The sequence below is a fragment of the Malus domestica genome, chromosome 11 (genome assembly GCF_042453785.1).
Source record: "Malus domestica chromosome 11, GDT2T_hap1".
Taxonomy (NCBI): domain Eukaryota; kingdom Viridiplantae; phylum Streptophyta; class Magnoliopsida; order Rosales; family Rosaceae; genus Malus; species Malus domestica.
Genome location: NC_091671.1, coordinates 29,708,864 through 29,780,060, shown reverse-complemented (window position 1 = coordinate 29,780,060; position 71,197 = coordinate 29,708,864). Strand labels below are relative to the sequence as shown.

At 35.7% G+C, this 71,197-nt stretch overlaps 5 protein-coding genes and 1 non-coding gene across 12 annotated transcripts; 3 read left to right on the top strand and 3 right to left on the bottom strand.

Moving 5' to 3' along the window:
- Positions 1-4,397: 4,397 nt before the first annotated feature.
- On the bottom strand, positions 4,398-5,021 carry LOC114819779 (uncharacterized). Its single transcript, XM_029089408.1, has one exon. The coding sequence runs from the start codon at positions 5,019-5,021 to the stop codon at positions 4,398-4,400; it is 624 nt and encodes a 207-aa protein (XP_028945241.1).
- Positions 5,022-30,689: 25,668 nt separating this feature from the next.
- Positions 30,690-33,013, top strand: LOC103430088 (GDSL esterase/lipase At5g55050-like). Its single transcript, XM_008368219.4, has 5 exons — positions 30,690-31,106; positions 31,217-31,356; positions 31,834-32,067; positions 32,163-32,406; positions 32,605-33,013. The coding sequence occupies exons 1-5, from the start codon at positions 30,839-30,841 to the stop codon at positions 32,823-32,825; spliced, it is 1,107 nt and encodes a 368-aa protein (XP_008366441.2). The 5' UTR covers positions 30,690-30,838; the 3' UTR covers positions 32,826-33,013.
- On the bottom strand, positions 32,862-43,642 carry LOC103422994 (DNA mismatch repair protein MSH5). Of its 3 annotated transcripts, none has more exons than XM_029088898.2 (35): positions 43,515-43,642; positions 43,059-43,090; positions 42,801-42,895; positions 42,529-42,609; positions 42,384-42,456; positions 41,761-41,824; positions 41,345-41,499; positions 41,113-41,214; positions 41,020-41,047; positions 40,906-40,937; positions 40,752-40,809; positions 40,447-40,533; positions 39,967-40,023; positions 38,943-39,044; positions 38,793-38,837; positions 38,188-38,265; positions 37,861-37,911; positions 37,671-37,752; positions 37,401-37,474; positions 37,229-37,328; positions 36,964-37,060; positions 36,757-36,846; positions 36,596-36,660; positions 36,434-36,492; positions 35,848-35,924; positions 35,663-35,749; positions 35,216-35,277; positions 35,061-35,122; positions 34,915-34,968; positions 34,746-34,828; positions 34,244-34,275; positions 33,883-33,906; positions 33,516-33,631; positions 33,221-33,320; positions 32,862-33,127 (listed from the first exon to the last, which is right to left on the bottom strand). In XM_029088898.2, the coding sequence occupies exons 1-34, from the start codon at positions 43,551-43,553 to the stop codon at positions 33,234-33,236; spliced, it is 2,430 nt and encodes an 809-aa protein (XP_028944731.1). In that variant the 5' UTR covers positions 43,554-43,642; the 3' UTR covers positions 32,862-33,127; positions 33,221-33,233. The 3 variants fall into 3 exon arrangements, with proteins under 3 accessions (XP_028944731.1, XP_028944732.1, XP_028944733.1); XM_029088899.2 differs by having other exon boundaries at positions 32,862-33,054; XM_029088900.2 differs by lacking the exons at positions 42,801-42,895; positions 43,059-43,090; positions 43,515-43,642 and adding an exon at positions 42,109-42,231 and having other exon boundaries at positions 32,862-33,054; positions 42,529-42,594.
- Positions 43,643-46,040: 2,398 nt separating this feature from the next.
- LOC114819889 (small nucleolar RNA snoR86) lies at positions 46,041-46,164 on the top strand. The gene has a single exon (XR_003767187.1). It is a non-coding gene; the product is annotated as a small nucleolar RNA snoR86 (small nucleolar RNA).
- Positions 46,165-57,202: 11,038 nt separating this feature from the next.
- Positions 57,203-63,804, top strand: LOC103448388 (uncharacterized). Of its 4 annotated transcripts, none has more exons than XR_011573226.1 (14): positions 57,203-57,427; positions 57,618-57,694; positions 57,979-58,179; positions 58,642-58,736; positions 59,881-60,071; positions 60,199-60,377; positions 60,809-61,147; positions 61,238-61,302; positions 61,487-61,535; positions 61,742-61,898; positions 62,721-62,805; positions 62,907-62,976; positions 63,090-63,387; positions 63,479-63,577. XR_011573226.1 is itself a non-coding variant. In XM_017335936.3 (14 exons), exons 1-14 carry the CDS (start codon positions 57,331-57,333, stop codon positions 63,725-63,727), a joined length of 1,953 nt encoding a protein of 650 aa, XP_017191425.2. In that variant the 5' UTR covers positions 57,204-57,330; the 3' UTR covers positions 63,728-63,804. The 4 variants fall into 4 exon arrangements, 3 of the variants coding, with proteins under 3 accessions (XP_017191425.2, XP_008385868.2, XP_028944730.1); XM_017335936.3 differs by having other exon boundaries at positions 57,204-57,427; positions 57,660-57,694; positions 63,090-63,230; positions 63,479-63,804; XM_008387646.4 differs by having other exon boundaries at positions 57,204-57,427; positions 63,090-63,230; positions 63,479-63,804.
- A 946-nt stretch (positions 63,805-64,750) lies between these two features.
- Positions 64,751-67,942, bottom strand: LOC103448389 (uncharacterized). Of its 2 annotated transcripts, none has more exons than XM_029088896.2 (9): positions 67,762-67,942; positions 67,553-67,662; positions 67,221-67,339; positions 67,018-67,115; positions 66,721-66,808; positions 66,484-66,627; positions 66,234-66,342; positions 65,901-66,031; positions 64,751-65,385 (listed from the first exon to the last, which is right to left on the bottom strand). In XM_029088896.2, the coding sequence occupies exons 1-9, from the start codon at positions 67,821-67,823 to the stop codon at positions 65,341-65,343; spliced, it is 906 nt and encodes a 301-aa protein (XP_028944729.1). In that variant the 5' UTR covers positions 67,824-67,942; the 3' UTR covers positions 64,751-65,340. The 2 variants fall into 2 exon arrangements, with proteins under 2 accessions (XP_028944729.1, XP_070664008.1); XM_070807907.1 differs by having other exon boundaries at positions 66,234-66,344; positions 66,489-66,627.
- Between the last annotated feature and the right edge of the window lie 3,255 nt (positions 67,943-71,197).

Sequence of the window (71,197 nt, the reverse complement as noted above, 5' to 3'; positions counted from 1 at the left end):
ATAACTAAGCGGGTATAGGCTGTATTAAATTGGTGGGACTGGATTGTTTTATCCGGTGGCTATTTAATACAAATGGACACCAAACACCGTACTCCATATTATTAGTACTATCCGATACTTTATACGGTGTGCCAAATGAGGCCTTAATGTTTTGTAACCAGTGCTCTTATTATTGTACTAAGTAGGGGTTAAATTCCAATTCACCGTAAGCTTATAAATAGATGCCTTTCAAAGATGAAAGATAGTATGGAGAACATTTTTCTGTTGTCTTTCTCTACTATCTACATCTCACTTCTCTACTATTTTCTCATTAGTTTTATAACAAGTATTACATTTTTCTCCAAACTCTCAATTGGGCTATAACCCAACCCAACCAAGGTTAGATCCGTCACAAACAGTTGATGCAATTTTTGAACACGTGACAAGTATCTATTGAACGAGCAACACCACTAAAACTATACCATGGTTACAACAGATAATCTCTCCTCACTTACACCAGCTCTCTCATGGAAGAAAAAAAAAATAGGGAAAACAAACAAAAAAGAAACATCAGATTTCTCTAGCACCGATTGAAGCAAATGGAGGAAAGTCAAGCTTACTCTGTGTTCCTCAAACTAAGGGAATGGCCATCCTCCTAAACGACGCCATTGTAGCCAGGCTTTTCAACGTTGGTTCCGTCTTCTCCTCCCTGATTTCTCCATCGGCGAAAACTTAGCTCCCTGATTTCTCCCTCTAGAAAAGGAATCAATCCAACCACTGTGCTATCAATTTGGCTCTTTCAAATTTCAATTTTCTTGTTGTTTCTTTGATTATTGTCCTGGTTAAAAATCTGAGTAATAAAAGCCCTTCACATTCCCCTAACAAAACAAGACGAGTTAAATCCAAGAGAGAGGCATAAAGCACAACGGAAAGAAGGGGTGGGTTTGAAAAACCGAAAACGGAACCGAAACCGAAAAAATGAACAAAAAAAATTGAAACAAATTAAGAATACCGAACCGAACCAAAAGTTATTTGTTCAGTTTCAATGATTCAAAAACTAAACTGAACCGAATCAAATCAAATATAATTAATTTTATTTATTTATCATTGGATGTTTATATTCGAAACCCAAATTTAAGTTTAACCCAAATTTTAAGTTCTTATTTTAGGTCCAAATGGCTTGGCCCATTGCTTCCCAACAAGAAAGATATTCAGCCACCATGGTTGAAGCTACAACTGTGGCTTGTTTCACACTCCTCCAACTCACAGCTCCACCAGCCATGGTAAAAACAAAACCTGAAGTTGACTTGAGATCATCTGGGCATCCAGCAAAGTCTGAATCACTATACCCTTACAAAACCAGATTATCTGTCTTCTCATAGATTAACATATGCTTTTTGGTTCTCTGAAGGTATCTCAATACTCATTTAGCTGCATTCTAGTGAGCTTCACCTGCATTGGCCTGAAATCTCCCAAGTACACTGATTGTGAAAGCAAGGTCAAGCCTTGTACAGACTTGAGCATACATAAGGTTGCCAACAAGAGAAGCATACGGTTTCTCTTCCATGATTTTCCTTTCTAAATCATTCTTGGGACACTGAGCTTTGCTTAACTTGTCACCCTTTGAGATAGGCATCTCAGTAATGCCACATGAAAACATATTGAATCTTTTAAGTACCTTTTCTATGAACCCCTTTTGTGACAACCCCAACAAACCTCTCTTTCTGTCCCTTTTAATTTCAATGCCAAGAACATATGAGGCATCCCCAAGATCTTTTATTTCAAAGTTTTGATGCAAGAGAGTCTTGGTTTCATCCAACCAACTTATGTCATTGAGAATATCATCTACATAGAGAACCAACATGATCAAGCTGCTCCCACTGATTTTTAGGTAGATACAAGTGTCTGAAGGATTTTCAGTAAATCCATGTTCCTTCATTACTTTCTGAAATTTTAGGTACCATTGCCTTGATGTTTGCTTGAGACCATATATTGATTTCTTCAACCTGCAGACTAATTTCTCCCTTCCTTCCACTTCAAAACCTTCTGGTTGCTTCATATATATGTCTTCCTCCAAATCACCATTCAAGAACATAGTTTTAACGTCCATTTGGTGCGAAGCTAAATCAAAATGAGCTACTGTTGCCATTATAACCGTAAACGCATCTTTGGTTGACACAAGTCTAAACGTTTCCTTGTAATCAACCCCTTCTCTTTAAGTAAACCCTTTTGCTTCGAGTCTAGCTTTATGTCTTTCTATATTTCCATTTGAGCCTCTTTTAGTCTTGACTACCAACTTGCAACCAATTGGTTTGATTGCATCAGTTTGTTCAACCAACTCCCACACTCCATTGTCTTTCATAAAGATTAACTCACTGTGCATGGCCTCCAACCACTTTTCAGAATTTAAACTAGTGACAGCTTCCTTGAAAGTTTTGGATCATCAAACTCTGACAAGTCTATAACGTTCTCTGAAGCTTCAGTCATATACACAAAATTAGCTAGGGCAATTGATCTTTTTACCCTAGTTGACTTTCTCAGGATGATAGGGGAATTAATAGTGGCAACATTATCTTCTATTGTCTGTGTAGGCTCCGTCATAATATCTTATTGCATAGTATTTTCGTTTGTTGTGTCAGGGACATCTGTAATCTCTTCACCATTATTTTGCCCTTGTTGCAGGTTATCTTCAGTTTCTTCAATCTCTTCAATAGGGCTTCCATTTAGTTCAGTAATTGGTATAGGTGTAGGGCCTTCAATTGAAGTGGAAGTGGGTTGCGATTCAATCATTATCTCAGATTCTTCATCAAATATAAAATCATCTTTCCTTGTCCCAGAATCAAACTCCATGTCATTTTCCATGAACATTGCCCTCCCAATTTCAACTATTTTAGTCTCATGATTATTAGGGCAATAGAATCTAAAGCCCTTCGATCTTTCTGAGTATCCAATAAAAAAGCAACTTACAGTCTTTGGATCAAGTTTCTTACCATTAGGATTGTACAGTTTAGCTTCAGCTTTACACCCTCAAACATGCATGTGATTCAAACTGGGTTTTCTTGTAGTCCGTAATTCAAAGGGAGTTTTGTTGACGGACTTCGAATGAACTCTGTTGATAATATAGTTGGAAGTCTTGACTGCCTTTCCCCACAGAAACTTAGAAAGATTCACTCAGCACATCATGCTCCGTACCATGTCCAATAAAGTTCGATTTCTCCTCTCTGCAACCTCATTTTGTTCAAGTGTGCCTGGATTTGTGTATTGCGCAACAATTCCATTTTCTTGCAAGAGCAAAGCGAAAGGACCAGGATGCGTCCCAGTCTGAGTATACATTCCATAGTATTCACCACCTCTATCAGACCTTACAATTTTAATTTTCTTTTCCAACTGGTTTTCAACCTTAGTTTTAAAAATTTTGAAAACTTCCAATGCTTTAGATTTCTCGATGATCAAATATATGTTACAGTACCTAGAGAAATCGTCTATGAATGTAATAAAATACTTGTTTCCTTCAATTGTTTACGTAGGGAAAGGGCCGCAAATATCTGTATGAATGATTTCTAGGAGTTGTTTTGCTCCTAGTTGATCCTTTCTTTTATTCACTAACTTTCCCTTGACATAATCAACACAAAATTTAAAATCATTAAAGTTTAATGGATGGAAAATCTGGTTTTTGACTAATAGTTCCATTCTAGGTTTGGAGATGTGGCCGAGCCTTTTATGCCAAAGGTTTGATGAGTTTTTTGGACTTGAGACTTCCTTTTCAACATTGAAAATATTTTCACTTTTATTTAGTTGGAATTTGAACATTCCATCATATAAAGAGCCGGTGCATATATATGAGAAGATTTATAAAAAACATTGAAGCCAATATTATTCAAAGTGAAATAAAAACCTAGCAAAACCAATTTCGAAACTGAAACCAATTTCCTTCTCATGGAGGTACATAAACCACATTCTCAAGTTCTAAACAAAACCCAAAATCTAGTTTTAACCTAACAGTCCCTAGAGCCTTGACTTCAACTCCTCTTCCATTGCCAACATAGACTTTAACTTCATCCTTATTTGGTGCTCTATTGTTATGAAGTCTTGCAATGAATTCGTTACATGAATAGAAGAGCCGGAGTCAAGCCACCAAGCATTGCTAGGTACATCAATCAAATTTGATTCAAAACAAGCAAAAACGTTTGAAAATTTATTTTTACCTTTTTTTGCTTCTTGTTTTGCAAGCCACGCTTTATGCTTAGGACAATTCCTCTTCATGTGGCCTGTCTTTTTGCAAAAATAACATTTGAAAACAGTGGAGTTGGAATTAAGTTTGGAAGTCTTTCTAGAGGTGGGAATGTTTCTGGTACCCTCCATTTTGTTGGCATCAGGCATGTAGTTTTTATTGCCCTTAGTGTAACTTTGAACATAATTCACAGATTCAATCTTCTCCTTTCAGTTATTTCCTTTTTAATTCTCACTTCTTCACCCACACAAATCGAAATCAATTCATTCACATCCCATTTAGCTTGCAAAGCCTTATAAGAGACCTTCAACTGAGTATAAAAATCTGGCAGAGAGTTCATGACATGAACCAAAAAGGTTTCAAAAATTGGTACCTCAAGGTTTCTTAGCTTTCCAGCAATGTCGATTACTATGAGTATATATTCACGTACACTTCCTTCACCATCATACCTGATTGATGTGAGTGAATTCATAAGATTGCCAGTTTTAGTCTTCTTGGATTCTTTGTACTTCTCCTCGGTGGATTTCATAAACTCATGTGCGTTTGAAGACTTTGGAAATCCTCCATGAATAACATCTGTCATGGATCTCTTGATTATTATCAATGAAATTCTGTTTGACTTCTGCCACTTTTCATACTTTGATCTTTGGCTCGAAGTGCAACCATCAATAGGCAATGGGGGTTCCTCAGTTCTCAGTGCTAGGTCCATATCAATGACACCTAAAACTATCTCCAAGTCTTGTTTCCATTTTTTGTAGTTGACACCAGTGAGTGGTTCAACTGTGTTGCGGTTCATGGAGCTAGAGTTCATGGCTGCAACATGGAAAATGTTAATATTTAATTCCCATTCTTTATATCACTGACTCAAGAATCTTTGGATTAGTGAGTTATATGAAGGTTTTCTTTAGTCATAACACCTTCACAGCCAACATATGATTTTATGTAGCCATTGTTACAACCCTTTATGGATTGCAAGAAGTGACTGTGTTCATACCTTGGAATGTGAAGTGTCATGCCACTCAAGATCAAAACATGGACTACTGAACATCTTTAGATGATCAGTGACGATGCTTCAATCCCTAGTGCCAATACTAATTTGTATTCTTAATGAAAAACATCCATGTTACATAGATAGCTTTAGCTATCACATGTATACAGATGTTCATCCTGCATAATACACAATTTGTCCTTAACCTGAAATTTAAAACAATTCTTTATGCTTTCCTTTTAGGGTTAATTGGTATGTGAAAGCTCTGATATCAAATGTAAGATAATAATCAAGTATAACATATTAACAGTGGAATAATGCAAACACATAACCAAGATAACCACTAACCTGTTGGAGACATATCGAAGGTACAAAGGGTCTTCTGCGACTCTTCTTCTGCTGTATGCAATGTCTCAGTGAATGGGGCCTGAGCTTTAGGGTTTCTTGCATAAGAAGAGAGTGCAAGGACCCCAAGTATTTATAATATCAACATCAGTAATCAATAAGGACACTACCCATTGTGTGACTCCTTATTAATCTAACCTTATCACTGTTATCACTTATCATTCATATTCTATATAATAGTTGTAATTCTATCATGACTGTTTAAGCTATAAACCTTAATACATATTCCTTATCAGCTTACAAACATAGTGATTGTTAATCTCTAATAGTCTCACGTGTCTAATAAGATCCATCCAAGTGTTTAGCTCTCTTTAGAACTTACATTCTCCCACTAGATCTTACACTTGGAATGGTTCTGATTATCTGGAATGAAAACTATTCTTAATTGGCCATGGGATTAACATAACATAGTCACGGTTTCAAGTCTAGGTCATTAATCAACATCTACAAAGAACTAAATGGTAACATACTTATCACTCTAAATAATATCCCCATAGTCACTGGAGTTTAATGTGTTGCTCAGCTCTACACGAGTGACTATGGGGATATTATTTAGAGTGATAAGTATGTTACCCTTTAGTTCTTTGTAGATGTTGATTAATGACCTAGACTTGAAACCGTGACTATGTTATGCTAATCTCATGGCCAATTAAGAATAGTTTTCATTCCAGATAATCAGAACCATTCCAAGTGTAAGATCTAGTGGGAGAATGTAAGTTCTAAAGAGAGCTAAACACTTGGATGGATCTTATCAGACACGTGAGACTATTAGAGATTAACAATAACTATGTTTGTAAGCTGATAAACAATATGTATTAAGGTTTATAGCTTAAACAGTCATGATAGAATTACAACTATTATATAGAATATGAATGATAAGTGATAACAGTGATAAGGTTAGATTAATAAGGAGTCACACAATGGGTAGTGTCCTTATTGATTACTGCTGTTGATATTATAAATACTTGGGTTCCCTACACTCTCTTCTTAGGCAAGAAACCCTAAAGCTCAGGCCCCATTCACTAAGACATTGCATACAGCGGAAGAAGAGTCGTAGAAGACCCTTTGTACCTTCGAGATGTCTCAAACAAGTTAGTGATTATCTTGGTTATGTGTTTGCATTATTTCGCTGTTAATATGTTATACTTGATTATTATTTTACAGTTTCAACTCAAGGACAAATTCCCCAGATTTCCTGCGAGGGCTCATATTTCAGGCTGATTTTAGGTTATCATCGGCCATTCAATGGGCCTAAAGAAGGTAAATTTTGAATACTTACCTTTGTACCTTTGTTTTAGCTTTTGAATTGTTGAAAATGGTTGTGTTTTGGACCAAAATGGAATCTAAAACCCCTGGAGTGGCTGCAGGTCGCATTGTCGCTAGTACTGTTGGACTCAAGTTCAACAGGCTAAACTTAAAGATATGGCGATTGGGGATCCTTCTTTATTTGCTCCCTATAATAAGAACGATGTGCTTCCTCCTGCCCCCGCCATGACAGAACTCAATTCGCAGTTGAGTGAAAGCACCGCTAAGAATGTGGAGCCAGGGAAAAGAAAGATCAATGAGAAGGGTAAGGGGAAAGAAGTGGAAGAAAAACAAGAAGATGGAGGAGGATGAGAAGAAGAGGAAGCAGAAGAAGTGAAAGAAGAAGCAGTAGTTCGGAAGCCGAAACGAAAGAAACGGAAAATGAGGAAGTAGAAGAAGAGGAACGTTAATACGGAACAGACCGAAATTCTTCCCGAAGATCAAGATTACTAATTCTGATATACAAGAAAAAAGGTATCGATATTCATCAAGACAGTTCTTACAGTCAATCAATCATGCTCTGTTTCTAAAAGAAAATTTTATGTGATGATCAATAGGAGTATGTATTTTGAGTTCCAGCGGTGAAAGTCTATAAAAAAATTGTTCAGTTTTTAGGGTTTTTCGTAACTAGATTCTATGTTTGATGTGGGTTGAAGGTATTTCGAATTTTTTATTTTTTTTTACAATTTAATTGATAGGGCACAATTACAAAAATTGTGCTAACATGCATCTAAAATGGCATATGTCAGAACAAGGGAAAAAAAACCTTATATGTGCTCAACTCTTTGAGGACACATGGCCATATCATGCCCTCTAATAAAAGGCAACGCCCATAGAGGGCACAAATAGAAATATAGTTGCTACACTATTGCTCTTGGTTTGTGGGAACAATTGTTGGTGCTCTTTGGCCTCAAAGGGCACATATAATTTATTGTGCACAGTGCCCATATTTTTTGTAGTGAAAGGTGTAACATAAATCTATGTTTAATATTTGAAGTTGTTTCACATCTAGGTTTGCAAAGTAGAAGCTATTCTTTGGTTTCGTCTATGACTTCTCCAAGTAGGTAATCATTTATCTTTTAACACTTCCAATATGTTGTTTGCTGCTGCACTTTTTGCATACAGATAATGTCTTCTTGACTACACTACAATAATGTTGATGTGTGTGTGTGTGTGTGTGTGTGTATTGGCACATAGACCTTGGTTGATATTAGAACTAGTGATTTCAAGGTTCTTTGATCAAACTTGCATTTTAATTATAACAAAGGGATCGACGATCTTCTTGCCCAAAGGTGTAGATCATTATTTTTGGTTCAATTAGGATGGCATAGTATGAATTTATTTCATAAAAGTTTGTGAAAATTTTGCCACAGGTGTTGAAAGTTTTTCATGAGTTAACCCATGTAATGCGTGATCAAGAAGTAGAGTTCTTTGTTTTTATGTACCAATGCTTCTGCTATGAGCCTCATTATAGGCATGTAAGGGACCAATGTTAATGAAAGCGTGAGATAAAAATATTTTTTGCCATGTCATAATTTTTTTTTTTTTGGCGTGGGAAATCACGTTGTTATATATATTTCTCTTCATGAGAGATGTCGATGCACATAAATTTCTTGGCAAATTATGAATAAAGCTTAATCAATGGCACATATATGGAGCATGAAAATGCTTGACTTTTTGATATGTTGTACGTATATGTGTCTTCTTTTACAATTCACATTTTCGTGGTCATTGGTTATGTATTTTATTTGTTATAAATTTATAAGTAATCGGTGCTCATAAAGAAACCTATGCTGGCAGTTTCTGGTTAGTCCTCTTTGCTTGTCTCTTGGTTATTAATAGGACAAACGTGACTTCTTAACATGTTATATGAATAATAAGTGTATCTGGTTTATTTTACATAACTTGAGGATTAGTCTTATATATATATATATATATATATTAATTATAGTAAATCTAGAGTAATCGGAACGCACTCATGGAAACTTGTTTCGGATTTCTATTCTATTGTGTTTAAAATTTTAAGCAACTAGTATGCTGAATTTTGGTGAATAATAAATTAATGAGTGTTTTAGCATGCTCTACCATCCAAGTCTTGCAACAGTAACTAATGTACGCATGCATATGGCATATACCATCATGACATGAATCAAATGGAAAGTTATCATTTCCAACGCGATCAGTTTTAGGCTGTAGAGCAAGGTTTCATCAGTTTCATGCTATAGAGCAAGGGTTTCATAATTTTGCACCATAATTTGCTAAAATGTAGTGTAAGGAACCTCACCCTGATTCAAGCTAGTATGACTCAAGTTGAATTATAATCTTAAAGATGACAACATGGTTAAATTGCTTGACTATATATAATGTATATATGATGTTTATGTGCATTGTCTATCGTCTTTGTCTATTGCATATGGTTGCATTGGATGGTTACATGTTGGTCTTTATAAGGAGTGTGAAGCTAATACGAACTAATGTTTGATATCGAAACGTTTATGGTCCAATTGTTTCGTACCGTTTGATTGTCTTTGGTATGGTTTTTGTATCCATCATACATGCTTAGATGAATACCAAGGAAAAATTGGAATATCTTGTGCATAAAAGATTGTGATACTTTTGTGACTTTTTTTTATTGATAATGTGATTTCTTGCATGTTAAAGAAACATAAAAGAAAAATAAAATTATGCGGTAAGATGCTTTTGTGTTAACTAATTGTCGTAGTAAGGTTGCTCACAAAGCTTGCATCTTTCAGAACCTTATCAAAAGTGTTGTTCTATAATTAAGTTATGATTATATAAAGGAAAAATTAGTATCCGGTCCCTAGTTACTAATGTTTATTGATTGAAGCCTTATTAGTTTTTAAATTTTGATTGGAGTCTCTAGCATTAATATGATAATGAATTTACATGTTTATTACATATTTTAAAAATAAAAATTAGTAACTGATGTAGGATTTTAATAATCACACCTCTATTAAACTCCTAATTAATTTTCAATTCAAACATTTCCAAAATAAAATAAATAAATAAATTAGAATAAGTTTGTACCGATTAGTTTTTTTATAAAAATATTCTCAGTTTTTTAATCTTAAATGTACCCATTCATATAATTTTCAATTTTTTTAATCTTAAATGTACCTATTTTTAAATATACCAATTTGTTATAAGTAAACTGTACCATTTTTTCAATATAAAATGTACCCAATTTTTTAATATAAAATCCATTCAAATTTTTTAATCCATTTTTAAACTTATATGGGTACATTCCTTTTCGTTGATTTGAGAATGTATCTATATCAAGTTTAATCGAAAAAATTTACTAATGTTATTAAACCAAATATTTTCTTTTTTTCTATGTTTTGAAGAATGTACCCATGTTTTGGTACAATAATTTTTTTTGTTAATTTTGATGAATGTACCCATATTTACATACACACACACACGCAATATAATAGAGAGTATAATTTATATTTTATTAATTTTAATCTCACAAATTATGGGTTATATTTAAAATCTCATTAATATAAACAAATACAAATTTCAATTTTTCATTTTTAATTTAAAAAATATAGTAACTTACATTAATGTCAGGGACTTCGATCAAAATACCGATTAGGAATTTACCCAACCAAACACTTTATCTAGGGAACCTTAAACCTATCTAAGAAGGTGAAAGACTGAACCTTAGGATCGTACCTATATTTTAATGACTCAATCAGGTGACGGTGACTTTCTCACCTATTTCAGCAACGATATCAAGTTCTCCAAATACCGGCAGTTAGTTTTATACCAAATTCCTCAAATGTTAGCTTTGTTGGATTGGTACTTTTCTTGGGAGACGTGATCTCAATAGACGATAGTCCTTTCTTTTCCCCAAAAGGTTGTAGCAGAAGAAAGTTGAAATCTTCACAAAGCACTGTGAAATATGATATATCCTTGGCCTTATCGATTTTATCAGCAGTTTGTTAGCGACTTTTCAGTTGTAGCATTTTTACCCCCAAGTTGGCCTTATCGTTTTACCCCCCAAAGTCAACAATTACCATCTTTACTTAAAAATTGGATAACACTTCTCTGTGGAAGAACGTTTCCAAAATCTCTACTAACCTTAGACTTCTAAAATGCATCTTTATTTGAAATGAACTAGATTTCTGACAATGGCAATGGAAAAACCAAATCAACGTTTACCATTGCACTATCGTGTATTACCCTGGTTATGCAAACGAAATTGCTGGTTACTACAACAAAAGACATATCTACCTTTGAACACTTTAGGCCTTTCCTATTCCATTTCAGTTGGAATTCACCAATATCGATTTGACGTTATTTACAAATCATCAAGAAATCGTTCGAGTGGTTATAATCACTTCCCTGTATCCAAATGGAGATGGGGAAATATCATCATAAAGGTCTCGGTACGAGGTATCTTGTACATGTGGAGATTATGATAATGTTGTGGTGATTATCAACCGACTTGACAAGTCAGCTTACTTTCCGTTGGTCCAGAGGGACTACATTTTTTACCACTTAATAAAATTTCTAATTTTGATTTTTTTTTCTTCAGATTTTATGGCATTTTGATTGGCATCTACTCTGACTGTGATTCCATATTCACCTCTTAGTGCAGGAAGACATTCCAGTCGACCTTGGATACATGTCTACCCTATTGCACTTCATATTATTTCTTTTAAGCAGACCAACCGTCTAGGAGAATCGCTCGGACATTGAAATTTTAGTTGTGGCTATTAATTCCTTAATCACCCAACAATTACTTTGCTAAACAAATCTTTACCATTGGTGATTGAATATTTCAGAAGCTACTGTTGTACCGAGATGTTATGCATTCAATCCAGTTATCTTGTACTTTAGATCTGATGGACTTGTTTTGACCCTCAAATTCTTGAGTGTTCTTTTAGTCTTCTCGGCATAGTTTTTCGCTAAACCCGAGCAAAATTCATTATGAATCTGCTGATAAGGCGTTGTGAACTACATTGTTCAGCTACATAGTTGCATGTCATTATAGTATCTCACTTTGATGCGCGTTTCACTTCCAAGTCTTGGGAAGTATTCTTGAAAGCCATGGGTACAAAGTTGTTATCCACTATCACATTTCACCCTCAAATTAACAACCAATCTGAACGAACCATCTAGACCTTAGTGTACATGTTGCGTTTTGTCCGTTCTGCCAACTTAGTATGGTTGTAACAGACTTTTATCTTTATTAGAGTTGCATGTAACTACGGTTACAATTTCGGTTTTGGATTGGCACTGTAACGCCTCTACCCGAAATTTTTATTTCGGAAATTAATTTCGATGATAGGCCAAAATTAAACTCTTGTTTAACCAACTGCCATTAATCACAATTCTTTATTTAAATTTCTTAATCACTCACAAAATCTATAACCAGAATTTACTTACCAAAAACATAAGATTAAATTCTCAAATAATTCACCAAAATTTCTCTTCTTCAATCAAATTCCCAACAAAAGATTAATCTCAATTATTTAAGGCTGCATCTAACCCCTGTTAGACTACCTACGTACTCTTGATGCGGGATCAAGCCTTTCGTAGTTCACCATTCATTCTTTTATCCATTTCTGAAAATATTCTAGTAATGAAAATATTCAACATTAGCTTTCACAATCGAATCACCTCAAATGGGTACCAATTATGGATTTAAAATATCAAAATTTGTATGAAAAGGCAACGTCGGCCCATTAGTCACGCGCCGTCGCAGGTGGTGGTTTCCGACGAACGAAAACCTAATTTTCCGACTAACTCTAAAAATTACCAAATTTTACAAGCAAGTAGAGTTCAATGAGAGGAACAAATTTCATACTTGGGTCGAAGTCCAATTCAGCTGGGAAAGGTCCCAATTTCACTCGAACTCGCTGGAAACCCTAAAAATTGGTGGCTTCGATCCTTCACCTCCCCTGCTCCGCCACCCCTATAGTTGTTTGGGTTTTGTTGCAAGCCTCAAGAGAAGTGTTTTGGTGATGGTGATTGAAGGAAATCATTTCACAAATGGAGCATCTTAGCCAAGGTTTCCCGCGGCACGCACGGTGGGTTTTCCACCAAACTTCAACTAAATTTCTTCTGATTTTGGGTGAAAATGGTAGAGGGGAGATTGGGTAGGTGTTTCCAGCCATTCGCCATGAAACACCGCGAATGGCATCGGGTTGCTTGTCGCCGGGTTGGGTCAGGAATAACACCCGTTCTCCCCTTCTTCTTTTTTCGTTTCTTTTCCTTCTTTCCTTCCCCTCCTTGCTCCCCCTTCTCATTGGTCACTCTCTCTTTTTCCTTCTCCCCGATTAGGCAGCCCCCCTCTCATTCTTCCTCCTTTCCATTCTTTATCTGTTTCACCCCCTCCCCCATTGGTCTCTTTTTCCACCCCCCCTTCAACCCACATCCACCACGTGGCTTTTCTACACCAAGACAAAGCTCCAGCAAATCTGGAGCATTCCAGATTCACGACAAAATGATTTTGCCCTTATCCTCGTTCATTTCTATTTCATTCGTTATAACTCCGTTTGGCGAACGATTTTCGCCTACACGCTTGTGGGACCGAGCTTTATCCAAATATGACAAGAAATAGTTTAAAATATATGAGATAAAATACGTCCTCATATAATTACGTTAAACCAACTAGGGCATTTTTGTCTTTTCTACATAATGAAAAATTATACAACATAAATAATAATCAAATCAAGGAACGGGATTCCACATTTTCCCCATTCAAAATTCATAACCCTAATTCAATTTATTTGCAATTTCCTCCACATAACCATAAACATAACTAATTTATATTTTAATTTTTCAGGGCATTACAGGCACCGTTGGAGACGTTGTATAGATATTCTACGAACAGTACATGATAGACAATAAAGTTTTGCGAACATGTATTCAAATGATCGAGATTACGATGTAGCAAATATTGTGTGCTATTGACGTTGTCACTCGAGAAGGTAGTACGTGAGCACGATCAAGGCGTTATTCGGTTGATTTATACGTATTTTCTAGTGGGGGCAAGATGGTAATATTTCACCCTCAGGAATTATTTGCTTGCTTATTGTGACAACAGTGGGTTGTTGGTATTGCGAGCTGCAGACTGTAATATCGATAACTTATTTGTTGGATTCATTAAGTAAGTGGGCAAGTAGGCCTGTTTACATTAGTATTTTTATTTATTTATCTATTTATTTATTGTTTGGGCTTGACCCAAGGATGCTACACACATATCTTCGAAGTACGTGACGCTACGAGTGTGTAGGTGAAATTTTTCTATGTTCAATTTTGATTTCAGTACAACTATTTTAATTCTATGTTATTGTATATATGTATTTTGATGTTATGTTATTATATATCTATTTTTGACCTTATGTTTTTATAAAAGTATTATATTATAGTATTGTATTGAAGGAGAAGAAAAGTTTGAGTTTGGAGGCATGAAAGAGGAATCATAGCAATCTAATCGTGACAGAATGGCATTATCTTTTATGCAACCGCTCTAACTTGATTTCCTCTTATATATTTTTTTTCTTTCTATCTTTGAGTATTTTATGTATGGCAAGTTATTTCAAATTTCAGGGACGAAATTTTTTTTAAAGTGGGTAGATTGTGACACAACCCGTCCCTAATTTTGCGAATTTATTAATTTTAAAAGAATGAATTCACGAAAATGCCCTAGAGGCAAGGTTGTTGACTTTCGTTGACTGTCTTTTTTGAGAGTACGGTAAAATAGTGGCTCGTACGCGTCACGTAAAGACGGTCAACAAAAGTCAACAGCCTCACCTCTAGGGCATTTTTGTCAATTCACTCTTTTAAAATTAATAAATTCGTAAAATTAGGGACGGGTTGTCACAGAATGTCTAGGATCTGACTGCTCCAACAAACCAAAGGCCTGAATTGGAAGAAATTTTGTAGTTTATAATTTGCACGTATTTGTTGTAAATAGACACAAGCATCAACCATTATGTAGGTTAATTTTTTTTTTTTTCTGGCTATCCCTAGTAGGATATTTAGCAAATAGACTTTGCCACAATATATTACTAGGGGCACTAATGAAAACAAACTATTTATAAGGTTACATATGGCGAAGTCCACAATACGGCGACAGACTGTTTGGCGTCGAGGAGTTCAATGGAGATGTGTGACTTCACTTGGGTTGACAAACCCCCATCTTCACTTGTTCATTTACTTCACCATGATGGTCTACCTTGCCCACAGTAATGTTGTTTGGGAGTGGCAGGGGTGATGCTAGTTGCTTCCTTTTAGAGTCGGCTTTCCTTCCCCTTGCACCTCCGGTTTGTTTTTTGTTTGCTTGCTTCGTAGTGAGCTTGTGTTGTACTCTTAGCATTTTTGCCCTGGTTAATATATCCAGTATTTAAAAAATAATAATAATAATTAAAAATTAAAAAAAAAACTTCAATTCTACAACCAGAAAACAAAGTGAAGAGATAAAAAGAACTTGAAATCACAGAATGGCGAATAATAGTGCTCTGCTCATCACCGATAAGTACTGAATTTCATTGTGCTTGCAGTCGTCGATGACATTGACCACAAGCAATGATTTTCAATTTAAAAATAAACTTCCCGATAAGCATCACTATTGCCATTTTGTAACTTCGAATTATTTTTCTTTTTACTTTATTTTCTGGTTGCAGACTTGTAATAAAAAATTGTGATGATAATATATTGTGACAAGGTCCATTTGCTAAATATAAAAATATTAACCGTGAATAATGGTTGGTGCTTGTGTTTATTTACCAGAAATACATGTGCAAATTATATAAGAATTCATTATCAAGGGATATCCCAGGACTAGTGCGGCTTAGACAGAAAATAAGAAGGAGACCTTTTTTTTTTTTTTTGGATTTTATTTTTTCTGCTCAGTGAATAATGTATTTTTGTATGAAACTATATAGAATAACTTGTAGATAAAAGAGTTATATGAATATATGAAAGCGGAGGGAAGAAATTGAGTATTCAAGTTGAATTACCACATAATTAATGAAAATATAGTCTTTTTTGTGTCTAATTTTTTTTTCAAATAAAATATGAAGTTTGAATCTCTTGATTGTATTTGTGCAAATGCGAACGACAAATATCCAAATTGGTTACATTGTTAATTAATTTTATGGTATAATCTCAAAATTATTTAGTATTAGGATTGTCCTATCACAAAAAGAAACTATAAGGATTATGTTGTAAATACAATTAAAGGCCATTTTCAACTGTAAAAAAAAGCCGTTTTCTAGCCCAAACTAAAAGCCACAACTAAAATAACAAGTGTGGGTTTCAAACACAACACTAGATATATTAAGAGGAGGCCTAACCAACTAGCCAACCTTTGGATTCGATCAAACGTCCACATTATATGAACATACCCTATTTTAACAATTTTGAAATAAACAAAATGTCGATTGACAAAGCAAGTGGTGAATGTCCATAGCAATAACGTCTTTTTCAACCCACTGCTTCGTTGAAACTCTTCCCCTCTCCATATTGTAATAAGCTTGTGCTGAAAATACCGTCGGTTGACAAACAACATGGTTGTCAAACTGAAAATCAACATCCAAAAAATCAACAAAATGGAACACACATGACAACTAATGCAGATGTCCTGCAGAATCAATCAATCATCCGTGGCCCCCTTGACCTAGATGCTTCCCTTCCAAAAATGGGTTAGTGGCCTCATCTTCTTGTGGAGCCCAAATCGTTGGACCGACGTGTCGACAGGACTATAGTCCAATATATACATATATTTTGACTCTTGAGGGGTTTGAATTTCGACTCTTGAGGGGTTTGAATTTCGACACTTAGTATTCCAATTGGCAACCATTCGTTGTCCTCCTCACATATTTATAATAATTGTTTTGTTTGGATAAATATCATCTGCAATTTATTTTGCCGAGCTGTAAATCCCATATCTCACTATCACAGATCGATGTTCCCATGCACCAGAAAATGGTAAACACATTCCCACAGGAACAAAGATTGTGATATTGATACTTTGGCCGCAGAATCGACTATCTCACAGTTTACTTATTTTGTGAAGGAATTATATAAAACAAGTTTATTGTCATGTGACATTTTCGTTTCATAATAAAATGTGTATGTAATTTTCCTTTTACATGACATATTAATAGATTAGGATGCTATGTATGTGACCATGTGGAAGTGAAGTCCGTTTGAAGAAAAATGCTCACCATTTTGTGGTGGTGATGGTTTTGTTTGAGGAAAGTGATTATCACACACTCTTTTTGCATCTCACATATACCTCTTTATTTTTCGTTATCAGATTAAATAAATTAAACGAAAACAACAAATACATTTGTGTAAAAGACTAAAATATGTGTTTGTCATTTCCCGCTTAAAAATATATACCCCCATTCCGAACGAAACAAAGTGTGATATTGACACGTTGTCCACACCAAATATCGACTATTCCACGGTTTACTCATTTTGTGTGGGAAGGCAATTTGTGTCACACGCACCAAATTTTCAATTGTAGCCATCCCCATCCACTACCGACACCACTGAGCTAATCCCAGTGGCCTTAAAAGAGACGTAATATCATTTGTACAGCTGAGTTAGATGATTTGATTAATAAGGAACTAGAGATGGCATTCCTAGCTCCAACACTGTAAATTATTGTGCGCATTTCCACTAGAATAATGTGTTGATTTAGTACTCCTCAAGTATTATTATCAATAGGTAATACTTGCATTACTTTCAATGCATAAACAATCTTCAATTTGAATTTTTTTTTTTTTAATGCGTATGTTCTTTCAAGAGGATTAAAAAATTGGTTTGTTCTGATTATAAAATTTATATGATGAACAGACGTTATTCATAAAAGGTGAAATATGTACATTCCCCTATAAGAGAATGCAAGTATTATCCTTACTAATATTAGTCAGCACGTGTGGGTCCACAGGGACTGTCCAGAGTCCAAAGAAACAACTGGTGTGGTTCTCTTGTGACCTTTCAAATGTCTGGTATGACTCTTTTGTTCTCATCAAGTGCTTGATGAAATGCATGTTTGACATATCTTTAAAACACTCAACATAATGGGTCGACATTATTCGGCAAGGGGTCTCGACAAACGTCACTAGGATCACTTGATAGCACTCCTCAATTTTTTACATATGTTAGCATGCGAGCAATATAGCTTGGTAGAGGACAACATGCTCATCAGTGCTCAATGAAATGCCCAACTAAAAAAACATTTACTTTTGCACTAGGACCCAAGATTAAAACTTTGAATCCGTCACTGGTTTGAAGTACTTATTGTTTTCGATTACTATATGCATTCGAATATTTTAACAATAATAACATTTTGTATTGTTGAAAACACTGCACAAAATCAAAGACAAGGAACGAGATTACCAGGAAAATTGAAGAACCAAAGACCACAGAGATATCTTGGGTTGAGTCGCGGACAATGTCGCTTTCTTTAAGACGTTTCGCGGCTCTGCCCAAGGTGTGCAAGCAGTCACAAGTGACACGCCGTCCCCAGGATAAAACAGCCTAGAATCACAACTGAATAGACCTTCCTTTGCACTAAGAAAGATCCAAAGCTTTCACCCACTCTTCAACTCAATGTTCTCAAAATATTTTTTCATTTTTCAGTAGTGTCTTTCTCGACTAGAACCCTAGCATTTAAATACTACTTAGAGAGATATTAACATTGGGATAGTTGAGGAGAAAATGCTCATAAAATCCGGCCATTAAATCAGGAAGCAAATCAATTAGTTGAGAAAGAATAGGTCTTCTTAACAAAACAAAACTTTCTGTTGAAAAAAGATTCTCCATAAAATTAGGAATCCAACGTTAACCTATCTGACTAATTCTAAATTGTAAATAAACACACAACCCTAACAATCCCCCACTTGGTTATTTAAACTTGAACATTGGGAAAACTGTGATAGAGTCGTGCATAAATGATGGTGTTATTCAACTTGAACCAAAACATAGTGACATTGCTCTAGAATAACAAGAGTAACACTTAGTTTTGAACTCAATCTCTGACAACAAAGCACACACGACTCTTCTTGGGTGAAGCTCGAGGCAAGCACAGTTCGGCCATGTGCTTGTATCCCAGTTTAGTGATAGTGCTAGAAGTTAGCCCTAGGAACTTCATAGTGGCGGCCTCACCTTTACTATCACAAAGGTGAAACTATCAAGGATACTCCTATAGCTAAATATCCTACTCAACTAGAGTATAGTTTTCATTAAGAGTTTCATAACTCATCCTTTATTCGTGCTACAGGATTTCATGCCTTTGCAGACGACTTCTACAAAAAGTATGGCATGAGTCCATATCACTTCATGACTTGTTATTACTTGTTGAACCAATTTCTTGGGATCTCCAATCCAAAGGTTAGGTTACCATCACAAGTGACTCAACTTATCAAAGGCTTTAACCCCTTTCCGCTAAAGGTTTTCCAAACTTTTTCTCGTGCTAATCCTTTCATCAAAGGGTCAACAAGTTTATCTTCAGACCTGACATGATCTATTCTAACAGTCCCTTTGGAAAGAAACCCAGTTACTATGCTGTGTTTTCGACGAATTTGTCGTCTCTTTCCATTAAAATATCGATTTTTCACTTTTGCAATAGCTGATGTGCTATCACAGTGAATAAGCACAGCAGGAACTGGTTTCTCACATAATGGAATGTCTGACAAAAGATCTCTCAACCATCCTGCTTCTTCACTAGTTGTTGCTAAGGCAATCATTTCAGATTCCATTGTTGATTGAGCAAGTATGGTCTGTTTCTTAGATTTCCACGAGACTGTAGCTCTAGCTATATTAAAAACATAGCCACTCGTGGCTTTAGAGTCTTCTGATAGTGTATTCCAATCAGCATTGTTGTATCCTTCAAGAACAGCAGGAAACTTTTCATAACACATACCAAAATTGATGGTCCTCTTAAGGTATCTCATTACCCTTTCAATTGCATACCAGTGTTCCATATTGGGACTACTCGTGTACCTACACAGAACACCAACTGCATAGGCTATGTCTGGCCTAGTGCAATCAGTAGCATATCTGAGGCTACCAATGATGCCTGCATACTCAGTTTGTCTAACACTTTCACCAGTGTTCTTAAAAAACTTCACACTAGGATCAAACGGTGTACAAGCAGGCTTACAATCAAAATATTTGTTAACCTTCTCAGTTTTGGTAGCATATCTGAGGGTACCAATGTGACTGACTTAGAGAAAATCCCTTCTCAATTTTGTTAACCTTTATTCCATGAATTAAAGTTGCCTCTCCTAAATCCTTCATATCAAAGTTATTGCATAACATGGTTTTTACTTCATTTACCAATTGAATATTAGAGCCAAAAATAAGCATGTCATCAACATACAAACAAATTACAACACATAGATTACCCTCAGTTTTAACGTACATGCACTTATCACTTTCAGTAATTTTGAAACCATTATCAAGAAGTAAACAATCAAATTTAGCATGTCATTGTTTAGGTGCTTGTTTTAAACCATAAAGTGACTTATTTAATCTACAAACTTTATGCTCTTGCCCAGGTATTACAAAACCATCAGGTTGATCCATGTAAATTTCTTCCTCTAGTTCTCCATTTAGAAAAGTAGTTTTAATGTCCATTTGATGCACAACAAGATTATGTAAAGATGCTAATACAAACATGACTCGAATGGATGTAATTCTAGATACTGGTGAGAAAGTGTCAAAGAAATCGACATTTTCTCTTTGCCTAAAACCTTGAGCTACAGACCTGGCTTTAAACTTGTCAATTGTGCCATCGGATTTTAGCTTCTTCCTCAGCACCTATTTGCAGCCAATGGTTTTGCATCCTAGAGGTAGCTCAACCAAATGCCAAGTTCTATTTAATTCCTGTGAATCCATCTCATCGTTTATAGCTTCTTGCCATGAGTCTGTATCCACAGAAGACAAAGCCTCTTAAAGCGTTGAAGGATCTTCTTCCAAAGCATAAGTTTGGAAGTCTCCCCCAAAATCCTTGATGACTTTGGTTCTCTTACTTTTCCTTGGTTCGAAACTAGTTTCGACCGAATCATTAAGAGCATGATTGCTCGTTCCATCCTTCCTTAAATTAGTTGAGGTTAAACCCCCACTATTCCTTGACATGAAAGGAAATTTGTTTTCAAAGAAATCAGCATCATTAGATTCAATAACAACATGGTTCTTTAAATCATAAAATTTATATGCTTTACTATGGAATGCATAACCAATAAAGACACACTCAAGAGCTCTACTCTCTAGTTTTGACCTTTTTGGGTCAGGTTTTCATACATAAGCTAAGCAGTCCCATGTTCTTAAGTAGGTCACATTAGGCTTCCTATTTCTCCATATTTCATACGGTGCAATTTTAGTTTCTGAGGAGGGAACCTTGTTGAAAACATAACAGACAGTTAAAATAATTTCACCCCACCCATATGAAGCACAACCAGAGTTAAGAAGCACAGCAATTGTTTATTCACAAAGTGTCCTATTTTTTTCTTTCTACTTTGCCATTCATTTTTTGGGAGTAAGGTGCAGCTGTTTCATGTAATATGCCTAGATTTTAACAATGATCATTGAAGGTAGCAGATTCATATTCAAGTCCCCTATCACTTCGAAGCCTTTTAAATTTTCGACTAAATTGATTCTCTACTTCAGTTAAGAAAAGTTTAAACATGTCAAGTGCTTCAATCTTGTTTTTCATCAGATAGACAAAGCAATAGTTTGAACAATCATCAATAAAGGTGATGAAGTAACGTTTCCCATTTCTTGTGATTACACCATCAAACTCACATATATCAGAGTGGATTAAGTCAAGTAGTTCAGTTTCTCTATGTACTGATTTGTGTGGTTTTTTCATGATTTTTGCCTGACTACAGTAATCACATTTTTCAAAATATTTTACTGAGATTTCAAGAATTAGTCCTAAGCTACTCATCTGATTTACTAACCTCTTATTTACATGACATAACCTAGCATGCCACACATTGAAAGAAGATGACATGTAAGCAGAAACAACAGTTTTATTCATAGCATCAACATTGAGTTTGAACATTCCATCAGTGACATACCTCTTTCCCACAAAGACACCATTCTTTGTGAGAGTATACAAGTCAGCCCCAATAGTTTGTGTGAACCCAGCCTTATTGATTAGGTAACCTGAAACCAAATTCTTCCTGATCTCTGGAACATGCAGCGCCTCCTTCAATATTACAGTTTTCCATGAAGTGAACTTGAGCTCCACTTCTCCAACTCCAGCAACATGTGTTGAGTGAGAGTCACCCAATAGAACCCTTATGTCTTCCGCCTCAGTGTAGGACTTAAAAAGTCCAAAATCATAGCAGACATGGCATGAAGCACCAGTGTCCACCCACCACCCCTCAGATCCATCAACTAAGTTGATCTCTGACACCATTGCAACAAGCTGATCCTCTGTGAGATTGGCTTGTGGAGCAGTTCTCCGTTTGTTGCAACAGTTACGTGCAAGGTGTCCAGGCTTGTCACACTTATAGCACAGAAATGGCTCAACGGTTTCATCTCTTGAGGGGGTACTTTTCTGTTGTTATTGCGATAGGTGTTTTGTAGCTTTATAGGGTTCTTATTGTTGGAGCGAGTCTTGGTGACATTCTTCAGATTCTTACCATTAAGTTTGAGAACAACAGTAGCATGGTTCTTCGAGTATGACTTCTTGTTGGTATTCGAGATGACAATGACCTCTTCTCTTAAATCTTGCTTCATGGCTTATTCCTCGATTCGAAGACAAGTAATCAAGCTTTCAAGAGAAAACTCTTTTGTCTTGTGTCACAGATCCTTCTTGAACTTCTTCCAGCTTGGTGGCAACTTGTCAATGATCACAACAACCTGGAACTGTTCATCCAGGTTTCTTCCTTCAAATATGATCTCATGAGCAATCTTCTGTAACTCATGCGATTGGGCCTCCATAGATTTATCATCTGTCATTTGGAACTTGAGGTAGCGACTGACTGCAAATTTCTTGGCTCCCGCTTCTTCAGTATCATATTTTTTTTAGAGTGCATCCCAGAGTTCCTTAGCAGTTTTACAGGAAGAGTAGTAATCGTAAACATCATCACATAAACCATTTAAGATATAGATTTTGCAGAGAAAGTCAGAACCCTAACATGTATTTTCTAATTCAGGTGCAAAAATCTCTATCAATTATAAAAGTCAGAACGACAAAGATGCAAGATTGCAACATATGAGAAATCTGTAAACAATTGTTTTGTGTCATCAAATAAGATTAAAAAATGCACAAAAATACAAACAAGTGTTCCAATATGGAAGAGGGAGATTATATTCACACACCTTAAATTACTTCTCCCACACTCTTTTAATTTTTTAATATTTATTTATCAAGTGTTAGTGGTGTGTAGAAAATATTAAAAAAATAAAAAAGTGTGGGAAAAGTAATTTGGGGTGTGTGAATATAATTTCTCTATGGAAGAATATAATTTCTCTATGGAAGAATATAGAAAGAAGAAGAAGTTTGATGGTGCGTGGAGTGTGGAGTGTGGAGTGTGGAGTGTGAGAGTCGGGACAGTGCATCCACGCAACAATCAAAAGATGAGACTCCGGCACCAGAAAAATTAGTGTATTACATTTTTCACTTAATAGACGATAGCGGTGGGCACTTATTTGAAGAAACCGATCAACCCACCCGACCCACCCATGACTGCCTGCATTGGGTCGGTTTTAAACCTGGAGATTAGTGTTCAGTGTACAAAAGTTGTAACCCGTTATTAACCAAACCCGTCCATTAGCCATCAGAAACATATTTTTTTCTTTACATGTGTCATGATCTAATTGGCTTTAACAAACCCATTATGTGATATTCTTCCATTGAGCAAGTCATAGCCCGAGTAATGCTAGGGAAACTAAATGACATGAAAATTAATGAGTGGATTATTACTTAATCATTGATAAATGTGCCCATTTTCTATTGGTGACACATCATTTAATTTACAAATTTAGTCTCTCTAGCATTACTCGTCATATCGCCATGGCCCACTATCTCTTTCACCCTTGTTGGAATTGCCGCTGGACCGCCGCACCAAGACACCACGACTCATCCAATCGTTGCTCCAACTTCTAATGTCATCTCCAACCGAAGAGTCCAGAGAGCCAGAGGGTCGAAAATACCCCGAAAACCATCTCCAACCGAGGGCTAGACCAGAGCGCTCATGGGCCCCATGGAATCTAAAAGGGCCAAAGGGCCAACGGCTGACCCAATCCGACAAGAATTCTAGGCCAAATTTCAAATGCAACGGCTAGCCGTTATTTTTGAATTTTTTCTTTTTTACACAATTTTTTTCCTTTAACTTCTATTTTACAAAATTTGTTTTATATTTTTTTCTAAATTCTATTTTTTTCCTACAACTTCTATTTTACAAAATTTGTTTCATATTTTTTTTAAATTCTATTTTTTTCCTATAACTTCTATTTTACAAAATTTGTTTCATATATTTTTTAAATTCTATTTTTTTTCCTATAACTTGCTAAGTCATTATACAACATTAAACAATATGAAACAACATTAAATAACATTAGCAAACATAAAAAATAAAAATAAACATTTAACAACATAAAACTTAAACAACATTTTTAAAAACATTTAACAACATAAAACTTAAATGCCTACTCCATGCTATTTTTAGCCCAAAGATGTGCAACAAGATCCTGTTGTAGGTACTTGTTTGTGGCACGGGAACATATCATTCTATAATACCTCATGTACTCATTTATAGAGATACTACCAATTCTTGGATTGAAAGGCAAATTAGGTCCATCATATATTTTTGCACGAGCCATTCTTGACCTATTTGGATCTTCGTGGTCATCATCGGACTCTCCATCAATATACCCATCTCGCTCATCTTCCACTATCATATTGTATAATATGATGCAAGACATCATGATGGAGTCCAAATTTTCTCGACTCCACCTTCTTGCCGGTTCGCTGATGATCTTCTACTGTGCTTGTAGAATACCGAAAGCTCTCTCAACATCTTTCTGGGATGCCTCTTGGTATAAGGTAAACAGTTTTTCCACATCATTCCTAGGGTTTGGAATTGCTTGGACAAGTGTCGCCCACTTTGGGTAAATGCCATTTACCAAGTAATACCTCATATAGTATTGACGGCCATTGATGTAGTAGTCAAGTTAAGGTGCTTTACCTTCCGTCAGGTGATTGAATAATGGTGAACGCCCAAGAACTGTAATGTCATTTTGGGATCCAGGGACTCCAAAGAAAGCATGCCAGATCCATGTGTCGTATGAGGCAACCGTCTCTAACACAATAATTGGCTTTCTTGACCTTCCGCATAAGCCTCTTTGCCATTCGGTGGGACAGTTCTTCCAATCCCAATGCATGCAATCTAATGACCCTATCATGCCCGGAAACCCACGGTCTTTAGCTTTGCGAATGATTCGATTCAGATCTTCTTGATTTAGCTCGCGGAGGTACTCGTCTTTGTAAACCTGAACGATTGTGTCATAGAATTGTTCAAGAGTATCAAGGCATGTAGACACAAACATACCATGGGTTTCATCCATCGAATCAACTAGGGAGTCATAAGCCATCATTCAGAGTGCAACAATAACTTTATGATGAGGTGAGAAACTAGGGCGGCCTACTATGTCCTGCTTCTGTCGAAAGTATAGATTGACCTGCTGGACATCACGAAGTAAAAACTCAAAGACATAACGCCTCATTCTGAAGCGACGTCTGAAATCCTCTTCTGTGTACACCGAGTTGGGGTTGAAGTAGTTGTTCATCAGATTGGCATGGTTGTTCCTCAGTTAGCTAACACACCATGGCCGCAGCCATAGCTGCTGCTCTATTTTGTTTGTTACACCTTACTTGAACTTCGTCATCAGACTCCTCATCTTCTCGTCTCATTTGCGCCCATTTTTCTTCAAATTTGGAATTGGATGAGGACCCCCAGTTGGAATCCGAAGAGGATCCAACTAAAGAGATTGAATTGAAAGAGATTGAATTGAAATAGATTGAATTCAAAGTTATGTGAATTATAGCCCAATATCCACCCTATTTATAGCCAAAAAAAAATTCAAATTCAAATTCAAATCCAACGGCTAGCTGACGTCATGCTAACGTCACTTAGCCATTAGATTTGAATTTAAGTTGTAGTTTTTAAATAATAAATTATGTTTGGCCCTAGGTTAGAGACAGTTTTTTGTGACAGGGCTAAAACAAGCCCTATGGCCCTTTGGCCCTCGATTGGAGATAGAGGCAAATATGGCCCTATACTATTCATTAAAATATTAATATCTTGGAGGGCCTGAGGGTTAAAACGAGTCCTCTGGCCAACCTTCGGTTAGAGATGGCCTAAGTACTAGCCTTATGAAAGATTCCTTCTTATAATCTCCTTATATAATCTTCACCTTCACTTTTTAGAGTTTAGTGAACCATAGATAATTTGTAACCACTAAATCAGACCCACAGGCCATAACCATCTTTCTTATCATAATATCATGGCGTTGGTAGACTTGAGGTGGCAATATCTTCTAAGCTACCAGTAGGCAATCCTAGTTCATCTTCAACCGCAAAACCCACCCAATCGAACCGAAAATAAATGGGTTGGGTGGGTCGGTCTTCCTTGTTGTACGGACGGCAGTGGTTCCATTAAATGGTAACCCGACACAGTAAGATTAGCCTGCGGGTTAACACTTAACCCCGCCCAACCCCACTGATGCCCATCCCTAATAGACGATACGTGTTTATGTTTAAGAAAATTGATCAAAATGATTATTTTTTTAATACTAGTTTTTAGTATGAGATTGATGTGTCGCTGAAATGATATATCACGAATATTCGATTTTTATCAGTTCAACCATTTATACTTGATTTCTAATCATTCAGATCAATTTTTCTTGAGAAATTATATTCACACACCCCAAATTACTTCTTCCACACTTTTTAAATTTTTTAATATTTTGAAACACCATTAACACTTGTTAGAAAAATATTAAAAAATTAAAAGGGTGTGGGAAAAGTAATTTAGAGTGTGTGAATATAATCTCTCCTTCTCTTAAGTTCAAGGTCAATTATAATTTTTCTACTCTTGTTTAACCTATGAGTGCACATAAAATTGTAAAAATATTTATTTAGGCTAAAATGAAAGCACCCCACTCCTAAATTGGAGAAATTCTCTCTTACAATTAGTGGCGTTACTCGACCTATCATTACTTACTATGTGTTTATCAAGTGAACCACATATATTTTTTTGTGGTCCCTGTGGTGACACGCCACTTTCAATGTGACCCTTGTGGTGAACAAGCTATTAATTAAACCCATGTGGTGAGCCATGTTAGCAATTAAGGTTTAAATCCAAAGTTCTGTTAGTCTTCCGTTAAATAAAATCATGTGATTATCACATGTAGATCGGTCAAAATTAAGTTTATTTATTTTGGAAAATAAAAAGACAAAAACATGATTGAATTAAAATAAAATTACAAACAAAAGAAACTTGTAAAGATAAAAAAAAAACCCAGCAGTTCCCGTATCTCATCTCAAGCTCCCAACCACCGCCATAGCCACTAGTGGACCTCCTCCACCACCACTAACCATCACCCCAACTTGATAGCACATGTATCTCAACCTATATAATGCAGAAAAATCACATATGCACAAGAAAAATTAAAGACATAAAGATAATTGGTGAAATGCAGTATATATGCATTCAGACGAGTGAAAGGCATTGTAGAATTAAAGACAATGGGTGAAAGGCATTGCAGAAAATTCAATCTTCAGGTCTACCTCTGCATATGAACTTCAAGAGCGTAAGAAAGTTAAAGAATTAAAATTTAAAGACGATTAAGAAAAAAATTGAAAGGTTGTGTACTGGCTGACTAAGGCCTACATAAAACCACATTACCAATTAAAGACAAAACTGAAAGGCATTTATGCATTCAAACTGGTACAAATTGATGCAAGAATGAAAATTCAAGTAAGACTAAGGGTTAGTTTGGTATTGTTGTGCTTTAAAAAAAAACTGCTTTTGTTGTGCTGCTGTGAAATAAAGCAGTAAAGTGTTTAGTAACGATAATTGTAAAAGTGCTTTTAATAAAATAAATAAATAAATAAAAACAGTGTTATAGTGTTTGATAAATATTTATGTAAAACGATTGTAATTGTGTAAAAAAAACAAAAAAAAACAAAAAAAAAACAAAGCTTTATGGGCTTTTCTTCCTTTCTTTTTCTTTTTGCCAAAAATTTCATGATTGTTTCCTTTTTCCTTTCTTCTTTGTTTCCCTTTCTTTCTAGCTTTTTCATTCTTCTTTCTTTATATTTTGTTTGGCCAAAATGTTTATGGCTTTTCTTCCATTTTTCATCAATGATCCTTCCTGAAATTTCAAAGTCCTCACCCACCTTCGTCCCCTCGCATTTCTCTGTTCCGGTGATCTGGAACCTTCGCCCTCACTCCCATTTGTATTTCCTGCATTTCGATTTCCAAGGCATTACATGTTTTGGAAGGTGTGGTGGTGGATGGGTGGGTGGGATCTGGGTTATCATCTAGCAGGGAGTGGGTTAGGATCATGGTCTGCTAGGTGGCGATGGGTGTATTTGGTGGGGATTTGGAGAGATATGGGGTGGTGAATCTAGAGAGTAAGAAGAGATGGAGGGGATGGGGTGGTGAATCAGGGTAGTACGGTGCCGGAGAATTGATTTAAAATTCATTTAATGGCACTGTTCGCCAGTGTATTGTGATAAAAAAAATAAAATCAAAAAAATTAAAAAAAAAACTACGGCGCCGGAGAATTGATTTAAAATTCATTTAATGGCACTGTTTGCCAGTGTATTGTTAAAAAAAAAAAAAAAAAAGGTTTTCCAAAGCTGAGTTTTACTGCTTTTCCTTTTTAGCTTTTTTCACCCAAAACTATGAAAAAAAAAGTTGATTTTGAAAGTTCACCAAATACAAAAAAAAAACTGGGTGCTTTTTTTCATACCTGCTTTTTTTTTAAAGTTAAGCAGTATCAAACTGGTACTAAGACTAACTTATGATCAAAGACATATTGGCATTGAAAAAAAAAACAATGGTATATTAGAATTATTAGGATTTGCAAACGAAATTAAATCATACCTAAGAAATTAGGTGCAACTTCACCTTCACCTCTTCTCCAAGCCATTGACATGGTTTTACAGGTTTGGTTTCAGTCTTCGCGTTCAAGTTTTTTTTTTCTGTAAAATCTAATTTCAATTAAACCCTAAATTATACTAGATGTCCATTGAATAAGATGTAATTTGGATTGAAATGACGAATTTAACCCTTCATGTGATAGTCACGTAAGTTTATTTAACAAAAGACTAACGGAAATTTGGATTTGGACTTCAATTGCTAACAAGGCCCACCACAAAGGTTTAATTAAAAGCTTTTTCACCACAATGATCACATCGAAAGTGATGTGTTATCACACAGATCATGAAAAAATTTGGCCTTAACAAAAACTTGCCCTGTGGTTAAATGGTTGCAAGAGAATATCTATATGGGCATGATATGAGATTAAAAATTGAAAAATTAAAATTAAAATAATAATAAAAACAAAAAAATAAAAAAGACTGACTTTCCAGACTGGCCACCGCAATTCTGCAACTCATTTCCAATGTTAGAGCACTGGCCTACTTTAACACACTTATGGAACCCCCACTTCAACCCATGATGTCTCCTTCTTCTTCTCTATATCCTTTTTCCATTTTGTGTTCATACCTATGATTTTATTCTTTCCCTTTGTTCTTTGAAACGGGAAAGAGAAAAATGTAATTGTAGCAACAAAAACCAATTAGTTATATACAAAATATGCGATTAATGTTAATTCTAAGGATGCTAAATTATAAGCGAGAATAATTCAGTAGAATTTGTATCTCCTTGATAGCGAGTTTGTAACTAATTTATTCTTCATCCGTTATAAATATATAGTTGTTTCAAATAACAATTATAGTCGAGAATAATTTGGAACTTCAATGTTTATTCATTGGGCAATATTTATGCAATGGTCATGTAACCAAGGAAGGAGCAAAATCAACGAATATATATCAACAGAGAAGTTAGTTATTAACCAAAAGAACAATTAAGGAATGATGTGCATGATCAATGGTGATATACAAAGTGTGATGATGTGAAGGTAAAAGAGTTTAACGGTGGTGAAAAAAATAAATTTTACAAAGGCTTATAAAAGGTTGGGTTACTGTCATATTGTTAATTGGTTTTATAGTGGAACCTCAACTTTTTTCATGACATCAGAGTATATTTGCTCACATGTGAAGCCCAACGGCCATAAGTTCTCCATGTCACCCAATTCTTAGTGTCCATATGTTTGACTTGAAAATTCGTCACATGTGAGGGAGCGTGTAAGAATGTGTAGGTAAAAGAGTTTCACATCAGTGAAAGAATAAACTTTGCACGAACTTATAAAAGGTTGAGCTACTTCCTATATTACTAATTATTTTTATGGTAAAACTTCAACATTTTTCACGAAAATGATCGAAGCATGATTAATGAAATTGATATATCAGGATAGCTCTTAACAATTAGATGAAGAAAAAAAAGTAATTCAAGAAACACTTGTATTTAAAAAGAAAAGTAATTCCAATGACAAAAGATAGATATTTTGGGAAGACACAACAAAGAGTTGAAGAACAAATTATAAAATATCCAATAAGTAATGACAAATTACTGTCAGAATAAGAGGTTTCAGTCTTTCAGATGAGTGCTGCTGCTACTGCTTGAGCCCACACGGCTAAAACCTATCCTTTTCATACACGAAATTTGTAAACACATCAACTTATCTCCCTCTATAAGAGGACATCCACTTGTTCATGTCCCTCAAACCATCACACAGAAACATTACATACCAAAGTTTGAGGGAGCTTTAGACACGGTTCGTTCATAACCATGGCTAAATATCACACTGATGGTTTGCCAATGGCTTCCTTCGTCGTCGTCTTTTCTCTCTTCACTTCTAGTTTCATCGTCCCTCTTTCGGAAGCTCAGATGGTTCCAGCCATTTACGTGTTCGGAGACTCGTTAGTGGACGTCGGTAACAACAATTACCTAAAAATTTCTCTTGCCAAGGCAAATTTTCCTCATAATGGGGTTGATTATCCTGGCAAAGTAGCCACGGGGAGGTTTGGTAATGGCAAGAATTCTGCAGATTTTCTTGGTACGTTTAACATATCATCAGTTAATAAATCATGACTAGTGACAACTATGCATGTTGAGAGAATGAGAGGGTACGTAGTATGTATAATCTTGTTATCTTTTGTTTGGCAGCCGAGAAAGTAGGATTACCACCGTCACCACCATACCTGTCACTTGTATCCAAGTCCAACAAGCAAAAGGCGTCATTCGTCAACGGAGTTAGCTTCGCCTCCGGAGGAGCTGGAATCTTCAATGGTTCAGATAATCAATTTGTAAGTGCAATGAATTCAACACTCTTTCAAAAGAAAAATAACGCTACAGACCCAAGAAAAGAAAAAGAAAAATAACATCCTTGCTTTAGCACATGTTAATATATTCCGCTAAAAATGCTTTAGAATCCAATTCGTTTTTTACATGATCTGGGTAGGATGCTTGTAACCCTACTTCTGAAAGTTGGTGAAAAAGCTTTCACATGAAAAGTTGGGTGTTATTCTTTAGCACCTTTTTTTTTTTTTTTTGGTCAGTTTAGCACCTTCTTATAAAGAGAAATTTTTTGTAGTGAGATCACCGTCACGTGACGTTATCATTTTACAAATTATAATGAGTGAACCTGAAATTTGATGCGTCACTAAAGATACACTCTTCTCTATCCTGAATATAACGCTCATCACGTGACTTGGCCTGCAAAGGGAAAATCGAATCTCTGTCCAACAACTAATGATTTGCCTATTTTGCTTTTGCTGTCACAGCGTCAGTCAATACCTTTGTCATACCAAGTAAACTACTACTCAGAAGTATATCAAAACATTCGGCTACAGTTAGGATCCGAGGGCGCCAAAGACCATCTTTCAAAATCTCTGTTTTTGATCGTGATTGGAAGCAATGACATCTTCGACTACATTAAAAAATCCAAGCTCCAAAACGAATACACGCCGCAGCAGTACGCGGTTTTGATGGCGTCGAATCTAAAGGAACAATTACAGGTAACCAGAACACATTGGCTTAGCTCCATGTTTGCATAGTGAATCTTCAGTTGCACTTCAATGCTTAATGTGTTTCTTTCTTCGTTGTTCGGCAGAGAATACATGCTCTCGGCGCCCAAAAATTTGTAGTTGTCGGGACTGGGCCGGTCGGATGCTGTCCGGCGCAAAGGGATTCAAATACAGAAGAGTGCAAAGAGGGCGCAAACTCATTGTCTGTCATGTACAATGAAGCCCTTAAGTCCATGTTGCAGCAATTGAAACCGGCGTTGGGCATAAGCTACACCCTCTTCAACACTTACACTGTCTTGACTAACATCGTGCAAAACGCAGCTTCTTACGGTACTCATATGCTCTTTTCCTTCTTCATAAGCAGAAATAATCTATGTACAATTCCATCAAGCATGTTGTGTAGTTAAACCATCAATTTTAATACATATTGATCATGATAACCGATATTTTGCCGCCCTTGTAGGAAACTAGAGGAAGAATTTTAAGTTAACTCGACTAACAAACCAAAAATTTCGCATTCGATTTCAGGATTTACAGAGGTTAAAGCTGCATGCTGTGGGATTGGGAAGCTTAACGCCGAGGGTCCTTGCCTGCCAGTTGCATCCTTGTGCTCCAACAGAAGGGACCATGTCTTCTGGGATTTTTACCATCCTACACAGGCAACTCATGGCATCATAGTGGAAAAATTTTTCGATGGCCCTTCAAAATACGCATCCCCGATGACTGTGAAGGAGTTAATCGCTCTTTAAAATGCTCGGGCCAGACTCCAAACGAAAGACGCAATCTCGATATAATATGGCTTTCTTAGGAGGTTATACTTGGGCTAAGTTCATGTGCAGTAAAGCGTGAATGAATGAGTTTACATGTGTACCGTTACAAAAGAAGCAAAGCATCATGACAGATTTTGAAATGCAAAGGAAACGATTATATTCCACCATCATGCGCTTCGTATGACATCAAAATTTGAGTTACATATACCTAAGAGAAAAAGACGGTAGAGACAATGCTTCAGTCCTCATAAATTGCCAACCAGATACAACTTTTTATCTTTCTGCATTCACGGTTGTGGGAAAATTATCTGGAAAGCATAAAGTTTCCTGGAAAAAAAAAAGAAGATAAAGTAATAACTTTCGGGTTTAATTACCTTTAGTACTTTTTTAAGGCTCGGTTGGAAATAAATCCTGAAAAAACAAGCCTACATCGCCTTTGCGAAAATCAAACGCCAGCATCTTGTCCACTACATTCTGCAATTGAATTAAGGGAAAAAAAAATCATAAAGATATAGAAACTTGTACAATTAAAACAGAAATATATGATTGAAAAATGTTATTCCGTCGTATTGTAGAATTGCCACATTCCATCTCATGGTTTTGCAGGGGAAGTGTTACTAATGTCATGTTTTCAATTCTGAATCACAGATTCAGTTTTGGGATTAAAACCTGGTATTGCTGATCCATAGCTGATACGTTCTCATTGCACAATCGCTCAACGTGTTTATTGTTTCCATGAGCGTCCAATATAAATGATGCTCTTTGAATAACTTCCTCGGGGACACCTGCATAACCAGTACAATTAGTTCTACTGGAAAATTAGAGCAGCCACCAAGAGTCCGTAAAGATTTTATTCACAAGAAGGACATAACCCACAGACTCATTTCATGAATGTGCATATGTATATGCATGAGCACGTATGCATGTGTGTGCCCGCCCATGGATTTGTGTGTGTGTGACACAAGGAAAACTCAATGGAACTTTTGCCCCTGTTTCTGAAAATCGTGAACACAAGTTTTAAGCTTTGGAAACGTACCGGCAAGTAGAGCACAATGCAGACCTGCAGGATGTAAAGAGACTGATTACAAATAACATTATCCAAATCGGCATTCCCAACTTAGTTGTTGCGTTAAAATACATATATACAGGTGCTAAAACATTTTCTAGTCAGTATTTCAGTAAGGCACTTATCATGGTTTATCTTTTACGCAGTTGAACCAAGCAAGTTCTTTATTAAAACCTTCGCATTCACATTCTCTCTCTCTCTCTCTCTCTCTCTCTCTCTCTCTCTCTCTCTCTCTCTCTCTATCTACACACACACACACACACACGCATACACATACAAGTACACACAATATACATGTATATATTTGGTGAAGCTCTATCACAATACTCACCGTAGCTAAGAAGTGCATGCCCAGGAACTAGCCTGCAAGAAATGAAAAGTGAAATTACAAACATTAAATAGAAAAATTGCATTAAACAGCAGTGAAACATAGAAAATCAACATATGCATGAGCTTGGAATCAGAGAGGTTGCTAATAATGACTGTACACTTCATAAAGCTATATCTGATAATTTGAGTCTAAGACGCAGTTAAAACTGTTTTGACCCAGGAATTATAATCGCCTACTGGCTCTGTAATTGAAGCAACTAGAGTGTCATCCACTGATGCAATTATCTCACACAAGAAAACAAGTTAGCAAGATATGTGATCAGATGATACAGAATTAATGTAAACTGAATGTGCTAAGATTAAAGAACATGTTTTAAGCATGAACACTGTGATCCAAACCACCATAGGCATAAACCTCATAAGGAATACCATCTAATTTGTTCCTGACAGAATGCCACATTTCCTTTGCAGCAATGCAACGTATAGAGGTAATGAAAGTTTACCTATATAGGAATACAATATCCTCAATATCTGTAAAGTTCTCAGGCCTCAACACACTCATAGTGTAAAATTTGATGTTCTTGGACTGAAATAAGAACGAAAAGATATTACCCTTCATTCTTATGCAATTCAAGTATGGAAGTATTGTATAGTAACTCAAGCTTTACTTACTTTAGGTAAACAACTCTCACTGAATAACTCAGTCAGATGAGTGCACACCAGTACCTACAAAATAAATTGCAAAGCTCAATACAAAATTGGAAGAAATAGATTGTACTTGTAACGCGATCCTCATGGTATGAAGAGGAGCCTGAAACCTTTGGAGGGTCATCATATGAAACCAAGTAGTTTATAGTTCCACCAAGCAAACCAACACCATCTGAAACAACAATGAGAACATTACGCAATAATGCAACTGCTAAACTCAGACCAAGAATTTTTTCTTGTTTGCAAGGGAGTGTGGAAAACTAACCTTCTGTAAGAGTACCTTTACCAAATTCATCAACGAGGCACAAAGACCTTGAAGTCGCCTGCCTGTTAATTTTCTCAAATGAATGCATGCAAATCAAATGGAATACTTATGTTAATACTGTGCATGGATATAACCAGAAAGGGGGCAACCAATAATTAGTAATCATAACTGTTCAACGTAATTATCCAAGTCATTTGTTATTGACAAAAGTCACGTTAACACGATGATATTGTGCAACCATAATCAGTTAGTAGTCTCAGAAAATGAAAATGATTTTGCACTCTTAACAAGTACTATGCCTTTCAAAAATACTCTTGCACATGCCAATAAGATAATCTTATAACTGGAGCACTTAGAGTTATGCCTATACTACTAAAAAGACGCAAGTTCAGGTTTATCACACATAATATAATTACAATTTAGGACAGGGAAGCCTAAAGAGTATACCTTAGCATCATCCCTACTTGATGCAAATCAATCATAAATGTTGACTTTTCAGCACTCATAAACTTGCTTCCCATTGCGCAAAATATTCTGTAAATAGAAATAGAAACTATGGTTATTGTACTTTTGACCAATAGCATACAAGCATAACACTGAACGTAAGAAAGCTGTCGGTATGTGGATCAAACCTATCAGTCAAGCCAACAGTTGCAGAATCTGCTGGTACAAAACTTCCTATGTGGGACAGGAAAACAATTAAAGCTACCTGAAAAAGGAATTTTTGTCAATATGTGTAGATCTGCAAAAATTTCTATGCTAGAGGCATAGCTAATGCCCATCTATGTGAAAGAGATACCAAAAATCAGCAAGAGGACTACCATAGAACGAAATTAAGTTCAATACCGACATCAACATTCAGCATGGTATTTGCACAAAAACATTCAAATATTTTTGACATGGCACAAAGATCCTAAAAGAGAATGTCCTTGTTACATAAATTGTCACTAGCTTCATTACCCCTGCCTATCTGAATTATTGATTTGTCACAAGTCACAACCACCTGAACCAAGAGATTAGATGCTTGGAAAGAAGTTCCAATATTTCATATCCAGATAAAATATTGTGGACTTGTAGAACTTAAATGAATGATGAATGATAGAAACACAGCCCCACAAATCAAACACATATTAAAAAGGACGCTCGCACGCGGCGGGGCGGGGAAGGGGGGGGGTGATGTTGGTGGTGGGTTGGGGGGACAGAGACAGCCTTACTGACCTGCTTTATGTAGATGCTTTTCCCTGAATAGTTTGGACCAGTGATGATATTAATTCTTCCTGGAAAGAAAGAAGCATTGGAAACCAAAGATGGGAATTGTTATATTCCTGAACTGAGCCAAACCATAATTAAATATGGCAATTAAATGTATAATTCCATTACCATCATTTTCGATCTTTGTGTCATTCGGAACAAATGTGTCTACAATCATTTCCTGCAAAACATGTCTGGAAATTGAAAAACTCTTGTTACTATCCCTACGTAAATAAATAACCACTAGAAGTATTGTCCATCAAATAATGCAAATATATCATGCGTCTCACCTTCCGTTTTGTATATCAATCAAGCAATCCATAGTCAGCGTCGGCCTCACATAATTGTTTTGACGAGCAACCAGTGCCAATGACAAAAAGCTAAATGTCCGCATGAAGATATAAGTATTACTTAGTAAGACAAATATAAGACGAAAGAAAGGAGATGAGGGAAGGGAAGGGGCTAGGCTGGAGCACTGATACTGAAATGATTCTCACCAATCAAGTTCAGCTGCAAAATTTACAGCCTTAAGCAGGTGTTCTGAAAATACAAGTATATGCGACACCAAATCTCGAGTGATTGCCCTCTCCATATCTTTATCAATAAATTTGATGAATGAAACATTTGTAGAGAAAAGATAATAAAAATTAAAATCAGCATGAAAATTCTGTCTGTCTCATTAATTAAATAGTATTAAATTTAAGTTATGGGCTTACTAGGCTGCTATAACACAGTATTGATGTTCAGACTATCATGCATTACCTAGTATTTTATGATAGATATCTCCCAGCAAATTATCCAGCTCTCGTGTCTTTGGTGTATAATAAAAGAACCTTTTTGTTTCTCCTTCTGCATCAGAGAACTAATTTTGATAGCTATATTACCTCATAAAAATGCATATTAGTTATAGAGACTAAACTATATTTCAACTCACAGCAAATTCGAAATCTTGAACTTTCTCCAGGGTAGCTTCATCAAATTTTTCTTCGAAACTGCACATCAAGTATCCTACAAATCAACAGTAAATAAAAGGCATTTAGAAAGTGTGCATGGAAATACCACAATAAAACATAAAATCATTTTTGAAATTTCATCATGTACAGGTTATCTGACAAATAAGGGGCAATCTTTCTGAGGAGAATCTAAATAAAATGCATCTCACCCAACAAAATTCTTTTTAAGATGGTACAAAATTAAAACCAACCTATCTGATGTATATAAACAATACAAGGAGCAAGCTTGTCTTTGTACAGCTGAGGAAGTCTTTCAAGTTCCATTTGAGACACCTGCAAGGCAATTGTAAGATCAAAAGAATCTTATTTAGTAACTAGTAATTAAGTCAGACTTCAATCTACTTTCTAATTAGATCTATAAAAGAACTGAATAACAGTTACCTGTTCTAAAAACTCAGGCAATTCCTCATATATTTGCCTCAGCTCATCTAACTATAAAAGAAGATAAGGGAATTACTTGTTCGCATTACAAATAATTCAAATTCAGCCAAACCCAGCAATACAGACTACAGATATATCAAGACGCATAAAGTTGAACACGTAAATTATACCCTTTCAATATTGAACTAACAGAAATGCTACATGAAACTAACCTCATAAACAAAATGTAAATATAAAACTAAAAACAACAATGGGTAGATGACGCATAAGGTGAATATGCAATCTGATTGAACAATTAAGAATGGGAATTTGGGACTTATGCCTAACCTCATCACAGAAGTCATCTTTCACAATCGTCGCATATCCCTTCTCCTTACTTCTATTTACATCTAGAACACCAATTACCTACAAAAGACATTGTTGATATTATGATAATAACGCATTAAGGGGAAACAATTTTGAAGATTAAAACCAATAAGAGTAGCAAACATTTGTTATGTTGGCTTGAAGCATAACTAAATGAAGACAAAAGATTCTTCACTTTCCAATTATACATATGTCATTCAGATAATCCTGGGCGTAAGAGGAAATGGAAATAAGTTCCACAACCACCGAAGGCTAAACCAGGTATGACACACCTTCTCACCAACCTGGGATGCAAACAATTTACGGGGAACTGAATAAAAAATCTCAGAAACCATTCTCAATCTTATTAGGGAAACTTAAGGAAAAATCAAATGAAATTCTCTCTAGAGTTGTTTTCCCACATGAGTCTAGAGTTGTTTTACCACACGAGGAGCGGACTGCAGGGTTTTAGACATGGTTTTGTTCAACTAAAGATTAGTCTCTTCTTCTTATGGGATTCACATATTAAATTTCATTTTGATGTTGCAAGAACAGCTGTAAAAATGAAGAATGCTTTGTAAACTTACCAATTCATATACATAAGCCAGCTCAGTTGTAATGCATGAAGCAGCCTGCATAAATTCAGACAACAGACCAAGAAACAAATTAGTATATAAGAATAACAGAAAGAGAAGGTAGAACAAACAGCATATGCAACCAAAAAAATATCATCATACCTTCTCAACAATGTCCAAATTGAAGTACTTTGCATGCTCTTGAAGACTCTCAGAAACACCTACTTCAAATATCTTGTTTACATGCAAGAGTGAACAAACACTCTACAAGAAAATCATAAAGAATTCTTTTAGTCAAAAGAGGAAAGCTTTCTCTGAACATTGCGCAACACTGTTATACCACTCTTTATAATTTCTGCTGAGGTTCAATTAGCCTTTCTTTGTAAGAGACAAAAACCTTACTAACAAATATGGAAGAAAAATACAACTAAGTAGGACAAGCTCCCTCAAATGAAAACACATTATTTACCCCCCACCCCAAATTGAGATAAATTCAACTAGAAGCAATATCTCTGAAATGTTTCGACACAGGCAAAGAAAGACTCTCAAAGAATATGAGAATCTAATTCTAAAAGTCATGCATAAATTTATTTTCTTACACAATGTTAGCATGTTTACCATGTACTGCACCACTTAAGAGTTGAACTTTGGTTGCTGATTTGAAAAACCTCATCCCAGTAAAAGCTAAAAAAAAATGATATTTTCTATGTCACCTAACTTAAAGCTAGGAAAGAGGTATGATGCCATACATGATCTAAGAATCAAAGTTTATAAGATAGTTGAAGTTGACATGAAATCATGGCACGTTTCATGAACAAAAATGCACAACTCATTTGAAGTGGACATGAAATCATGGCAAGTTTCATGAACAAAAATGCACAACTCATTCTATTCTTCATAAGGAGCTTGGTGTTTGTCTTACTAAGAGTCCGACAAGTGCCAAACAGGAAACTAATCAGCGAAGAGAATTAAAGGAAGTATGGTATATCATAGTGAACATGACATTAATGTTTGATCATTATGGTTTTACTAAGTTCTAAACACAAGCACATCTAGAGGTAAAAATGAATCATAACACCATCCAGTAACCTAAGAGTATCTTCAACTCCTGCTTTGCCTGATGGATAGGAGACATTTAATAATCAGGAAAAGGGGTTAAAGGCGCATAGCATAGCTAAAAACATACCTTTAAAAAAGCTGTCCAATCACTGCTGGTACATATCGAGCTCGGGGAGTTGAATTTCTTCAAAAAAAAATATGTAAGCTTCAACTTAAAAATTACAGACAACATTCGCAAAACAGACATTGCCAGATCTACACAACCATTCCTATAGTAGAAAGATAACAAATAGGAAAATATAGTTATCGCTATGCTGGTCAATATTTGGCATAAAAGCCACATACTGTGTTTAAAAACTATATGGCACACTATAATCAAACATTCCTTGTTTTCAAAACAGAAACAATGAGTATGGAAAGTTTTAACACATAAGTAATAAACCAATTGAGCAAACAGGGATAACTGATATTTAGTTGCGCAGAAAGAGCTCTAGTTTTAACCAGACTCCAGTTGTAGCTACAAATCTACCAACCATAAAATTTACTTTTGGAAAGAAATCCAGACACAAAGCAGCAGAAGGAGAAGAATTAGTATGGTGAATAGTACCTTGAGTATGTGAGGAATGTCCTTTACAGATTTCAGAGTTCCATGTAAAGAATTTATCAATTCTTCAGAAGAAAGAAAGAATGATATCTTTATTGTCAAAGAAAATAGCTTTATGCTAATGATTCGAAGTCAATCTATATTATAAAACATTTCATTCAAATGCTGTGAGAGGCAATATTTGTTCTTAATGCACTGATCTCAATTTGAAACCAATTAACTAACATGATTCAAACTATTATTAATCTTCTTGGCTACCAGATACAAGTCATATTTAAGCAGTAGTGTAGTTTAACATGCAAGGATACGGCATTGAGACGGTTGTTCAAAACTTCAAGGTCAAGTATTGGCCTCAAGAACCAGCTTCTGGTATGACAAAAATTAACATTCGTTAAAAGGACTTTGGGTTAGAGATAACATCCAAAGCAGTGGCATCACACAGTTCTCTTTCACAAAGTTTACCTCAAGAGACGTCTCCCCATTGGCGTCACACACTGAATTTAAATATGAGTAAATAAGCTTGATATAAGGGAGACCCAGCCAACCAAGAGAGAAAAATGTAAAAGATCAACTGACCTTATTCATCATGCCAAATACAGAGAACCTGCAATTAAAACACATCAGAATAGTTTTCAAAGGAAACTATCCAGAAAATTATTCAGAAATTACCCTTCTTTTGCTCTACCAATCCCCATATGGCTTGGATGCTTATCTGTTAGGAATATCTGCAGTGCCTCATGAGCTGCTGCATCGAGTTTAAGGAAATTATTTCTATTTTGGTAGTGAAGGAGTACATTTTGTCTCAAGTATCATCCCTGAATTAATTAATTAACCAACCCCCACCCACAAGAGTAAAATGAAATAAAGGAATGTAAACGTTGTAAACAACACAAAAAGATACAGTGACACTTCTATAACAGAATCAATTGCAATGGATGGGTTCCCACTTTCCATTTGTCCAAGCGTATCTACAACCCTTTCATTCTCTAATATGGCAAGAAGGCCACCACTAGTACGAACTTGAACATCACTTCCCATGTCCATCATAGAACTCAACTACAGTTGACAAACAAAGAAAGATATTCATTGTCAATAAAGGATAAAGACATCCATCGTTGTTTAAGACAAAAGGAAGATAGATATGTATAGAACACAAAAAACACATATTATAGATCATGTGCGCACACAGAGCACATCCATGACCTAGGAGGCATGAATAAGCTAAGTGTAATATCCTGGGGTTAAAAACACCAATAGGACCACAATACAAAAGGATTTATAAGCTATGAAATATAAATATACGGCTATCTAACGTACATAGCAAATTCTCTCCTTGATGTTTAATCCATCATCCATCCCTGTTACTCGAAGGTATATCAATCTGTAAAATTGAGCAACAAAATTAACAACATGATGATGATAAAGATGAAAAGTGAGAATGGGAATAAGAATGAAAAACAGTGCCTGTATTAATCATAATAATAGTAGTTGTAATAGTAACAATAAGAATGAGAGAGAGAGAGAGAGAGAGAGAGAGAGAGAGAGAGAGAGGTGGGAGGGGTGACTGCTATCTGTCTATCATATTGATCATATAATGTTGGACAAACATGGACATGATAGAATGGAAATGCTGATCAATGATTTCATGGGAAGGCATAAACTTACATTAAAAAGAGGCAAAGAAGGTTTGGCATCCAAAGGTTGAACATGTATGAAGTTTTAGATTTTGAATTTCGCTACCGAAAAACCATGTGAAGGAAATTGCACAAACGTACTTAAGAAGACACTCTGAAAATTACAACCATGTGAGCTTTTGGAGAAAAAAAATGTTAAATACGCTCACGAAACTAATTTTTTTCAGCCTACTACACTAGGCCAAATTTAAAAACTTAAGTTATCTTTAACAAAATCTTCAGAGCATGCATATCTGATTCTTTTACCTGTGCCATGCTTGCTCATAGCTAAATATTGAACTTTTCACAAGCTTTACCGTAAAAGCCTCAGTCATTCCATCTGCAATACTTTAGAAAGTAAACAACTGTCCTCATGCTGAAATTCAGAACCTACCAATTAACAGCAACATACCACTTCGCTGTAAAGCGGACAAGAATGATTCTTCACTTTTAGTACTTGTGTAAATGATAAGCGGCTTGGCTTGATATTTTACTGCATATAAAAACACATAAGATACATTTTATTACGCTCACTAAACAGAAACTGAAATAAAAGTGAAGGTATCAGACACAAGTAGAAGTTGAGTGAGAAGGAAACCCATCAAATCATCAGAATCAGAAAGTCCAGTATTAAACCAACAGGGTAAAGGAAATTGACTGCCTAATGAGACATCAAAATCATACCCAAATCAATTAGGGGGAAGTCCGTGCTGCCATCTTCCCAAACTTCCAGCACATGAAGCTGGCGAATACTAGAATCGTAATAAGAAACTCCAACACTGGAATGAAGGAGTAGCAAAGTCATCAATTTCAAATGCATTCTACTGCTTGATTAAGAATGGAATGTAAATATTAATATATATGGACTATACAATGAGTAACCACATTAGCCATATACAGACTAATACCAAACATTAGGTAAGGTAATAACTAAGGACTCACCGATGGCCGTGTCGAATGCAGGCCATATACACCTGCATTTGAATCCCAAAACAACAAAACAAAAAACAAGAAAGAAACAGATCAATTACTGCCGGTTAAACTTGCTTAGCTACTGCTAGATAGAATTTAGTGCATTTATCCATAATTCAACAAAAAATGAAAGAAAATAGGTGAACAGTTCAGTCTACATTCTTGATTTTCTAGGCGGCCAAACGGAGGAAATCAAACTTGTGAGTCCAATTTAACTCAAATTTAACCTAACAGAGCAAATTGCGTCATTTTTTCTTCCAGTGAATAGCGAATTCTGTATGATTTCTGTTTACTTCGTTATAAAATCATCGGAACCCGAACAACAAACAAAAACTCAATTAAATTTTGTTGTTTTCCTCCATTTTCTCGGCAACCAAACGGAAAGTGAGAAAAGAAAATATGCGAGGTAGAGTAGTCGAGATGGACCTGAGGTTGAGCATCGGTTTCGTCCATCTCCTCCTCCATTTCGGAATCGAACCGCGCACAGGCTGACAGAGGGCAAAAAGGTCGAGCGAGCGAGCTAGCTCAGTCTGAATCGGAAGGTCAGGAATTATGGGCGGGAGAAGTAGTGACTCGTTTATATAAGGCATCCAAGGACTTAAAGCGGCACGTGTCAACTGAGTCCCAATTGCGTTATTTGGGTGCTCTTTTTTTTTTGGTTTTATAGAACGGTTTAAATTTTGAGATTTGTTATTATCACTAGAACGAGGTGGAGCAAAAATATTTTCTTTTCCAGACACAATTGTCTCTATTTCTAAGGAATAATTTTGCTTATCACCCCAAATGATAGTGATGCTCACCACCTTCTCTATCATCATTGAATTAGTTTAAATTTAATATTGGTGTAATAGATAGAAACAAATCTCCAAATTTTAAATTCATCTAATGGTAACAAGTAGGGTGGTGAGCAGTGTGAGGATGTGAAGACAAAAGAAAGTCGCACATCAGTGAGACAAGAAACCTTACAAGAGCTTATAAAAGATATTACCAATTAGTTTTATGGTAGAACGTCAACTTCTTTATGGTAACAGTGCTAGATTGTCTTGCATATGAAGCCCAATGGCCACATGTGCTTCAAGGCACCCAATTTGTATTGTTCACGTATTTGGCTTGAAATATTCATTCTCATAAGCAATACCACCACTTAAAAGTAGTGAGCAAACATACATATTGTCTACGTATTTGGCTTGAGATATTCACATTCTCATCAACAATAGTTGTGAGAAAAAATACATCGGTGCTAAAGTCTTTGACATTAGCTTACTAAATAGAGCTGAATTTTCTACCTTCCTATTTCGATGCCTTCTAGTACCTTTTTTATTCAATCTGGATCGCTAAACTAAATTCAAGGGTCAAAAGATATGCCACCTCTTACATGAAACAGAGAAACTATATATCCGGGGAGAGAAGTGATATATATATATATATATATATGTATGTATGTATGTATTTATTTATTGGTTTACTGTTGATCATGAAGAATCGTAATTTATCAGAATACACACCAACAATTGTTTGTATTCTTACAAGGGGTGTGATATCCACACACCCCATTTTACTTCTCACACACCTTTTTAATTTTCGGCCGTCGGATCGGATGAATTGAAGAATATCAACGGACAAGAATTATAAAGGGTGTGTGAGAAGTAAAATGAGGTGTGTGGATAGCACACCCCTTCTTACAATCCGCTTACGTGTAGGCCTACTGACAAAAGACGCTTTATAGAGTTGTTTGTTCAAAAAAAAACAAAAAAATAGACGCTTTATAGAGTTTTAGTTCAAAACCAGCCGTGATCTTCCTAGTTCCCATCTAAATTTTATTTATTTACACTTCGTGTTAAGGGATGAAAAAAAAATGTTTCAAACATGACTTAAATATCAAATAGGCTGCAACAAAAAAAAAATAGGTATCAATACACTTTCACCTTCACACATGAGACATACATGGATAGATTTGGCCAAAACTAAGAGGAAAAGTTGAATTTAGACCAAGAATGATAGCATGTTTAACCATAAAGCCCCGTTTGTTATGGGATGGTGGAGATCGCCATTGTGTCATTTGGTGGCTAAAGAGTAGAGATGAAGGAGAAGGCAAGATTTGAGGGGTTCCTAGCAATCACACACAGAAGCACGGGATTGCTAACACCGTGTTAGTGAAGCTCGTAGTCTAAGTAAGTCTCATGAGACGCTAATCCTACCTAAGTTAGTCCCCTCTAAAAAGGTGTAACAATTTAACAAACGTAGCCTAATAATACTACTAAATATATGAGTTTTTTCTTTTCCATCGAAACTAATTATAAGAGAACTTTTATGGGATGACCTAATGATTGAGGATAAATTCCAAGCTCGTATTGCACACAATCTTGCATTGATGAATTACATGTTTGTGGTCAGAATAAGTTGAAATTTCTATATGAATTTTTCTGGAATCTGAAAAGTAGACTGCCGGACTGCGTAACGAAATCACTAGCTGATTTCTTTTTAAAAAAAAATAAAAATTAAAAAATATTAGAGTTTTATAACCACAAGATTTGTATTAACATACGACGCACGTGAATGTGATTAGTTCAATTGAGAGAGCATCCACGCCGATGACATGCACAAACTAATGTGAAAGCCCACCAGCCCAAACCCCAACTTTTGATAGGCAGACTCGTCATTTCCTTCATTCTCGCAGAGAGTTGAGCAGTCTAGGGTTTCACCCTCTGCGCCTATAAATATGACTACAATAAACCTTTCTTCATCAAACAAATTTCGACGCCTCTCCTTCACCTTCAGCCTCCGTTGTTTTTTTTTTTTTTTTTTTAATCTTTTCTATTTTTTGCTGTTTTTCTCTCAGTTTCTCCCCGAGTTTTTCTTTCGTCTCAGATCTCTGTGTTTATTTATTTCGAATAGTTTTGTTTAAATTTGTATTCGAGAAGTGCTTTCAGTGGAAGTAGAAGCCAATTTGCAGAGCAAGGGCGTCCAATTAAAAAAATGGCGCAAATTGCATTGAAGGTTGGCGATAATAAAAAGCGATTCTCCGTGCCTGTCAAATTTTTGGTTTTGATTTTGGCCTCGAACAAGTCGCAACATTCATTCATTCCCTTCTCCCTTTTCACACCCGCTCTCTTCTTTTCTTTTCTTGATAATTCCTTGGTTTTAATTAATCAATGAAGTCGTTTCGGATATAAAATTTGAATTTTATTGTCTCTTATATTTTTGTTGATTACATGCTAATGTCAATCAAAATTCTATAAATTACCATTATATTCCTTCTAAAAACATGGTCAATAATTTGTCAAAAAAAAACATGGTCAATAATATAATTTCATACGTCAAATTTTACTGTTTTTTCTAAGTCTCATTTATATGTAATTTTAACATAGTATTAAAAAATAAAAATAAAAACCCTCTTTCTCACTCTCATTTTCCCTCCTCCTTTCTCATTTTTATTTTAAAAACAAAAATAAAAAATATTTACAGACATTTTTGCTGGTAAGGACTGTAAATAATTTTTGTTTTTATTTTTAAAATGAAAAGGCAGAGGAAAAGAAAGAACATAAAAGTGGAGACAAGTAAATGAGGTTTCTTTTTTATTTTTTAATTGAAGATATGTTAATAATTGATGAGCTTTAAAAAAGAGCAAAATTTTAGGCGTGTTAAATTACATTACTCTGCAATTTTTTTTTATATTCAGTTTTAATTTGAGGGTTAGAATGAAATTTATAGGGTTTTTGTTGACAATTAATGTAGGTTAGATTGGTATTTTACTTTTAATTTGATTGAACTCAAATTTCTTATATATGTGCGAATCCCAAATGAAAAAAGACATCGTTAGTATTTCTCAATTGAAATCTTAATTCTTAAGAAAGCTCACCATAGCCACTCACCGTTGCTTTATTTCCATACCACGTATCAATGTAAAATCAAAAGTATATCAAAAATCAAAAGTATATCAATAGTAAATCCATAAATATACCACGACACATCATCTCATGAGCAATATAAATAATCATGTGCTCAATAAATCAATGCTAGCACATAAGTCGGAGTCACCTATAGTGACTTGTACGACTCATCCATATCTCATCAGTCAATGCTAGCACATAAGTCGGAGTCACCTATAGTGACATGTATAACTCATCCATATCTCATCAATCAATGTTAGCACATAAGTCGAAGTCAACTATAGTGACATATACGACTCATCTATATCTCATTAATCAATGCTAGCACATGAGTCGGAGTCACCTATATTGACATATACGATTCATTAATATCTCATTAATCAATGCTAGCATATAAGTTGGAGTCACTTATAGTGACCTGTATAACTCATTCATATCTCATCAATTAATGTTAACACATAAGTCGGAGTCACCTATAGTGACATGTACGACTCATCCATATCTTATCAATCAATGCTAGCACATAAGTTGGAGTTGCCTAATGCAACTTGTACGATTCATAGGCAACCTGTACAACAATGTTGAAGTTACCTATATAGCTCATCTACCAATTCCTGCACATGAGTCGAAATCACTTAATGTGGTCTGTACGACAGGCTAAGTGTAAATAAATGCGCTTAAGTGATCATGTGAAGGCTAGGCCCTGTCCTTGAGCGGAGCACTAACACTGAGGTGCAGGATAATGAGCATTAAATGCATAAAAACATAATCATACACACTGAAATCACTATCATCAACATGTACTCACATGAAGCTTACTTGGACATCCGTAGCATCATTTGGCATAACCACTTTAATGTCTCAACATTTTTAATCAGAACTAAACCCAGTGATAGACCATAATAAAATCATGGTTAATTTCTACGATGTTAGCCATCATAACTTCTTTCCTTAAAGGAATCAATTACCATGTTAAATTTGGATTGTTTTATGGCTGCATCTAACTGCCTTGTTAAACTGCCTACATACCCTCAAACGGGATCCAGCCATTCGTAATTCAACTTAGTACTTCAAAGTATTCACAGTAATTATATGCCGATAATATGCATACAAATATATCTGTGAACACGGAAAATTCCTTTCGATGTCTACAATATCATAATGCAATCTAAAACTCAATCATACTATAGTATTTTAACACATATATTATCAGTCATATCTATATACGATAAAAGGAAAAAACCCACTCGCCTGAGGTCCGCGCTACGACTCCCTAGCACGAAAATTGAGACATCACGAACCATCGTCGCCTGCCACGAAGTCCAAAAGTGGATGGAAGATAGTCAATTTTGCCCACAAAGCCGGCGGGTGCCTAAAGCTTCCCGGCGTCAATTCGTCGTCTACGGTGGTCCAACAGGGTCAAGGTTGGTTGAGATTTTCTCCTGTGATGATGGGCTACAAAGCCCAAGTGGTGGCATCGGCCATTGCTTTGCCGATTCGCCGGAAAATTGAAAATGGTGGTTAGAGCACCGCGAGAACCGTCGACTTTTATGGTCTCAAACCGCCTCATACAGTGGTTAATCAAGGTGGTTCTTGGTTGAGTTTTGTAGAGGGGAATGAGAGCTTCAAGATGGTGGTGGTGGTGGCGTCGAAAAACTCCACCGGAGTTGGCCAGAATCGGCCTTGGAAGATGGGTGGTTGCAATGGGTGTGGGTGCGTGTGAAAGGCCACGGGAAGGCCGGGAGCTTTCCTTTTTTTTTTCTTTCTTTTCCTGATTGGCTCTCACGCTCTCTCACTCCAAATCAGATTGGTCCCCTTAACCCATATGTTGATTGGTTCTCAATCCTACAAGGTGGGAGTTCAAATAATTTAACTACCTTTAAATAACCAACTTCAAACGTCCATAACTATACCTTATAATCCGGACTCGTAAACGGCTTTCGCTTATGCATTCATAGTGACGAGTATTACTTAAGTACGCTAAAAGAATAAGTTATAAGTTTCTCTAAACGAGGGTTAACGGAAGTTAAAGTCTTTACCTCTAGGGCATTTTTGTCAATTCACGCTTTTAAAATTTATATAAACGTAAAATTAAGGATGGGTTGTCACAATCTACTCCCCTTAAGAAAATTTCGTCCCCGAAATTTAAAATGAGTTGTGACACAAAACTCAAAGTTAAGGAAGCATAAAATATATGTACTAACATATGGTTTAGAGTAGTTGTATTGATACTTAAAACGGGGAATATCATTTTCAACTACCCAATCGAAAGTTGCGAACTCCGAAAATAAGTACATAATATCCTTGGGTTGAACCCAAGTAATAAATAGGTAAAATACAACAAACACATAAGTATGCACTAATGTAAAAAAAAAAAAGACCTCCTTATTTACTTGCTTAACTAATCCAATGAATAAGTTCTTGATATTACAGTCTGCAGTTCCGATGGAACCTAAAATCAGTGAGCTTCCAAAATGCCTCTTGTGAAGGCGTGGTCGGGGCCAAAAGCGGACAATATTGTGCTACGGCGGAGTCGAGCCTGTGATGTGGTGGGGGCTTGAGCCGAGATGTGACAATAATTGTTTAATTTTGACATATCGGTTGAAAAATAAAATTTAAATTTTTTTTATTAATGTGCTACATAAACTTTCAAATTTAAATTTTATGTTTAAAATTTGACATCTCATTTTGAGATAATCTTATATGACACTTTGATCTTTTTTAAAATTTTGTTTTCCATCTAATATGTCAAATTTAATTTATTATTTATGGATTATTATTTTTTATAATTGTAATAAGTAACTCTAGGACAAATATTAATAATCATATAAAAAACATTTATTAATCATTATAACAAATAGATTTGAAGTAGTTATCAAATTTGACAGCAACCACCTTTGATATCAATTCACGTCATGCCTTGTAGAAATTAACATTTAGGTTGGAAAACACTAAAGCTGTCTTTTTACTGTTATTACTGATGTAGACATTTCGACTCTTCCTTGAAAATACTCTAAGTTGTTCATTTTATTTTTGTTCGTCGTTGAAATGTGAAGGTTGGTGAATGAAAGAGTAAGGGTTTAAAAAAACTCCGAAAATCCTAATTTCAAACCAAAGAAGTCTCAAACCAAAATCCCAAAATTTTGGGGATGACATACCGATAGCCCTTTGCTTCATTTGTTTAACGCTGCCATCCAACTCTTGAATTTCCAGAATTTTAACTCTGCCATCGTAGTAACAATAACCATTTATCGTCACATCTGGTACGAACATCCCACACACTCACCCTACATTGCTGCTTCTCAACCAAATGTTTCTATTTCTTCAACACAAAATCAAAAAATTGTATTGTTGGGCCATCTCCAACCGAGGGCTGGCTAGATGGCTCGTTTTAGCCCTCTGGCCCTCCAAGATATTAATATTTTAATGAACAGTACATTGCCATATTTGCCTCCGTCTCCAATCGAGAGCCAAAGGGCCATAGGGCTCATTTTAGTCCTGTCACAAAAAACCGTCTCCAACCGAGGGTCAAAGGGTCATAGGGCCAAACATAATTTATTATTTAAAAACTACAACTTATATTTAAAAACTACAACTTAAATTTAAAAATGACAAATTAAATTTAAAAACTACAAATTAAATTTAAAAACAATATTAACTTAAATTTAAAAACTACAACAACTTAAATTTAATATCCATAATCAACATCATCTTCATCATCTGCCATTGCAGGAGTATAGTTAGAGGTAAACAACTGCTGCCGAGTCATAATTTCTTTTTTTTTCTATCAAAATAAGTCTTACTCATTGGAGTGTAATTCGAAATGTTCATTTCCATATTCTTATCATCCATCTCTTCTTGTATTTGTTTGGCCCATTCTTCATGCCTACACTTCCTTTCTTCCGCCTCAAGGGCATTTTGCTTCGCCATTAATCGTAATGAGGCCGCCACTTCATGTTGAGCGGCTTGTAATCATTATTTGCCTTACCCTTGGGCCAAACATAATTTATTATTTAAAAACTACAACTTATATTTAAAAACTACAACTTAAATTTAAAAATGACAAATTAAATTTGAAAACTACAAATTAAATTTGAAACTACAAATTAAATTTAAAAACAATATTAACTTAAATTTAAAAACTACAACAACTTAAATTTAATATCCATAATTAACATCATCTTCATCATCTGCCATTGTAGGAGTATATTTAGAGGTCAACAACTGTTGCCGAGTCATAATTTCTTTTTTTTTCCTATCAAAATAAGTTTTACTCATTGGAGTGTAATTTGGAGTGTTCCTTTTAATATTCTTATCATCCATCTCTTCTTGTATTTGTTTGGCCCATTCTTCATGCCTACTCTTCCTTTCTTCCGCCTCAAGGGCATTTTGCTCCGCCATTAATCGCAATGAGGCCGCCACTTCATGTTGAGCGGCGTAATCATTATTTGCCTTACCCTTTTCCTTCAACCTTCACACATTGTTTTGTCCCATAGCCCTAGGTATGAAATCTTCACCCGGATTTTCTACCCTTGTTTGTTGAATGGTAGGAGATTCATCTTCATCCATATCTACAGCTGAGGATGTAGTTCCGAATACTGACGTATGAGCTTTATGTTGATGTGGATCTTCAAATAACATCCACCCTTTACAAATTTCCCAACAACTGTGAAACTAAAAGGGTTTCGAGCTGCTTTCCATATACAATTCCTACGTTTAGCGTACCTAGAAAATATAATTACAAAAATTAAAGGAAATTAATTTATGAAATTAAATGTAATATAATTAAATATTTAAAATAAATTATGAAAACACTTACTACGTCATAGTAATTAGTGACGCTTTCATGTCTACTTGCGGCTGCTAACAATGCTTGATGCCATTTGTACAAAGTTGGCTGAAGATATTTCTTCCATCTTGAAGAACAACTCTCTTGGTTTCGGATATTCAATGGAGTGGTGCCTTCATAGAACTCTTACGTATTTTTTGGATAAACGAGTCCAAACACTGTCATTTGTTAAACAATTCCCCCTCACACTATCTTCCGACACCCATCTATAAGCCTTGCAAAGAGCTTCATCTTCTTTTCGGCTCTAAGCCCTACCTTTCATTGCAGACGAGGCTATTTGAAAATTATTGAAAAAATTCAAGGATAGATTTTTGGAAGAGGAAAGAAGATATGAGAATTGAAATGGTGTAGGAATGGTGAAAATTTTGTGAGGAATAGTGAATGAATGGTTTAGGTATTTATAGGGAAAAAATTGGAATTTTTAAGAATTTAAAAAAAAAAATTGGCCCAAAAAACCAAAAAAAATAAAAATTGAATCCAACGGTAACTGGCATCAACTAGCTGTTGGATTCAAATTTTTTTTAAGCAATCCTGTCGGTTATATCTGACAAGATTGCTCTGATTTTCTGGCCAGCTCGGGTTGGCTAGCTAGCTGCATGTGGCCAGCCCTTTGGCCCTTTCAGATTCCGTGAGGCCCATTGGCCCTCTGGCCTAACTCTCGATTGGAGACGGTTTTGGGGCTATTTTTGAACCATTTGGCCCTCTGGTCCTTTCGGTTGGAGATGGTCTTAGTTTTCAAACATATTAGGCTTGTAACTTATTGTTTTGCTTTTAGGTTTGTTACTTATTTTATTTTGGTTGCATGTTAATTTGACTTGGTATGAATGATTGATATTTTAATTTATATGAAATTTGGGAATACCAAACCATCCCAAAATACTGAAAATATTTCGAGAATCCCGAAAATTAGAAATACCGAAATTTTGGTTCAAGATTAGTCTCAAACTACCCCTATGAAAAAGGATAGATTATGTGTTCAACTTCATCAACAAAACTATCAGAAGCTCACTAGGACGCTTACCAATGATGTCTTCCACATTAGCTCCAATTGTTTGTACAAACGTCTAGTGCAATCTCAAGCACTAACACACTCAAGTACCTCGCATCCAACACAATTCATCATGCTTACATCAAGTAAACAACGGAAGATTAGGAATAATAATCAAAATTTGGACCTCATATAAAATTGTAGTCAAACTGTTAAGTTTGTGATAATTATAACTAAAATACTAATATACCCTTAAAATAAGGTTTTCCCAAAAGAACCAAAAAGCAAAATTAAAATGAGGATCATGTGTCAATTTAAGGAATTAATCTCTATTTTTGGAGATGTAGTAAAACACACTCTACAATTGCAATCCAACCAAATTCACAATCACCAAAACAACCACCATGCATAATCCTAAGAAACACCCCATAATCCTCCTCCCTATGCATTACAACTAACTTGAAAGTCGCACTGATAACCCCACAGATGATCAAATACCCGAAAAAGAGCACGAAGGATATCTCAACCCTCCCCTTGAGTAGCACATAATTGTTCTTCGTGGTGGCGAACCCCCAGATGGGCTCAAGGACAGACACCACGTGAGCCAAGTGCCAAAGCGCGGTGAGGTAGACATGGTCGACTAAGAAGAGAAGGAAGATGACAATGCCATAGAAGAGCAGATGGATTAATCTGTATTTTGGAGAAGGACATGAGCTTGGAGGTGTAAACAACGCACATGTTTATAACCATTCCCAACTTTGCATTCACGCAAATCTCAACTAACACAAATGTCTCGTTTGACACATATGATTTGTGACGACCCGTCCCGAATTTATATTTATTTTATCCCCGATAATGTGGAAATGACTATTTTACCCTTGAGCTTTGGGTTGTGATTTTATAAATGGATTAAGAAAATAGTAAAAAGGGCTTAAATAATGGACCAATTTTATTATGTCCTACTTTGTTGGACCAAATAGAAATTTAGGGTTAGTTGGGAGGAATTTTTAGTCTTTAAGGGATAGCCCAATTAGAGCTTAGGGATTTTTAAATGATGCCCAATCCGGATCACCACACATTCAAACTTACACGTGCAATCCTTTTTCTCTCTCTTTCTCTTTTTCGATTTTTCGTTTGTCCGTACAAACCGTACAGTCATCTCCTCATCTAGCTTCAGCACTCACGGATTGAGTTAGATTAGGTGATTTTTGGATTCCTTGCAAGCTCAGAAGTCGAGCCATACCCTTAGTTGGATGTGAGGACCTGTAGAACTCAAGTTACCCGAGCTCCGGCAAAGGGTGCAAATTGCTCCGTGGTGATCGTGAGTGTTTCATGGAGTTTTGAAGTTCTAGGAGGTCTTAAAACTACTTCATGAAGTTTATAGAGGAATTTTGGAATTTGTCGAGTTGCAGGGTTGGCCGAGCTATTGAGATTTTTCTAGCCAAATTCCGTTGGTTTTAGGACTCCAAAGTGGTAAGATCATGTTCTCCTTGTTGAGAGCTTCATTTTGGTACAAATTTCATGAAATTTAATGTTGAAATGAGTGAGATATTAAGGTTTGAAGTTTTTCCAGAAACCAATGAGTGCAGCGGTGACCGGCACCGGACTTCGGCGAATCAAGGAAGGAGAATGGGAATATTCTGTCAACTTTGACGGAATATGCTAACGGCGTCAGGTAAATTAAACGGTATATTCCATTATTTAACGGAATATTCTCTAACGCCGTTAGGGAATCCGTCAGTGTGCCAGGCACGTGAGGGGGCGTGGGAACTTAGGAAATTTTTTTTAAAATATGGGGATGTTCATGGGGTTGAGTAAGCCACGATGGTATATTCAAATACCCCAATTGAGCAACGTATGAGAGGTTATTTCCTAGTTTTGGTTATGTGCTTAAAATAATGTTAAAATAGTTGTTTCACATATATGTGAGACGTTTCCTGAGGACGAGCGCAGTCAGGCGAGACTCGGGGGTTACGACCCTGCCACATACCAATGATGGGCTTTGGGTTTTCAATATATATATACATATGCTTTACGTTTTTCCCAGAAAAGTTGATTGAAATCATTTTATGATTTAAATGCCATGTCGAATACTTTATATCTTAGAATATGCTTATAGTAGTTGTGTATAATATTGTTGACACTGCGGACGCACATGTAAGTTATTAATAATTATGAGTTGCATTATGATGGTTATACATAAATGCATTTAGAGCTCATAAACCTGCACCCTTGTGTTAATGCTCTCGCCCATGGCTAGGGCACAGTCCTTTATGTGATGTTCACCTCCCGCACCGCACGCTCACCTTGGATCCAAGTTTGGTGCACAGTCCTGTCGTACAGACCACTATAGGTGGTTCCGACTCATAGGTGAACCGCGATTATTCGCAGTCTTCATGTGATCGCAGCACTTGAGCGTATTTATTTACACCCAGTTCTGTTGTACAGACCATTTTAGGTGGTTTCGACTTGTGTGTAAGCATATTTGATGAGCTATAGGTTCAGCCGTACATGGCACAATAGGTGGATTCAACTGACATATTACTTTTCATTGATTTACTTCACCTAGTTTACTTAATTCATTATGTAGAGATATTTGGCATGGCGTGCATGTTGATTTGGCTATTTCAAGTGTGGTTTCGATATAGATAAGTATTCTATTTTTTTGGGAAATTATACAGGTTTTACGGCGAGAGATTACTAGCTTTGATGATTGAAATGGTTTTGAAAAGATTTGTTTTTGCCAACTCACACTTTCTGTTTTGCGCCCCTTCAGGTTTTAGGTACGCGTGCTTGTTGGTGGCTAATGAGGAGACTATGGCGGTTCTGACAGACGGTATTTAATGTAGGACCATCTCTCTGGTATTGTATAATTAGTATTTGTCCTACTGGACTGCAATTAGGCTACCTATGCTCTGATTATGTGTGTTTACACTTAAATCTCATTACTCGCACCTATTTATTCGTCTAGTGTAAATTAGTTAGCTTGGTTTTTATTTACTCATATTTTTATATCTTTATCACTTCCGCACTGCGCACATGGCTAAGTCACCCTTACGTGACGGCCATCATGCCTTGATTTAGGTCGGGGTGTGTCATGATTGGATTAAATAGGATAACTTACTAAATTAAGTATCTTGAAGGGAGAAATTATAAAAGGGTGATCACCTAAAGAATAAAAGATAGATCACTTGTAAAAGAAATTCATCCATTTTAACCCTGCCATTCATGGCTAATCCTATTATAATCCTCTCCAAATAAAAAACCCACTCATTTCATTTCCACCTTCAATATACCTTTAAATTCGAGAGTTCCCAATTTCAATTAAATTAAATCATGTGTACTAAAAGAGCTAAAAATATATATGAAATTTAATATGATTACTACAATGCTCTATAGCATCTCGACTTTATTGAAACACATTTTTAAACACTCAAAGTCATGTTCGCGTTAGAGTCAGATAAGGTATACTCTATAGACTAAAGAAAAAGCACTAACTTGACTAGGCTGATTGGATACTAACTTACATAAAACGAGTTCACCATTATGTGACAATACATTGTTATGCAATAAAAAAATGATAACATTGTAGCAATGATCACTCAACTATAACCCAATTTGAGCAATTGTAAGTGAGAGGTCTTAGGTTCGATTATCGCCAAAGACAAATTTAAACCACATTATTGCTAGCTCATTGTGAGGCCAAGTTCACCCTCTTCCCCTTAGTATAGATAATATCATTTGTTAAAAAAAATAAAAAATAAAAAATCTTGATTGCTTCTTTAACTCATCAAAACATGCCGTTATAATCTTTTTTGTCAACTCCGTTAGATCTTTATTAAAAAAATTATAGTAATGGTCTACTTTAACCCAATTAGAGAAACAGTCTTTTAACTTTAACCCAATTGTAGCAACAATCCCTCAACTTTAACCCAATTGTAGCAATGGTTATTCCAACATCAGCTAATTTGAAAAAATTCTGATGAAGTTGACGAAAAAGACTATAACTGCACATTTTGATAAGTTAAGAGACCAATGTTTCATGAAATTTTAGTTGAAAGATTATAACTGCACATTTTGATAAGTTAAGAGACTAATGTTTCATGAAATTTTAGTTGAAAGATTATTGCTCAAATTAGAGTAAAATTGAAGAATCAATTTTCTTTAAAAAATTTATACATTACAATATATTATTGAACAAAAAATTGAAGAATCGTGTTATTCCTTTCGGCAGACCGCGTAGAAAACGTCGAGTAAAATATCCGTATTGATTTTCTCATCAAATTTCGTATCTCATTAAATTTAAAAAATAACAAATATAAAATCCTAAGAAAAATAAAAAAATTTCAAAACCCAAAAAATATAAAAGCCATTCGAGTTTGAGAAAGCCTCTGTACACAAATGCCATTTTCTTCCCCACATCTCTCGCGACAGCTACAAACATGGACTCCTCCTCTGGCGCAGCAATAGTAGTCACACACTGAGTTCTTAACGTGCGCACCTCCGGCGCAGGATATGGAGCCGCCCTCCTTTGTATCCAAAGCGAGGACCACCTTCCATTCCGCGGCGGCTAAAGCGGAGCGAGTTCTCTCTGACTTAAAGCCCGATCGAGGTCAATCTTATTTTTAATCTCATTCACCAAAACCGTATTTTTCTCCGTTTACTATTTTTTACTGCCCCGGACTTCCATTTGACTTTTCCCAAATGCTATTTTTGTTTTTGTTTTTCGGGATTTGATTTCTTAATTTCGGATTATAAATGTTGTTTAATTTTTTTGGTAATTTGGTGTTGAATCGGTGAAGATTCTGACAAGCAATCGCCGGGGAATTCGATCGATTACGCAGGTTACGAATCGCCGAGGGAGGAGGGAGAGTCAAAGGTCAGTTTGTTGTTATTTTTTTTTGGAATTTCAAATTTGCTTTGAATTAATTGTTTTGGATTGGACATGTAGGATCAATCAGTTTAAGTTTTGTAGGATTTCTCTTTTCGATGTTTGGTTTAGGAATTAGGAGCAGTTTTGGATCATTTTCTGTTTGGTTGCTGAGAAAATATAGAAAAAGAAGCTACATTGTTAAATCCGGCTTAATTGAGTAAATGTTTTTTGATAATTTACGATTTGATAGGTTTGTTTGATTTCAATTGCTTGTAAATGAAAAAATACAGGGCTCGAAAGAATTGAAGCATCTTGGGTGGAGACCACCGAACATAGGGACAAAGCAAGATTGGCAGGATAGATTTAGGAACATTGGAATAGGGAAGAAAGGAGGTGAAGATAACGAGAAGGCTGAGTATTCTTCCATGGCAGTTCCGTTTTATGATGAAAATTTGTATTTGCTGAACATGAAAAACGATACTGAAGCAAAGGTAAGTTTGCTTCTTTATATCTTTTATTTCCGTCTCCACACATTATAATGGTTTGTTTTCTAAGATTTTGGTTTTATTTTTAGATCATCAATACATAATCACATAATATTCCCGAATTAAAAGGTAAACTATTTGACCTTTCCCCTGGACCTGGCGGACTGGTTTTTTTCTTGTCTTAGGAAAGGCAACTGAAGTTTTAAATCAGGTGTTTGTTACTGTACATATTGAGAAAATGTAGTGATACACACTGAGTAACTAATGTAACCGATAACGATGGAAAAGCACTTTCAATTGTACTATGTTGATAGATAACCAGGAAAAAAAACACGATTATCATCCAATTTATGCGATGCCTATCCTGGAAGTTTGTGATTGATAACTACATTTACTGATTTATTAGCCCTTTTGTTTCAATTTATTGTTTTTTCTTTGATGATAAATTGGGATTTGATATTTCACAAGGGGGCAGAGATGATTCCATCAGTTGAAAGCTTGGTCTCAGACAACATTCTGATTCCTCCGTTTTCTGTTATGAGACAATTGGCTATAGCTGTTGAGTAAGTGTATTCAACATTGTGAATATGTTTATATGTTAAACAACAGGTATCTTAAGGAAAGGGATCTGAATTTTCTTGTAAGATATGGGGACTACTTGTGGGCCCCACTCCACATTAAAATTTAACGATCTGAACTGTCTTTTTTAAAATTTCAAAGATCAACCTTGCAAAATATTAGCCAAATTGGTTGTGCTCAAAGAAATTGATGACCATGGTGTTCTAAGAAACGTTGAAATTTCATCATGAGAATCAAATGGGTAAAAAGTTTCGGACTGAGCTGATTTTTTGTAAGGAAAATTGAATGGAGATTTAAATAGTAGACGGTTGGAATCGTTGTAAAAGAATGTGGAGTGACCCTTGGAACTAGTCCCCATTTCTTGTATAAAGGGGGATCCCTTTCCTTAAGGGGCCTATGTTAAACGAATATTAGTTTATCATGGGATGTGAATGTTCTTTTCTATAACGTGAAAGTCTCTTGCTATAAAATGTAATCAATGTGGCACAAGATATGCACTCAGTTTTAGAATGGTCTTACATATGAAATATGTTTTAAAAGGCGAAGGTGAAGCCAATGCGTTTCATGGATAGCCTTGTCTAGGTGATAGCCTCAAGCCTCACAGTGCCTCAAATTATTATAGTACTTAATATATATATATATATATATATATATTTATATATATTATGTATATATATGTATGTATGTATGTAGTATAATACTTTGTAAAACAATCAAGCAAGCACGCCAAGCAATCAAATATTTGACTATTATTATTATTTCTCTAATTCATATAATAAAGTCATAATAAACTAATAGAAACTAAGTTAGAAACATAAAATTAGCATGAGTTTTATAAAGACCCTGCCCAAAATGACATTGTTTGGGTTTGGGCTTTTATTTATTTATTTATTTTTATAACAAAATTCAAATCCCCAGGGCGCCTAGGCGCCTGAGATGATAGCCTAGGCGCTAAGGCTAGTTTATAGTCCACACGTTATGGGCTTAGGCATTTTCTTCATAGCCTTGCCCCAAAAACCGCCTAGGCGAGTCTTGAAACTAGTTTTTTAAAACACTATCAATATAGGTTTTCAATTTGTACATGATATCCTAACTTTCTGCCCTAAATATTTTGGAAACTTAATCCAGGGCTGGAAAGAAGTCCAAGTCATTGAAAGATTTTTTGGCGTCATCAGGGAGTTCCTCACCTGTCAGGGAGAGAGCGGGTCTGAGTCTATGTGCAGTGAAGTCATTAGTGCTTCGTGAAAAGGATGAAAAGCCATCTGATTTTTGTGATAACGAGAAGGTCCTACCGTTGATTCGGTCTCTATTTGATGCAGGTAGATTCATACGTTAGGTGGCCTCATGACAGTTCCTGTTGGTATTTTCTTATTCCTTTTTTTTTTTTTTTTAATTATCGTGTTATGATCTTTCACCTCTGTTGTAATATTTGCAAGATATTCGCAGAGGGGAATTTTCTGAGAAGGAAGATTGATTCTGGTTCAGAGGCAGTTACTCCAACATCTTTGCCTAGAGTTATTCATGGTGCTCCTCCTGAAAGCCTTGTTGTTAAGTTAGCTGAAGTCATTGGGAGCTTCAGAACCCTCAAGAAAATGACTCTGTTTTGGTGCAGAGTTGTTGTTGAAGTAAGTTCTGTATACAAGAAATATGAGTTCTTTGAGATTTTTCCAATGACTTACAGTGAAAAGAAAAAGAGAAATATGATCTCACGCTTCTTGCTTCCTGTATTGCAATCATAACACGTTATATATTTTCTGGAAGTAAGCTTCTGTTCGAATAAGTGTTTGTGTCTAGGCTTGAGTATTTTGTAATCTTTTTTTTTTTTGAGCAAAATATTTTGTGATCTTGAGTATAAACTTATTATCTTAAATTGAAAAAGAAGAAACTGGGTTCAGTATCAGGTACAATATTATTCTGCTGAGTAGAATTCTAGCCAGAAAGTTTTCCATCCTCTTAAAGTTTATGGCTTTGTTATGCTTATATACTTGCTCTAAATATACATAAAACGCTGTTTTATCATCATTGTTTTGTTGATTTGAATTTCCTTCCCATGCAGCTGAGAAGACTTTGGTCTGAAGAACAATATGTGCCTAGCATCCCCTTGGATGAGATTCCAGATCTGAATTCCTGTCTTTTGTATCAGCGGTTGCAAGTGATGAACTGTTGTGTTTCTAGGAAAAGGCGTCATGATATCGCCACTGAAAAATTAGACCTTGTAATAAGGGAAGCTAGTCCACATGCAGAAGAATCCGCTCTTTCCAAAGACAATCCTGCAGGCCCTATTTATGCTAGATTAAGCATGGGGGAACTTGTCCTCCGACTAGGTGCTAGTAGCCCATCCGGCGACCTAACAATGTTGGAAACTGGTGAACCTGTGTACTCCCCTGTGACCCAGGTATGTTTTAATAGCTGTCCTTCAAGGACTACTATTTTAACTTGCATCCATAAAATGAGATATATCATGTATACGCATTATTACATATAGGAAGGACCTTTGCTTACTGAAGATCTTATCAAGGAAAATGAGGAGTTTGTGCTTCGAACAGGAAGGTCTGTATTTGAGTTAATTCTTAGTCATTTTTTGAATTTCAAGGAACATTCGTATTTTGCTTAAAGCGAGTCTATTTTTCCTAGTTCTCTGAACACATACATATACATCACAGTGAACATGCATATTTTTATTCTTATTAATCTAGATATTTTTTTGACAATTTGCCTTATCTTTTATGGTCAGTGTTGGTGCTGGATGTTCTCAACTCCTCTCTGACATGCAGGCTTTCAAGGTCAACACTAATGAAAGTCTTATAGAAGCACTCCTATCTATAATTTTGCTATTTACTTAAATATTAAATATAAATAATTTTACTGGAATATTGGAGGAATCCCTTGGATGGGTAGTAAGTACAATTTTGAATGTTTTGCTTATGTACAAAGAATGCTATGTGTTGACTTCTATGGTTAACTAAGTTCTGCTAATTATCATATATAGGCTGCAAATCCTGGTTGTATTTTGGAAGACTTTGTGAGATGGCACTCTCCTCCTGACTGGACCGAGGCTGAGCCAAGTGATGAGGAAAATGACTCTTTTGTTGGTAGTGACGTATTGTCCACAAGAGGCTATCTCAGTAGCCGAATGCAAAAAGAAGGTGCCACCTCTTCCTGTCTTTCCATTTCTATATAGTTTATGTCACATAACAGCTTTGTATATCCAAGTTAACAGTTATAAGAGGATATAGAAAGCATAAAACAGACAAAATTACTTTGCTTAAAATAATACTTTAGTTTAGTGCACCTTGTCTGTCAGGTATTTTACTGTTAAAACTCTTGCTCTTAGTATATATGGGGAAATTGCTTAGGTGACCAATCTATCATAGTATTGCAATAGATGGGATATATAATATTCTCTAGCGAAAATTAGATGTATAATTGGACAATGAGCTTGGGCGCTCTGTGCTTTATTGCAATCGCATGGGTGACTTGAGTTGCTTTGTGTATTTAAAAGGTTTTTTTTTGCATGTTTTAACAAACAGTAACCAACTATCATAACCTGGGCTTTTGTGAATATAAGATCATTCTGGTAGCAGCCTCTCCATAAATGGGGGTAAGGCTAGCTGACATTCACCTCTCCCAGACCCTGCATAAAGCGGGAGCCTTGTGCACTGGGTACGACCTTTTAATGAAATATAAGTTCACAGGTTCGAGTCATGGAAACAACCTCTTTGCAAAGCAAGGGTAAGGCTGCGTAAGATAGACTTCCCCCACTCTCACAAAGCAGGGAGCCTTGTTTGCGCCCTTATTTTATCTTTTTTAGGACCAACCACTGAAATAAAATAGCTGGTGTATTGTGTATAGCAATGTTGTATAGCATTTGTTCTAGAAAATGAGTGCTTATTCAGGCATCTAGAAGTTGCTACCACCACATATTTAAATCTGATATGGAATTTCATAGGGTTATGCTTTGATGTTAGGAAATTTGTGGCGTGAGTTTTGGGATACATCCAAACCAGTTCCAGCAGTTAAACAAGCACCCCTCTTTGATGAGGATTTAGCAGTGTAAGTAGGAAGAACTAATGCTCAATTTATCACTTCTGTTTTTGGTTTTAGCAAAGACTTCTGTCTAACATCACATTAATAGCATTGCGTTAATCCTGTAGGGAAGGTATCTTGGATGGTTTAGAGGACATATCACCTTCCGATCTTTTTCAGCAGCTGTTTGTTTCTTTGGTAAGATCATTTTTTATGTTTCTCATGCTTGGTTGTTTTGAATATCACCTAATAGGTGGTACATTACCACTGCTCCTATACTGTTCTAATAATGCCCGTTCTGCAACATTCAGCTTGGTTTAGGATTTGTAATTGCTGAGGCTAAACTGTCCACGAGCAGTGATTTTTCGAAGCTGTTTTATGAATGCAAGGAATATGTTGTTTCCTCTTGTCAAAGCAACACCTGGACTGAGAAGGTTGAAGAGCTTTGCCAGGTAAGATGGATCCATATTTGCTAAACCAACGGTTGATTGTTACAATTTTATGTCAAACTTCTGTGATTAAGGTAGTCATGGATGCCCAATCAGAGATATCTGTCGAAGGTGTTATTCACTCGAAGAATGGATGCTTTAAAATATAGAAAGTTAATTAGTAAGCTTTGTTCATGAAATATTATCAGGCAATGAAATTTGTTGATACCCGAATTTGAGTTTGATATTTACTTAGACAACGCTTGGTACAGGTATATGAAACAGTGGAGACTATGTTACTCAATCCAGAGGAAGCATTAAGAGCAATGAATCAGCCAGATGAATCGACAACCCCTTCTGGCGAACCAAAACGGCGGTTTAGGAGGCTTACCCTCAACTTTGGTGGCAAAGACAAGCAGTTGAGAAAAACAGCATCAAAGGACCAGAAAAACTCAACGAGCCCCAGTAGCCAACCGTTTTCGAGTTTCTTCGACAACAAGTCATCATTATTTTCCAAATGAAAATACATCTCCTGTTGAAAAACCTTCGTGTACAGTTGAAAATGATTGGACAGTGGTTTAAATATTATTTTTTGTTCCTTTGTGTTTTTTTTTATTTTTTTTATTTTTAAAACAGGCTTAATTTTGCTGGTAATTGTAAATTGTTTTGAGCAAAACGAGGTAATGGGGGTTACCATTATCCACAATTTAAATGAATTTATTGCCTTGAATTGAAGAAATTGAATTTCTTTCTTGATGAATGGAAAAAAAATGAATTAGTCGTGTTTTTATTTTGTTCTACATGGTCATCTTTTGCCCTTTTTTTTCGTTTATTTTTATCTTGAAATTGGTAATGTCCAACAGAACTCATGCTTTTTATCCCATCAAACAACGTTATATTGTAGCCTATTTTATTTGAGGGAGAGAGAAGGTGTGATTCTCTATATACTAGTGCCTTTATTTATAGTAAATTAAGAGAAAATGAATAACTTGTACTCTAAGTAAATACAATCTTAATTGGAAAAAATCACTGGTTAATTTGGAAACATCGGCAATGATGGTCTTTTCTATTCAGTTTCTTTTTTATACAAGCATGCAATATACGTCTTTTCTATTCAGTTTCTTTTTTATACAAGCATGCAATATACTATTTTAAACTAATCTAAGTTGTAGAAAGGATGTTCAAACTCAAATTCATAGCGGAGCACATCCCCTCTTAGCCAATAGGCACATCAACATAGGGATATTAATCAATATAGCGACAAATCCAATTAGAATAAGATGAGCACTAATCCAAAACCAAATAGTAATGATCAATTTTGTTACGGGACGTGCTAAGCCTTAACGTATGCCGAAACCTGAGGCAAATACGTGTACTTGTATTTGTTGACATATATGGTGACTTGGTTTGGTTTGGTTTTGGGGCTTGGACACAGATGGCCCTAAGTTTGTGACTGCAAGTAAGTGGTCGATTGAGAAGCTGGATAAGACGAGAGTAAAATAATTCATAAACAAGATAAAATCCAAACACATAAGAAAAGTAAATTGCCTACCAAAAAGCCGGGATATCCTGTGGGAAAAAAAATAAATTGTCTTGCTTTGTTACAGAAGACGTTTACAACCCAGAAGACCGAAATACAAACAAATAGGCTGCCTCCAAACTCCAACTAGATCCTCACTCAAAAGACATGAGACACAAAACTGGCAGTACAATCTTTGAGATTTATAGTTCGTCGGACAACGTAAACCATAACAATAGGCTGGGTACCTTGGTTTTTTGGGTTTTTGTATTAACAAAAACAACAAATTGTCTTTCTACGATAATCAAAACGGTGGTGATATGCAGTATGCAGTGCACACCCCCATTACCTTGCACACACCCTTTTCAATTTCCAGACGTTGGATCAAATGAATTGAAGAAGATGAATGAACAAAATTAACAAGGGTGTGCAGAAAGTAAAAAAAGGGTGTGAATAGCACATGCTTAGCTATCAAAATCTTTGAAACTTGGTCTCCTTTAGAAAGTTTCTTCTTTGCGCCGCAAGCTTTGTGAAGAACCGACAGCCGACCGAACAAGCAGAAGAGCATTGCAACCATGTCTTTTACAAGTCAAATGAAGAAATAAGCGGTAGCTCTCACTGGACTGTTTTTAGCCTAGCACCAGTATCTTCATGCTCCACCTGATAAAATAAGGAATAGATTCAGATTGGGGGAAAGAGTCGTGCACATCAGTCATCACAACAGACGTGGATACAGGGGACATAGCAAGTTATTTATAGTGACTTTCCCATTTTAACAAAAAAAGCTATTATTTGTACGAAGGGCGCTGCTCTACTGACCAATTACTGACAAACCTTAGTTTTAACATATGAAAAAATCTAAATCCAACCCGGGATCATTTAGTATATCCCCATAATAGGAAATAGGCTTTGTTTTACGGTCTTAGGTGGCAGTGCTTCTAGTTTTACTTCAAGTGATATTATCAATAATTTCAACTAATGAGCGACACGACTATACTGAAACCAACTACAGAGCTCCAGTAAATTTGCACCTCTTCAAAATAGTGGCTTATAAGCTATTAAAAATATAATCACCCATTTTCTGATCTCATAATCACTGAAATGATTAAAGTTATATTAGAGCATAATTAACAATGTAGTGAGACTGCAGGAATTTACAATGTAACTAGAATTACCTCAACAAGCACCCTCGGCTTTTTCTTCGATTTGACAGCAGGTTCATCCTTCTCAAACTTTCTAGAAGTAAAGGCAGATTCCTTTCGCCCTCTCTTGCGAGCAACTACTTCTGCCTCTTCATCGATTCCAACTGCACATTAAGATCCATTCTTGAGTCCATTGATACACGCAAACTTTTCTTCACCAGTTAGAAGTTAGAAGAATGCCTGGTGAGCTTTTTTTCCTTTAAAATCACGAGTACAAACATAGAGTATGAATACTAGACTTATGAAATGATACTAGAGTATGCATGCACCCATTTCATATGTTAAGATACTAGAATATGGCTGTACCATTATCTTCATCTGCATGTGAATTGTCCATTGCAAGACCAGCAAAATCTTCTATATCATCTTCCTCTTCAAGTTCATCATAGCCTTCAACATATTCAATCTCAGGTTCCTGCTTATTCCAACCACAAAAGTATTTACTTTGTGAGAAAATGTATTTTCAAATAAACCTAAAATTAAATATTTTAGATTTCTATACAGCTAATTGAGATACTTGCAAAAACAGGGAAATGATAAGATTGTACAAGAATACCTCCTCCTCCTCCTCCTCTTCTTCTTCTCTTTCAGTCTCCACCTCTGCCCCATCAAGAACTTTTTGGTATTGTTTAAATGGATAGTTGTATATATCACCATAAACATTTTTGTTAAGGCGTTCTAATAGTTCTTTCTCAATGCTCTGCAAAAGAATAGTAAGTCATTTTGAGATCTAGGATGCATAACCGATAACTCCGGTGGATTTATAGCGTATGGCAGCAGCATAAGTTATAACCTGGTCCAACAGTGCAGCTTTTTCAGCCTTTTCCTCTCTTCTAGCCTCTCTCTTTATCTGTTTCCTTGGTGTTGTCATTATTTTCTCCCTGATAAAAACAGGATAAATTGTCATGATACAACAGCTCAACATAGCTTCCTTGATATGGACATTAGGAAAGTAATGAAACCGTTATCTGAAGCCACTTTCCAGACAACTTTTTTAAAGAACAATAAATATGAGAGAAGTGAACAATCACCGCACAGAAAAAAAAAAAAAAAAAAAAAAAAAAGTGATACAGATTTAGAAGATACCAACCTTGTTTTCAAAGCAAGCTTCCTCATGCGTATCCGCATCTGAGTCATTTTAGTTAGCCGTTGCTTTGTTTTGTGCACGAGAAACTTAGGCCAATACATCTGCCAACTCAGAAAGGTAAATGTGATTAACGACTTCTAGAAAGCTAATAACATATACAAGTGAGGTAATAAACTGTTAAAAGAGGGTTCAGGGTTTTCAAATACCAGATTCTTGTCAATGATTTCAAGTGCTTTCTCATAATTCCGCGGCAACTTCACTCTTTCCCATAATTTATTCGGCATATGAGCTCTCTCGATAGTTTTCATATAAAGATAGAAGACTCCTGCAGGAACCAAACATAACATATACAAGTAATTATAAATTTCCGCCAGCGTAGGGGCGAATTTGTTGACATGAACATAACGAGAAATTTGGAAAATCGGCTAAAACGATCAGAAATCAAATCCCAATTGCAGAACTAACCAAAATTAAATCAAATATTAACGACATATCGATCAAGCGCAGCAATTGCTTGAAAAAATAGGCAAAAAAGTACCGTCATGGTCGCGAATCGTGGAGTATCGACTATTAGCGAGAGGGCAGGAGCTCCGGTTACAAATCCCGGTAACGTTATAGGGGTTTCTACAGAAAATCCCAGTTTCAATTCTGCCAAAAGAAACGAAAAAATTAAGAAATAATACAAAAACGTAAGTAAAAATGCTCAAAATTTAAAGGAAAAAAAAAAAGGAAGAAAAAGGCACATACTTTGACATGTAGCTGCAATGCTTGTGGCGAATAACCTGCCATATCACCTCGTCGTGCTGCATCTTTAATCGATTTTGTTGGTTGCAGAGGAGGAGGTCAGGGACTCAGGGGACGGAAGGAAGGGGAAAAGGGGGAGCTCAGCTGGTTAGGGTTTTAGGTCCCTGACAGAGCAAGAGAGAGATTGAATGAAGAAATGGGGTTTAGTATTTGGGCTGTTGGGCTTAGAGAATTAGGGAAAACATTTGGGTTTTGAGTTGGGCCCAGCAGAATTGCGGGGTAAATGGCTGTTGGGCTTCTGGAATCAAGGCCGAACCATTGAAAATTAATTAATTAATTAACATATTTGGTCGGTTTGGTCTGAACCAGATTTTTTAAATCTAACACCATGAACCGAGCAGTTCGGTTCGATTGCTGGTCCGGGTTTGACCGGTTTATTGATTTTTTTTTTGAGAACTTTAACGAAAAGCACCCGGTACTGTTCACTTTAACGAAAAACCATATTTTTACACTAAAAAGTCAATCCTGGTACTATTCACTTTACCCTTTATTTTGTCCTTATCATTAAAACTCAAAGTTTTCAAGCCCTTTTCATTAGTTTTTTTTTTTTTTTTTGCCTTCACACCTCTAGTTTTAGTATAAAGGTGCTCATGGTACAAAAGGATTGGAAAACTAGGTATGTTGAAGGCAGCCAATTCTTCCTAAACAAATGAAGTCTTATACCATTTTCAAAGGAAATGTAAAAAATACCACATAGATATATAATAGTAACAAATGACGTATCATTTATTCTAACCAAGATGTCAAAGATGACATGGAAAAGAAAACTAAGATGGACAAAGAGATGTCAAATTTGAAGCTGTCTTCAAATTTGATTTTTGTTATTTCCAAAGGCATTCTATTTGTCTTACCTTAAATGCTAGCATATTTAAGTATTATTTTATTATTTTTAAATGGGTTATTGTACAAAATAATCCCTGAGATTTGCATGATCAATAGAAATGGTTCCTAAGATTTAAAAACAATAGAAATGGTCCCTGAGATTGTCTACCATCCATGATTTTGGTCATTCCGTTAAAAACTCTTTGGGCAATTTTCAAAACTTTGTAACTTAATCGTTTCTTAACCAAATTAGACCCATAATATATCAAAATAAAGATATGAAAGTGTAGAATAAGATTATACCTATTTGGAAGCCCAATGGTTGCCGAAGATGGCCAGAAAATAATCTAAAAGGTGACTGTTTCGCGGAAAAATTGGAAAACTCGCCGGAAACTGGGTAAACTTTAAACGTTCATAACTTCTTCAATACTCAACCAAATTGAGTGATTCAAAAACAAAAATCATACTTCTTGACGAGATGAAGAGCATGGTACCTTTTTCGAAGGCTAACTCGGCGTGGTTTGGTCGGACAATGGTTCGAAAGTGGCTAACCATTTTCGAGTTAGCCACTTTCGAGCAGTTTTCTGGCCAAACCACGGCGAGTTAGCAATCAAAAAAGATACCATTATATTTTTTCATTGAGAAGTATGATTTTTGTTTTTGAATCACTTGATTTGGTTGAGTTTTGAAGAAATTATGAACGTTTAAAGTTTACCTAGTTTCTAGCGAGTTTTCCAGTTTTCCCGCGGACCAATCACATTTTAGGCTATTTTCTGGCCATCTCTAGCAATCATTTGGCTTCTAAATAGGTATAATCTTGTTCTACACTTTCTTATCTTCATTTTGATATATTATGGGTCGAATTTGGTTAAGAATCAATTGAGTTACGAAGCTTTGAAAATTGCCCAAAGAGTTTTTAACGGAAGGATCAAAATCATGGATGGTGGACAATCTCAGTGACTATTTCTATTGATTTTAAATCTCAGGGACCATTTATATTGATCATGCAAATCTCAGGGACCATTTTGTATAATAACCCTTTTTAAATCAACAACAACTCAACTTTTATTATTTTTGTTTAGAAAAAACATAAATGAAGCAATAAATTTTGGCATATCGGGTGGAATGAAAATATTGACAATATGTCAAATTGCCAAGTCAACCATTAAATTGAAATTTGATGTTTTGAATTTGATGCCTCATTTGGAGTGCTCTTATAGTATTCATTCATTAAAAGCATTTTCGTAAGAGTCTACAAATGTTTATTTTGTTAAATTTGAAGTGTTACTTAGAATTTATTTGTTCCAACAAAGTTGACAAACTCACTCATCAAATTTATGACATTGCTTCACTCACTATATTTGGAGACTTGTTATCTCACTGTTCAACAATTCTTCTTATTATAATAATGTGTTTTGTCCATTTTTCCCATTCACCACAAAAAAATTGTAGGACCAACTTGTCCCTCCTCAGAATAAATTAAACAGGAATGTTAGCTACATTTCCTTCTTGATATCAAATCTTCTGCACCCAAAATATGTGTTACCTCTCTGTATCCTCAATCATTGCAAATTAAGTTTAGGAAAATAAAGTTAAGAAAATTAAGTTTATAAATACGTGTTAGTCAATGATTGGGACCATAAAGAGGTCACATCCATTCTGAGTGCAGAATATTTGATCCCTCCCTTCTTACCTTCTCTAATTTACTTTTCTCGTTCATTGTTTGCATGTGGATTCCAATATCACTTCAAACTAGACAATTGGTGTGTTTAAAATTCTTCCTCGGAGCAAGAAGTTGTTCAAATCCTTTCCTCAATATAAAACATCTCTCCATTAATTGAATCCTTATACAAAAAATGCTTCTTTCTCAGGCCTGAATCGTTTAATCACATGTTAGTTGCGGCCGCCGTCGAAAGCAACGACCTTTGCTTCTACAGGTCGCAGTTGCATGGTATTAATCTTTAAACTCTGCGTGTCTTGTCACTATTGCCAAGGCTTTCACAATATTGGATGATTGCACGGAGTTGGTCAAGATTAACCAAGCACGTAATGGAAGCTTGTCTCTTATCTTTGCTCTCAACAAATGTAGCGAGACTGAAGAGTTTTCTAGTTTTTTCCCATATGAAAACTCTCGATTTCGTGCCCGATTTGTACACCCACAACACTATTTTAGACATTGTGGGGTGCGACGGGGTGTGCTATGACTCTGCCACAAGTTGTAGTGAGGGACAATGGGGTGCACTATGGCTTTGCCACAAGATAAAATTTAAAAATCCTTGAAAAAATAAGAATTAAAAAAAGGTTATAATTGAATGAGCGGTATCCGGTATGTGTGAAAAGGAACTAAGAGAGTTTTACACATTAATTGTCTAGTTTGAAGTGATAATGAAATCTATATGGCAAACAATGAACGAGGGGAGTATGGCTAATTTGTATGGGAAATGATTTCCAAATTTTTCTCTTCCTGAGAGTCTTTTCCACCGTTAGTGTGAGTGGTTTCTCCTCCGTCTAATTTCGTCGCCTCCATTCCTCTCTGTGGTGGTGACCAGTGGCAGAT

What these genes read in the sequence shown, in the direction of transcription:
- LOC103448389 (XM_029088896.2), bottom strand. Translation starts at nt 67,823, where the DNA reads ATGCAGCACGACGAGGTGATATGGCAGGTTATTCGCCACAAGCATTGC. An exon ending in CACGATTCGCGACCATGACG is followed by an intron (nt 67,340 to 67,552) that starts GTACTTTTTTGC and finishes TGGTTCCTGCAG; the next exon opens with GAGTCTTCTATCTTTATATG. An exon ending in AAGAGGAGGAGGAGGAGGAG is followed by an intron (nt 66,343 to 66,483) that starts GTATTCTTGTAC and finishes TGGAATAAGCAG; the next exon opens with GAACCTGAGATTGAATATGT.
- LOC103430088 (XM_008368219.4), top strand. Translation starts at nt 30,839, where the DNA reads ATGGCTAAATATCACACTGATGGTTTGCCAATGGCTTCCTTCGTCGTC. An exon ending in GAATTCTGCAGATTTTCTTG is followed by an intron (nt 31,107 to 31,216) that starts GTACGTTTAACA and finishes TTTGTTTGGCAG; the next exon opens with CCGAGAAAGTAGGATTACCA. An exon ending in GCAAAACGCAGCTTCTTACG is followed by an intron (nt 32,407 to 32,604) that starts GTACTCATATGC and finishes ATTCGATTTCAG; the next exon opens with GATTTACAGAGGTTAAAGCT.
- LOC103448388 (XM_008387646.4), top strand. Translation starts at nt 57,331, where the DNA reads ATGGAGCCGCCCTCCTTTGTATCCAAAGCGAGGACCACCTTCCATTCC. An exon ending in GGTGCAGAGTTGTTGTTGAA is followed by an intron (nt 60,378 to 60,808) that starts GTAAGTTCTGTA and finishes CTTCCCATGCAG; the next exon opens with CTGAGAAGACTTTGGTCTGA. An exon ending in TAGCCGAATGCAAAAAGAAG is followed by an intron (nt 61,899 to 62,720) that starts GTGCCACCTCTT and finishes CTTTGATGTTAG; the next exon opens with GAAATTTGTGGCGTGAGTTT.
- LOC103422994 (XM_029088898.2), bottom strand. Translation starts at nt 43,553, where the DNA reads ATGGAGGAGGAGATGGACGAAACCGATGCTCAACCTCAG. An exon ending in TGCATTCGACACGGCCATCG is followed by an intron (nt 42,896 to 43,058) that starts GTGAGTCCTTAG and finishes CCTTCATTCCAG; the next exon opens with TGTTGGAGTTTCTTATTACG. An exon ending in CAAGTAGGGATGATGCTAAG is followed by an intron (nt 35,278 to 35,662) that starts GTATACTCTTTA and finishes GAAAATTAACAG; the next exon opens with GCAGGCGACTTCAAGGTCTT.
- LOC114819779 (XM_029089408.1), bottom strand. Translation starts at nt 5,021, where the DNA reads ATGAACTCTAGCTCCATGAACCGCAACACAGTTGAACCACTCACTGGT.